Source organism: Etheostoma cragini, chromosome 20 (genome assembly GCF_013103735.1).
Source record: "Etheostoma cragini isolate CJK2018 chromosome 20, CSU_Ecrag_1.0, whole genome shotgun sequence".
Lineage (NCBI taxonomy): Eukaryota > Metazoa > Chordata > Actinopteri > Perciformes > Percidae > Etheostoma > Etheostoma cragini.
The window spans coordinates 6,158,739-6,219,756 of NC_048426.1; the positions used below are offsets into that span (position 1 = coordinate 6,158,739).

At 40.4% G+C, this 61,018-nt stretch overlaps 1 protein-coding gene across 1 annotated transcript; it reads left to right on the plus strand.

Moving 5' to 3' along the window:
* The first annotated feature begins 28,287 nt into the window (after nt 1-28,287).
* Nucleotides 28,288-60,488, plus strand: frmd6 (FERM domain containing 6). Its single transcript, XM_034858170.1, has 14 exons — nt 28,288-28,465; nt 39,286-39,599; nt 40,461-40,551; nt 44,043-44,122; nt 45,733-45,809; nt 45,952-46,138; nt 48,123-48,278; nt 48,507-48,572; nt 49,571-49,639; nt 53,435-53,609; nt 54,960-55,268; nt 56,058-56,189; nt 56,448-56,539; nt 57,792-60,488. Exons 2-14 carry the CDS (start codon nt 39,501-39,503, stop codon nt 58,083-58,085), a joined length of 1,827 nt encoding a protein of 608 aa, XP_034714061.1. The 5' UTR covers nt 28,288-28,465; nt 39,286-39,500; the 3' UTR covers nt 58,086-60,488.
* The last annotated feature ends 530 nt before the right edge of the window (nt 60,489-61,018 follow it).

The window sequence follows — 61,018 nt, forward strand, 5'->3', positions numbered from 1 at the left end:
AAAATCATTTGCTCTTACCAGTGTGTTGCTGTGTGTACCTCGTCCACAGCAGTCCCGCCAATCGGTCCCTAAACGTCCACGTCAGAGAGCAAATGCTGTACACATATTATTTTGTAATCTTTACAATCATTCCCTGAAAGTACCAAGCAGGCCGGCCTTGTTGCATGATACAAACTGTCTTCAAAACTTGCCGTTTTTAGCGTGTAGCTTGACAGCTCAGAGTTTGTTGTTGTTTCCTGAATAAAACGGCATAAGTACCACACAGAGAGCAGAAGGCGAGGGACATCTGCAGGGACATCCGGCATGTGAGCCACACGCAGAGTTTTCAGTTTTGGGATTATTTTCTTATCTTTGATTTTTAGTGAAATGATGGATCATCTGAACAGTTATTGAAATGAAACCATCTGAGAGGTTTCCAGGGGAAATGTGTATTCGGTGGACCTGCTAACAACCGGACATCTGAAACATGACAATGATACAATGTTTTGTATTTCATAAATTTATCATGAGTAATTCCAACTGTCAAATGAAGTGGAGTACAAAGTATTAGGCCTATTAGGCATACAATTAAATAAGTAAAGTAGTCCCTCAAGTACAGTATTTGAGTAAATGTACTTGTGTAAGTGTCCACCACTGATGACAATGAATGTGCCGCTCCAGGAAGATACTTCATCCATACATTATGGATTATGTAACACTCTAGGATACTGTACAGTATGTGCTTATAGAAGATAGAAGTGAGATGGAAGTACACAGTGTGACTGAAAGTGAAGAACCCTTTATTATTTTTTAATTAAGTTTGGGGGCTTTTCACTTTATTATGAAGTGACAGTGAACAGCCTTGAAAGGGGAGAGAGATGGGGGACGACACGCAGCAAAGGGCCGCAGGTCAGATTCAAACACGTTCTGCTGCAGGACTCAGCCAACATGGGGCGAACGCTCTTACTGGGTGAGCTAGAGGCCGCCCCAGAACCCTTTGTTTTTAAAGTTTGCAAGACATTTGTCACATTTATAACATAGAGGCTTCCTGGCTGAACTTGGCGGAAACCTTCAGTGCAGCAACTGATCAAAGAGCTCACATAACTCTCACAATCATCTGTTTACTCTTCTAGTTGTTGATCCATGTGCATGTCTTGTGGTCAACTCAGTGATTTAGGATGTTAAGTTAAACAGCTTCTAAATGCTCACACTCCCATCTGCTGCTTTCATCTCTCACCGCAGTGACTCTTCTTTATTTTAGCTCATCACCACCTCCTTTTCTGGTTTCCTTAGATTACAGTTTACCTCTTTAATCTCCTACACTGGTGCAAAGTGCAAATAAACACATCATTATACATTTTATAAGGTGATGTGTCTAATTGTATGTTTTTGGTGCAATTTTTCACCAAATTCTGCACCATTTGATTTTTTTTGGCCACTTGGGGAAAGTGCATCAAGCTGTAAGCCCTATATTATCAATTTAGATATTTGATATGGTGAACATGTTAGTGGCTCTCCTTTTAGCTCTGTTTTGGTCTCCACCTACTCCTGATGGAAATATCTGTCTCTTTCGCTGCTAAATGCTCCACTATGTTCACCAGGTATTTGCTAGCTGTGTTTGCTGTTTGTTGATGAGCAGGTTGTGTACATCAGGTTTTTAGCGCTTTTTCCCAAAAAACAGCTACCTGTTGGATCTGTTTGAGTGCTATCAACTGTTCCTGCAAAGACTTTTTCTTTCTCTGTTGTCATTCATGAGCTGCAGCCATGCTGCTTCAAAGGTTTTGCACACAGAGATTATGAAATGTGACACCAACACGTTGTCTGAGCTGCAGGCACCGTTGACACTGATTCAAGTGTGCAGCACATCAAAAGAGTCCAGTTGTGTCATCCTGTCAAGTTCACAGACTCTCCTCTTTAAATTCCAGGGATGGTTCGCTTAAAAAAAAAAGAGTTAGTCAGAGGATGATAAAACTCTGCTATGATGTTTGGTGGTGTCTGGTTTGTAGGTGTTTTTAAAGGTCAAAATTGGATTCCTCAGATCCTGTGTGTTATGTTAAACGTGTGCTTTTCATCACATCTGTATCTTTCATTCATTTACACTCACTTACATTTAGTTATGGACACACAAAACGTTGCATTTCATCTCTTATAAAACTGTTCCAGACAAAGGTGAAAGCATGATATAAAATGTTCCAAAGCAGATTAAAATACAAATAGTAGTACTGGTTTTTAGCTGTGCTAATGGTGTGGGTCTTGGGATGGAATCATCAACGACTGGATGGATTTTGAGGTACAGGCATTAATGGGCCCCAGAGGATGAATCCAAATGACAATGATCACGTTTGATTTTATTTTAGCGCCACACAGAGGTTGAAATTTGTGGTATTTAGTGAAATATCTTCAGCAAAATATCAGCATGTGAATGTCATTGTGAGCATGTAAGTATGCTGGTGTTAGCATTGAGCTCAAAGCACAGCTGTGCAACAGGACAGCCTCACAGAGCTGCTAGCATGGCTGTCGATTCTTCATGTTTTTTTGTGATGCAAGGTGGTGAAATATGAAATCAGCTCTTCTCTTCCTTAGTTACATTCAGATCTAATTCCACTCTGAGTCACTGTTGTAGTTCCCATGCATTTTGAACTAAGAGAGGCGGCTACAAACAGACGGTGAGAAGGTGGTTTCTACAGCTGAAATTGATTTGTCTTTCACTCGCATGAAAGCCAAATCAAGCATTTTATCAATTCTCCAGCTGAAAAGACTAAAGGGAATTTTACAGGTGCCCGAATTCCTAAACTCCCAGGGGGGCAAATCCAGACCGTCCGGACCATGACATTCCTCCTGCAGCATGTGGAAGATTCATTCCTCCTGACTAAAGGCGCTTGCTTCTAGCCCTCAGATACCACAACTGACTCCACAGCAGCCGGGGTGGGGGGGGGGGGGGGGGGGGGGGGGGGGGGTCAGTCACAAGGTGAGAGGTCGAGTCTCAGGCAGTCTAGGTCAGGAGTGTTTCCGCCACAATGATTATTGTTCGTCCCCTTGAAGAATTCCCTTTTCTGTCTGATGGAAAAAAAAGAGCAATCCACTTCTGATTATTTGTGTCTTTTTAGGCTGTTTAACGCCTGAATCTGTTGTCGCTGCTGTTCTGTCGGCGTTTCTTTAATGGATTAAATATATTGTCTAAAGCAGCTACTGAAAGTCTATGACTTGTGTGTGTTTATATTCATTTTGATGATGTTAAAGAGGTGTTTACATTCATAATGCTGGGGAAATGTAACAGCTAAACAAACCTGTAGGCCAACTAAGTAAAATACAGAATTAGCACAGGCTAAAACACATATGCGCTTTCCAAGGTAGACAAAAAAACTTGGCAAAAAAAAGAAAAGGAAGAAGTTGACAAAATAATCTTAACTCAAAGTCCACTTACTAGCTTTTTTCCAGAGCTCCCAACTGCAGCCGACGTAGCAAAAGTAGCAGTGATGCTGCAGGTTTAATCTTAAAAATGCATGTAGAAGTCTGTTATACCGTGTTTTATTTAACCCATGTGTTGTCTTCCTGTCAAAAAAGGAAAATTAACACTTTCTGTTGATGCTTTTTCATCTACGTTTTTAACTTTTTCTCACGTTTTTTCCCCTTTTTTCAACACTTTTTTCAATGTTTGACACTTTTTTGACATTTTGACATTTTTAACACTACGTAACACTAATTTATTAACTTTCGTTTTACAGTTATTTTTGGAATTTATGGTCAATAAACCTCATTTATAGGAAATAATATCTACTGATTGAGTTAGAAAAGCAGAAATTAGGAATTATTTAGACTAAAATTAAAGGAATGTATGTTGATGGATAATCACAGACTGGAATACATCAACTTTTACTCAATACTATCTTAAAATCACTTTGCTGTAAATTTGAATAAGACACCCCAAAATTAATAAAAGTAGAGATTTGTACTTGCCAAAGAGCGTTGTGTAGAATCAATCATATTTGGGTAATATTTGGGTTATTTTGGGTAATTAAAAAGAACATTAAAATAGGAAAAATATTCCTATTATAATATTTATGTCATTCAATAATACATGCAAACACATTTGGTATTGGGCTTAAAAACCTTCTGGTCAAAGGATACAGATGAATTATGAATTATATGTATTGCATTAGTAACTTTGGTTGTATGTTGTGCATACTGCAATTTAAGACGGTGTAATGAAATTCAGTTTCACTTCAGAATAGTGTATGTGGAGCTCGTGGTCACATGATTTGAGTGCTCAATATCACACCTGCAACTTGTTCTCCTGATTGACATGCAGGCCTGATGACAGCTACATGATGCCCATCAACTTGCAAGAAACGTTTTAAGTTGATCCAGAGGTGAGTTTTAAAATATAAAATAATGGCAAATGGGTAAATCAAGGTGAAAGAACATCATGTGAAGAAATCCACCAAACTTTAATCTTGACAAATCACAGCCTGAATCTTTCAGAACCATCCGGTTATATTGCCACACTGTCGTCTCTTTATTGTTCTCTTTTAACAAACTTGGAATTTAACTACCACAGTCACAATAATGGCTTAAATTTGAGCTTTTAATGCCACAAACATCAAGACTTTTTTCACCTTTTGGTTATCATTTGGTGCATGCAGGGCAGATTGGATTGCAGAAATTTCACGCTCCACATGGAGACACATTCCTGCATGTCAGCTCAGATCCAGCCCTCTAAATGCAGGACAGGCCGTAACCTGTTCACCGTTCCCCTTACATCCTGCTCCCTCACTCACAGCACCGTAACCCAATCACTCACCTATGATCTTTCTCTTTTTACAGCTCTCACTAAACCTGCCTTGGTCCACACAAAAACTAATCTGCTAAGAAATGCAAAGAATCCTCTTCTCGGTATAATTTATCTTGACTAGTTCTTCAGCATACACATGTTTTATTTGTTTGTTTTTTTTAAACTTCACAGAAACTACTTTTGTAGGTTTGACAGTTCCGTGCGTTCCCTCCTTCTGTAAAAGTCACCTTGCAGGTCCAGACATGTCGAGCCAACATACAGGTTAAACAGAGTGCTGCGATTGAAAAATGCACTCTGTTAGAAGAGTGTTTGTATGACAAATAACAGTCTTATTGTACGTGTGTGAATGACCATTTGCTCTATTTGCAGTTCTCACGTCTTTGCACAAGCATGTTCAGGTACGTTAATCTTAAGCATAGCCTGCGTCTACCCTCATACAACAAGAATGTTCTTCCAAGTTCCAAAGAAACAATTTGGTTTTAGGAGGAGTCTAAATTAGGCATCCTTCGCACCGTCCTACCCTGAGTAATTTGGCATCACTTCAACAGATTGTCATCCCATTAAAATTCTTCATTAGTAGAATAAACAAGCAAAAGTTTCCAATTACAGGAAGTCTTTTTGTTAAACATGGCAGCTGAATAATGCTGTAAAAATATACTATTCAGAAAACCGTGTGAACACCATGCCAGCACTACCAATAAAAGGGAAATCTTCCTCTCCAAACCTCTGATTTAGTTTTTACCAATGTCAAATGTTTATGTGCAGTTTCCCCTCATTAAATGACATGTTGGAAATTCCCACTATGGCATCTTCTCAAATGAGTGCAAATGTAAACACATCATCTACTTTAACAGCCAGTTATTTTGAGAAAAGGAATCTGGTTCTGTCTCTGCAGGCGACCAAGAACCAACCAAAGCCTCAGCATGCACAACAGATGCAGGAGAACGTTCGGGACGCCAAATGTCTCATGTTATTTTGTTGTACTGTGGTCCGAGCCGCCATTTGAAATGCTAAATTTTAGTTTTTTTTTTTTTTTGATTTCTATACCAATCAGTTTGGGCTGAGCTTTAAAAGGCTAATTTTTTGGCATCACGTTTTAATTTTGGCCCTTAAGTTCTCATTGGCTGTTGACAGACACATTGGCTTTGGTAGGGAACAAACTGATGACCCCTCTTGATGTGGGATGTTGTTGTTGGTGGTCTGTCATCTAAAGATGAGGGGAGGACATGATAAGGACAAATAGAGGACAGTGAGAAAGAAAAGGGAGGCTCACATTCCTTTCCTGCACTTCCAGCTTGGCATGTAGGACTCTCTCTAGATGACACAAGATACACCATCAAACGCGGATTTTCCCACATTAATCGTAACCACACTTTTTCCTTTCCTTTCATTTCTTTGGTGTCAAACTTCTAACAAATTTTACACTTCCTGGAAACTCTTAAAGCTGCTCAATTGTCACGTGTCATTCAGATGTCTCTTTCCGGTTGGAACTATCTGTACGTTACACACAAGTTCAGTCTAAGTCTCAGTCTGTTTAGTGAAAACAAGCCTTAGTAATGTGGTTAGAGATAGTAGGTACATCAACTTTTCTTTTCAAGTTCGTCACTTTTACCATAATATATTTGTCACGAAGAATATTGTACAGACCTTAAATACAAGTGCAGCAGTGTAAAATACACACAACTAGTGGTAATTACGAGTAGACTTATTCATTTTTAACGGGGGTGTTTTGTTCACCAGTGACTAGCAAACCACCGGTCAACTGTACTGGTGTTTTCTGTATTTTTTTAATACCTCACCCACCTTAGTTATACAGAATTAGATGTTAGCGAGCCAAGATGAAACTGACAGAAAGATCAGGATTCCGAAAAAAAGACATAATTGCAAATCTGTCTGCTACTTAAGCACCACGGAGAGCGTCATGGGTTTCTGACTACAGTCACGTGGCCGCTCATATTTCAGAGCCATGGTCGGGTCCATAGATTCTAACTTGCACTTCAACCTCAATCAGATATCAGAATCAACATATGTTAACATATTAGACTAAACAATCCCTTAGTTCCATCCATCTGTTCCATATGATTTGAATGTAGCATAAATAGGAAACATACATCATAAACTCCAAGAGAGCAGCTTGTGTATGTGATTGCTGCACAGCCTTGTGTGAGATTGTACATATTAAGTGCCATCTATACTGTATAAGTTACAAGGTCTGTTCAAACTTTTCATAAGTTACTGTACCATGACAAAGCTGAAGTTTTTTTTGTTTTTTTTTACTGTAACTCAAATGGAATTCTGTACCACAAGCAATAATCTACTTCATTTTGTGCCTAATAGATAGTCTATGGGTTTTTAGGCTGTGGTTTGACCTGTGGAAAGTGCTGTGTGTGTAGTTAACATCATCATGTGAGTATGCTGCTCTCCAACCCACTGGTTGTGTAAGAGCAGGCTCGGAGCCGCGGCTCTAAGACTCAATTTAGAGGCAATGGAAGTGGTTTCCTCCCAGAGTACGAGGGTGGATCCAGTCATGTCAGCACAAACTGTATGCTTCATCCTGGGAACAGACAAATCTTAGAGAACAGAAAAAATGAGTCTGATTCCACCCAATTTGCATCATCTAATAACGCAAGCCTAAAACCATAATGCTTGTCAGATGAATAAATGATGCTGCGGAATGTGAAAATCTGTTGTTTTCAGTGAAAATATACATGGGCCATGGAGACTAATCCCACAAAGTTGTTGCCTCAGCAAACTTCCCCAGCCCAAGTTTTGAGTTACAACAAAAGCATGTTTCCCCTGCCAAGAGACCCTTCAAGGTTTTCATCTCAAAATTTATGGACTGACATTAGTGCATCAGGTTTACAGTCTGAAAAAATATCAAGGGCCTTGTTGTCTCCTTTCACAAATTCTAAAGTTCAAGCTTCTACTAACCCTGTCTCCCAGAAATTATATTTACAGTATAATACGGTGAAACATTTACTGCCTGGATTATATACATAATAAACAAGTTTTTCAAGTCCAGAAAGACTAAGTGCAAACTCACAATCCTTCTCTGTCCCCCTTAAGTTTTGTACTAGTACTTTTGATTTGATTAAACTGCCCACTGTGTTTTCTTCTAGAAGTGACTTACTTGAGGTAAAAGTATCAAATCAGAATTTTGGGCAGAGTTTATGTTGTAAGGATAACATTATTAGGTGTAACTTTTAACCACTTTGGTCCAGACTGAAATATCTCATCATATCAAGATTGATTGTAATATCTCTGGTGATCTCTTGACATTACCTCTAGCGCCACCAGCAGGTCAAATTTACATCAATTATTTGGTTTTATGACCAAATAGTTTCAAAACTAGAGACATTCCCATTGGCCTAAGCTGTACTTTGTGTTTTTGTGATAACACGTTAAACTAAGATAATGTAAACTGCTTGCTAAACGTCAGCGTGTTAGCATTGTCATTGTGAGCATGTTAGCATTTAGCTCAAAGCACTGCTGTACCTAACAGCCTCACAGCGCTGCTAGCATGGCTGTAAACTCTTGTTTCTGTATTATTTGTCCTTTACAGGTTGTAATCTTAGTTTGTCATCCAACAAATATGCTGGTCGGAGTCAAGAAAATATATTAAGCCACGGCTCAGGCCACTTAAAAGCCTAGTTACGCACGACTACTTCACTAACAGACCTTGTAGTCACCACCTCACTTCAAAGCCACCATTTCAGTTGCTCATAGCATTAATATTCTCTAAATGAAATGCACACATTGCTTAATAAAGGGTACCATGATAGGAATAGTTGCTCCTGTGAGGCACAGGAAGAGACCTGTTTTGCTAAGGCCTAAAGCTGGAGCTGGTTTTCCTCGGTGACGCTGGGGATCAGCCCAACCCAGAGCCAGATCCCAGCGCCCTCCGGTTCATAGCTGGAGGAACATCTGGTTCTGTTTAGGCGCACTATTTATTCCATGCGTCGTTCCAAGGGCTGTTTGTAATGCGTTCCTGTGTCTGTAGAGTCAGCGAGGTCCCAAAGATAGGAGTTCAGCCATAAGAAAGCAAAATTGAAGCAGGATTGTGCCTGAGCCTGGGTTGAAATGGATTTAATCTTCCCTGTCCTTGACCGTCAGTTAAAGAGCTGGTCCCTTCTAGTCCTTCAGTCTTGGACTTTCTTCTTATTGTGTTGTGGCTGTGTTGAGCATAAAGGCAGGTGGTTTACTGTAGCTCTGCATTTAGACAGGGAATTTCCTCATTCAGCCAAGCAATTGGGACCACTAGAGCTTAACACTACCATTCACAAGCAGGCTTTTGTTTTAGGAGGGGAAAATTGCACTGTTTAAGCCCTGAAATAGAAAGTGGAGGCCATGACACATCCGTTGCTCAAAGCCTATTTTCTGTTGCTCCAAAAAGCAAAGCAGAGCTATTTTTAAGAGAGGTGATTGAAGTGTGGACAAAGAAGCCGTCATTATTCCCATAGCTATTACCACCATATTCACCACCGCCATGATTATTTCCAGCTCCACCTCCAGGCCCAACCATATTCCCAGTAACCCCTGTGTCTCTAGCTCCACTCAGCACTCCCGGTCTACCAGTTTCCTAGCCCACTTTATCACCACTACCACACTGATCTCCCTGACAATTAGCAGGAAGGTGATGACCTCAGCCAGCTTCAGATCAGGCTTTGTGACCTGCGGGCCGATTATCAGGAGCAGCACGGATACAATGAAGTATGTTATTCGAGGGAAAGCTGCAAACGTATCTACAGGCGAGGATTGTTTACAGAACCTGGAGGCCTCCACAGTTGGTGCCAGGCTGGCTGAGGGAAAAAAACACAACAGGCAGGCTTCCACTAGTGTTGCCTGAAGCCAACAAACAGTTCTCTTATTTAATAATTATTAACGGCTCTGTATTTTAATTTTAATTGATGTTGCCGGAAGTTTCCTAGACAGGACCATGTCATTAGGTAAATACGACTGATGGCATAACCTAGAGTCTTTAAGTCAGCGCATCAGCTAAACACACAAAACTACATTTCTCTCAATAGGAAAGCATACATATTCATGTTTACAAGTGTCCAGTTCTTTTCAGGAAATTCTTCTGGAATTTAACTACAAATTTAACACATCTTTTTCCTTCTTTTTGACCTTTCTTGTCATGCCTTTGCTTTTCCTTTTCTTCTTTAATTCATCTGAAATCATGAACATCCAGAACGAAAAGTTGAATCTCACTCCTCTTCATAATGAGTACTTCTACTTTGAATCTTCAGTACATATTACTGCTGAAACGTGTATCCTTTTAAGTTATGTTTTGAATGCACAGCGACAGCCGGAGGTGAAGTAGCTCAGAGGGGAAACAAGTCACTAGTTAATCAGTTAATCATTGCCTAATGTGTGTAAAGGGGAGAGATTTACAACAGGTTACATTCACTACTGCTTCAATTCAACAAGGGGAAATAAATTGCAAAAAAGCCTCATTTATTTTTGGACAAAACGAATAAATAGTCAAATATGACCAAAAATCTAAGGGTAAATGATAAATATACAGATTACTATTCCTTTTGTATTCTGATAGTGAAATTAAACATTGTCATACACAGGTAACTGCAAAAATAAAGACGATTTTACCTCAATTCTTAGGATTAGTAAAGGGACCCTAATGTTGCTGCAGGAGAGGCAAATTGGCAATAATCAACCCATTCACACAGATGTTATCCTTTCTTATTGGCTAATGATGACATTTTTTAAACATTACTTACTGGGACATTTAAGAGGGAAAACTTCCACTGACATAATTTGTATTTTATGTACAAAGTTAAATTTCTATAACCTATACTAGTTTCAAACAAGATTGCAGTGACAGTCTAGCTGCAGCTGCTGCTAAGCAGTAACACTAATTAACCCATTCACACTGAGATCCTCCTTTTCTTCTGGCTTATAAAGATGTTTTTTTAAACCTGGCTGAGCCGTTTGTTCCGCATCATTAACATGAAAAGGAAACGTCTTTGAACCAGACATCCTAACTGAAACAACAGGTATGGTTCACAGCGCGCACCACACAAGGTGGGTGGCTCTCCCACGGGTTACTGTTCTCCTTAATTAGCCCATTACTGGATGACGGAGAAACAGGCTGACCTGCAGGGGATTAATAGCCCACAAAATTCCCTTTGTTGATCTTTGTATCCCATCAACAACCATCCTGCCAGATGCCATAAAGCACATTTACGATGGAGGGCAAAGCTGTAAAAAATAAGCCTTTTAAAATGAAACAAACAGTTACCACTGTAATTACAGCCTGCCACCCATTCATACTGGGCTCTGCAGTGTGTGGTAGCAGTTTAGATGCTTGTATGATTGATCAGCTGGCAAGCACACACAAGAACAAGGCAGATAAACGTCCTCATGACCCTGCTACTGTCATAATGTTAGAATACTACGCAGGCAGCAGGAGCAACTGATTCAAGTTGAGTAGAAGAAGGAGGCGTTGTCTTGTCATGTTGCTGTAAGTCAGAGGAAAGATACTCAAAGCTTCGTCACCAAGACAGAAAACATGGAGAGCCAATCATGAGCCAGGAACTCCAGCTCGGTGATAAACACCTGACTAGCCTGCAGCGCCGACTCAGTGCCAGGATGCTTTTCCACATCACGTACAGGGAATGTACCCTCAGGTGTCTTTTCTATTTTGAAACAGGGCACTTCCTTTAGTGTTTTGCTTCAACATAACTTGTGTCGTGTCCTAAGGTTATTCAAAAATTGGGAAAGATGAGGATTCACAACTGTAATCAACTTCATTTTGGGGTCTCTTAGAGAGTCTTAATGTATTAGATTAATGCTCAAACTATGGCTTTCAGTACAAACTGACAAGGTTTTTACCTGACAAGTTGATTGTGTTTCACGTGCACTCCTGCTCTTTTTGGCTGAGTTTCCATAGACCGTAAAGTGACCAAATGTCTGACTAAATCACTGGAAAATGTGTAAAGGAATCATACTAAAGATTTGCCCCACTGATGCAGCCACAGAAAATCCAAATTATTTCTACAGATATAGCTTCAACAAAAACACAAAATGAATACAAAAAAACTAATAATATACTATGTAACGTTGTCAATATAGTCTGGAAGAAAATCTTCAAAGCTATAATCCTATTTTGGTTTATTAATAACGAATCAAATGACAATACGCATGTGTAAAGGCTTAGTGATGAAACCCCAGGCATTTATCACATCTTATAGCAAATTTTTTTAATTTTACAGCCCACAACTTTTCAGTCTCATTGCTTTCATTACTGTCATTTTCAGACCCATTAGACACACAAGATTTCAGAAAAACTAAGTTTGCGTGTGAACACAGTGGGGCTTTTAGCAGCTAAAGAGCCCGATATTTTCCTCAGGAGTTGGTGGAGACCAACACTGAGCTCAGCGGAGAGTGAATATCAGACTTACATTTGTTAGGTGTCCTGAAACATTACTTGTAAATTAATGCTAGCGTTGCTAATGTGTGTGCTGGATTAACGTTACTTATTTAGACATGGAAAATGTGGTTTTTGACCATTATTTGCATGTTTTCAAAATCAGGAGTTGACATGGACGGAATAGATACATGCCTAATTTCAAAAAAATTCTCATATGGATATGTAACTCATGCTATGAAAAGACTACAAGACTACAAGACTACAAGACAATTTCCTTCCGCAGGAGTTTTTGGAAAGTTGGAGCTAATCTGCAGGACGACAATATGTCTTCCTGATAGGTTTTAAAACATAAGCAGTTTGTGGTTGATGTACAGCGTGTTATGGATGTTGTTACAGTGACAAGCAGCTGCTGTGCTGGGCGAGCCTCCTGCTGGCTCCACTGAGGGAGGCAGAGTCACAGCATGAGTCACACACAACGCTCGTTTCATTCACTCGGAGAATCATAAGTCTCCAGTTTGCTCATTACGTCTGACGAGCAGCCAGGAAACTTCCACTCATGACTTTCTTAATCGGGCTCTCTCATGAGCGGCTCCTCTCTCGTCTTTCGAAGCCTGTTGCCCATTTGTACGAAGCACAAAACATCTCTGATCAAGTTGATCCATGCGAAGGTCTTCAGATGTGACATGACATGGAGTTTCTTTCAAACAGGCCTCTCAGGAAATTAGTAAACAGGGTAAGATCTCATGCAATGGTTTGGAAAAATGAAGTCCGGATTTATTTCTGAGGCACTTTAAACAAACATCAAGGGTTTTACAAAGAACAAAGTGTGTATGTGTGTGTGTGTGTGTGTGTGTGTGTGTGTGTGTGTGTGTGTGTGTGTGTGTAAGTCTAAAAACAACAACAACAATCTTTTCCCATCATTAGCTCCAGCTTTTTGTACTAATGGAGGCAGCCGGTCATGGAAATGCTGATTAAACAGGGATTTCCATTTGTGAGGGTAATGACAGGTGAAATTACTGACAGCGACATCATCCCACGTAGAAACACGGCTCATCTGGAACAAAGAAAAGTATGCTGTTCCCCTTCCTTCCTTTGTCTCCTCCATTTTGTTTTTCCATGAGGCAGAAGAGGCATTTGAAAGCGGACTATGAATAATTTAAAAAGCTATTTCCTGGTTCTAGTAATTTTATTGTTTGATGGCATTTACTGCGTATGAATGCAATTATCTGCCCACACTGAAGCTTATAAAACAAATTGAGGATCCAAAACTGGATGAACTGTTTTATTTGCTCAAAAGTTTCAAGCTGACAAAACAGAGAATCATTGTTTGAGAAAATATGGAAAACAAGAAAAAGATTATGCGAAAGAAGAAGCTGAAGTCAGCTCTAAAGTATTCTACTCAAACAGACAAAGCTGTTGAGCCGCTCAAAGCAGAATAACTTAACTCTGCAATCTTGCAATTAGCATGTGCAGTGTTTGGCTGAACAGCCCCAGTCTCGACTCGATGCATACAAGTGGCTGTTTATGCGACATTCCGTTCCTATAAAACTCTCCTTTTCATTATTTGCTATATGTACATTACCTGTTGTAACACTAGCCACAAGCCACTGGCAGCCGGTTTCCATCATTAAACTAAAAACTATGGCTAGAGTAGTAGAGATAAACACTGGCGTACAGACACACTCTGCTATCTCACGTTCATTTCCACCTGAGAATGATTTTGAGACCATCTGTTCAACAAAGCTATTTGTTGGAGCATGCCGTCTGTTTAAAAGATAAGGTCGGTGTTCCCAAACAAAGTGTTAGTCCATCTTTTAATACTTTATTACTTCCTGCTAGGGGTAAATATGGGGCACAACTTTGTTTCGTGTTTTAAAAAATAAAAAATGGATCTAATAGATGGACTCTGTGGTTTAACACTAATCAATAGTGCTTTTGTAGGGGATTTTTTTCATCTGCGTATCAATCCGCATTTGATGAATAAACGGCAGTAGCACAGTGTGTGTGGGATTCACTTAAAATACATTATAGTGTGAGTGTAACAGTGTGGTTTACTGATTTGTATTTGCTAGTGGCGTGGTCAAGACAGAAATATCTCAACTTTCATTGAATGGATTGTTACAAAGTCTTGAACAGACCCCCAGAAGATGAAGCCTACTGACTTTGGTGGTCCCCTGAATTTTAAAGCACCAACAGCAGGCTCATGTGTGATTTTGAGATAATAAAATGCCATTCAATTTGGCACAGACCTTCCTGTTCCCCTAACAATTATAACGATTTAGTGATCAAGACTCAAAATTTGTTTATATGTCCCAAACTATTATCTAGCCAACATTTGAATTTGTCCTATACTTTAGGACCAAATATCTGCCAAACTAATAGCCTAACATTCCCATCAGCCTTAGCACATGTTAGAGTACTAGGGAGTAGCAGTAAATCAGTCCGTAGGAGTTGAGTTGGTACGGAGTGTGGATTGGTAGCTGCAGAGATGCCAGTTAACCTCCTGGGCACTGCCAGGTGCTCTTGGGCAAGGCACCATGCCCTCCAACCGCTCAGGGCGCTGGTGTAGCACTGGCAACCCACTCACTGACATTTGCATGAATAGGTCCCGAGCATGTGTGTGTATTTCCGGCCTGTGTGAAGCGATTCTAAAAAAAAAAACAGTGTAAATTGTAATTCCCCCACTGGGGATCAATAAACAGTATATATTATTAATGTACATTTTATTAATACCACAAGGGGAAATTACAACGTCTTTACACACCCAGGCTCAGTACCTATACATGCACTAAATGGCAAAATGTCAAAGTGGGGGGGCTGCCCACGGAAAGTCAGTTGAGAGTTCAGTGCCTTGCTCAACAGCACCTTGGCAGTGCCCAGGAGGTGAACTGGCACCTCTCTAGCTACCAGTCCATCACCATACTTTGTCCCATACGGAGACTTGAACCAGCGACCCTCAGGTTCCCAAACTGACAGAGCTACTGCCACCCCTCCCTCAAATTATCATTGTTACTATCACCCTCAATTAAGATTGAAAATGTTAACAGTGTCTGCTATGTTGTCAGAGAATTTTTAAAAACTAACAAGTGTATACATAAAAACAGCACAATTGATAACAAATTTAGTCCTGCTCAGATGACCTGTATGTCGCCGTTGTGAAACACTTTGGGCAATGATTTGAGCTTATGTGACATCGCACTCAAGTGAGTGAAACTTTACCTGAAGGATCGGGCTTAAAGCTGCGTGAGACACACGATCAAAGGTTTGGGCCTGCTTGTATTTCATTGCTTCAGTCAATGTTGAGATTACTGTCTGCTTTCAAGGCAGCCACAGAGCAAGTGAACCAAAGTTAACTTGGACTGAACTCTCTTTGCAGTTATGTTGAATTAAAACAGGGGATAGTGGCAGAGAAACACAGAGAGACAATAACAAAGGTCCACTGTTCATCCAACAGCATCTTGGGTTGTGTTACGCACAGGACGCCACCGCAGAGGGCCAATATCTCACCAGTCCCAGTGGGAGATGATGCAATCAGATGGTGATGTAATAGACGGGCAGCAGGGTGCGGGGCGCGGGGGGGCACAGTGCAAACAATAACCCCCGCCACCACTCCTTGATGTCAGATATGAATGACCCTGCACTCTGTCAATGTCACATCTTCCTACAACTACTGACTGTAACAACCCATTGAGTCTTTACCTCCCTGAGTGTTTGGTCAGTAAGTATGGATGACCTGGTGTCTGAGACAGGCAGAGCTTGTCCACCACAGTCATCTGTCCTTGAGCAAGACAATACGTATTGTTTCACCCAGTGGCAAATAGCCCAGATTACATTGCCAGTGAAATGTCAAATCCACTCAATGTTGTAGAGATTTTCTATCTTTCATCGACCTAGGTTGACGTGTCACATATCAGCTGTAATTACTTTCATTAACAGTGGCCCCGTTCCATTTGAGTATATAAGGCATGGACAACACCAGTTACACACGAATGTATGTATGTATGTATGTATGTATGTATGTATGTATGTATTGTTGAGTTTTGTGTATTTGCATAACTGTATGGGCAGTCCAAACAAGCTTAATATGTAAATGCTGAGTGACTTGGCATTGTAATTTGTAATTGTAACTGATTTGTTTGAACAGGGACAGTGCACAAAAAACATTAGTAGATATCTGTGCATTAGTCAATGTCTCTTTAGAAAATAAAAACGACACGAAATAAATACTATGTATGACTAAAGAATCATACTGTTAGCTTTGCATTACCAGCCCCCCCCCTCCACTCTAAACTGCCCCATATCATAACTTTTTTTATATACAGTACATAATATCCCTAAATCCAGGCAGCCATTGATTCTCATTATTTTTAACACAGAATGGAAATGGAGATACTTGGAACTTCCTTCTCTCATCATATAAAGAAATTAACTATTTTAACATTTTGCTTAGATTTAAAAAAAAATTTAAATTCCGTTTCTGGAATCTGACATATCGCAGGCACCGTGAAAACCAACAAAAAAATGATTTTTCCAAACAGTCCCTGCTCACAACTGCATTACCCTACACAATAAAGCAGTCAAAATTATTGAATTACCTCGCTTAATAAAGTTTAAACATGTAATTTCATGCTTTACTTACATTAACCAAAAAGAATGCCTGCCTGCCTGGAATGGAGGAAATCAATCTGAAAATGCAATTTGGTGCTAATGAAAGTATGGAAACTCAGCAGAGTGATTTGCTGATTGGTTGTTCTCATTTACCTCTGTGCTAAATCCGTTTGTTGTCCTTTACATGTCCTACACAGTGTTCATCCCATTATTGTTGTTACATGGAAAAAATAGTACAAACCTTTTAAACCTTTGAGTGCACAAAAGGACCAATGTGCCTCTCTCGCACAAGTCCAAGGGCTTTATAACATTTCATCCAGGCTGCTAATTTTAGCTTCTCTCTTGACATTGTGGGATGTATTTAGAGCAATGCATAAGATGCAAACATTGAGCCTTTGTGTGAGCTGATGATGCAGACAGAACAGGACGGTCCCTTCACTCAATACGTCCCTCGCGGACAAAAAGAGCCTGACCTCTCAGCTCCTGTCCCACCAGTGCAAAATCAATGTCTCGACAGAGAACATGCACACTATCTTTTTGTTCCACCAGGGAAAGAGAGGTTTACTCATTTTACCTTTGAAGATTTGAAACAGAGAATGCACAAGACATGAGACAAGACGCACATTGGTCACGGCAAAATCCCATGCATGAGCGCTTTGCTTTATTTGTGACATGATGATGTGTGCCATGATGGTTGCGTTCAGGTCAGTTCGGATTTGAAAAGTCCCACAATATGGATTTATTTTTGCTGCAAAGCATGAAACATAAAAACACAATAAAACAATTGGCCATTTGCTTGTAGCCAAGCAAGGGGCTCAAGTACGTAGATAGATAGATAGATATGTAGATAGGTGGATATTTATTGATCCCAAAAATGGGAAATTATGGTGTTAGAGCAGCAAAATCAGTCACAAAGCACAGAATATAAATATAAATGAAATACTAAGATACAGTATACGTACAACACACGTGAAATATACATGTATGATAGGAATAAAATATAAAGAACATTTGAAAATATACAGGATGGGAGTACAAAAATGTGCAACTGCTTAAATAGTCTGATAAAATGTAAATAGACCAATTGTGCAGATTGCACTTAGTGCAGTATTGTGCTGTCTCAGGCTTATCTAAAGTAGGAGAGATACATAGCATTCAAAGTGTTTTGGAGGGTGGTGTTTTTTATTTTGACGTCTGTGCATGCAAAGAGTGTATTGAAAGGTTCGTAGAGAGTTGTGAATCCAGTATCTCTCAGAATAGCACCGACTGAGTCGGAGGATTAAACGCAAAATCATTTCCACTTAGGTGTCATGTGAACATGGCAAGTAGCGCTCTTAAATATAGTGATATTAACATTAGAATTTAAGAGTTGTCTCTTATCAGTAATTATGCTGATTCATTGTCTAATCCTTGAAAACCTCATCCACCCGGTGTCAGTCAATCTAATCCAGCTGGCACAGCCGCTATCTCTGCCTGTAGAGACACAACACACAGGGAGTCCAACATGTGGGAGGACAGCTAGTTTGTCTATGTTGCTAGTATTTCTGACAGGGAATGGTGTGGAAGCTTTCCCAGCCTTGACGACATGCATCAACAGGATTTATAATCCTGCATTCAGACACGGCCGGCATCATATCTTTCTTCAGTCTAGCAACAAAAATGATACGCATGTAGGAATCCAGGGTCAAACAACACCTGTTGGGTCAGTCTTCTCACTTGGGATTTATGTTTGCACTCGCCGCTGTTGCCTGTTTCGGTTTCGACTGCCAGAGAGAGTTTAGGGAATGGACGTTTTAAGTTTCTGGACTTTGGACGAGGTGCCCGAAACCCAAACACCTCTCCAGTGCGGGTAAATATTTGCCTTTGCCCCTTTCCTTTTCCTATTTACAACACAGTAGCCTCTCTATGGCCTTTTTGTCTTTTTAAGATGTCCTCTATTTTATCCTGTTTTGTCCTGTAGTGTAGATTGTGTTCTACCAAAGCTTTTGGTTTACAGGATACAGTCAAGGACCCAGATTTAGACTCAGCGCAGATAATAAAAGCCTGGCTCCTCAAGGACGTTGTGCCCTGAGAGACACTTGGCATCCTTTGTCGTTGTGCCGTGACCCTGCGGTCTCTGCTCAGCATAAGTGACTTATGATACCAAGACGACAGGATTTAAGTTTCTCTTTTGACATTGTGCATATCATGTCAGCTATTCCAGATGGTCTACTGCTGTGTAAAAAGAACAGGGCAGATGGAAGCCAAAGGAAACAGATTCACACCAGAGCTGGAAGTGTCAGATCTGATGGTTGTAGTGTAACGTGAACAGAAAAAAGCACACAGTCAGTTCTTTTCATCTTTGATCTGACAACATGTGCTTCAGATCACTGTCACCTTCACACTGTTTTTTTTTTTTTTTTTTAATTGATAAGCACTTAGATTTAAACACTAAAAGCAAACATCAGCAATAGCTTCGTGCACAATGAAATGGCTTTGGGGGTTTTCCTAACCTGATGAATGAGTGAAGTAAGTTTCAGACTACACACATTTCACAGTACTACACTACAGACTGCTGCACCTATGGCATCATAGTTAAATATGCAACCAGCGAAATTTGCACCTGATTTTGCAGTTCCCCTCAGCTCTACAGAGCATCTTACAGCTTCTTGTCTGGATGTTTTTGATTGTTTGGTGTATTTTCACTGCTCTCATTAGAGTTGTTTCCAGGAGCCGCCGGAAATCAGACAAATAAAGCTCTGATTAACCTAGTGCACACTGCCAAACGGCAAACACACAAAAATAGCTGAGTGTCTAGCTAACTGATGAACAAAGTGGAGCATTTTAGTAGCTAAAGTGACAGATATGTCCCTCAGGAGCTGGTAGATACTACAACAGAGTTAAAGGGAGAAAGAATAATGGACCTACAGCACGTTGATTCAGGTTGGCCAGAAACACGACTCCAAATGAATCCTCATGTTGCTGCGTGTTTGGTGAGTGTGTAAATAGATAACTGTTTGCTATATCAACTTATGTAGGTGAAAATATTTCAATGTTGTGTTTACAGCTTGTTTTGTTCCTCTCAGGGGAAAAACGCAAATTAATGAATGCTACTTTAAATTTACATTATTGTGCTTCAGAAGACAGCCGAAACCTTTTTTGCTCAGTCGTTGCCACAGTTTTTGCAACTGGCTTGTGGTTTTGGATTAACAAGTCACCTGTAAAATAGTTTTGTGCTTGATCACTCCAGCTGAAGACCCATACAAATGGCCACTGAGCCCTGCCAGACGGCAATGAGCAGAGTAAAATGCATGGGCAGGGTTTGTACGTTTGTTACCCAAAATCCTGGAGCTGTTGTGGTGTATATTTCATTCAAGGCTTTTTGTCAGGATCCCCACTCTTACTTTGCACTCAACCCCCAACTCACATATTCAGAGAATGTTTTTATTGCAGTTGTAACAGGAGGGTGGGGGGGGGGGGGTCGTCATGCTTCAATGGCCTGCAGATAGCACAGTGCCACACTGATCTACCCGTGTTTAGCATGCAAGCGCTGTTCATCGGAACAATAACCTGTTGTTGTGTTGTGTTGCATGTGTCGCCACTGACACTTATTCTCTGAAGATACATACACTAGTTAGTGCAACATTTGTGGTGCAGATTCTCACAGTTAACAATGAGGGGGGCCGGAGCAAACATACATGCACATTCCATGCAATGGGGGTGGGGAGGAGATGGAGGAGGTGAGGGGGTTTGTTTTGTTGTCTTTCCATGGCCCCTGGCTCTGTGACCTCTACGGCCGGGGAAGGATCAGTGATTACAATCAACACTAATCCCTGATACACACAATAACAGATATTCTAATCCCCACTGTGACAAGCCGCTGTAAAACTTGATGCGAGATGTTGGACAAGGTGATTTATGGCTCAGGAACAGCCAGTGACCTGTGGCGGGACAGACAATAACCCGTTGATTGAGAGCTGCTGATTTCACCAAAAGGTAAACATCTTAATACATGTTAATGGACTCAGGATGTGCTTCTCACTTTAGGAAGTAATAACAAACTCTAGTCTGTCAGAGGGCAGCTAATCGTCCGTAACTTGGGTAACGGTAGCTGATTAATTAAAGGGGGGGGGGGGGGGGGGGGGGGGGGGGGGGGGGGGGGGGGGGGGGGGGGGTTTCAAGGTGTCCTGTGTTTGTGCACACAACATCAGTCACAAGGTAACCGCTTGCTCAGGATATTTTCACTGACACACTTTAACCTTGACTGGCAGACAACACAAAATTAATGTATGGTAGTTATTTATACACCAGCTATCTCATGGTTCAGTTGTGTTCCTCTGTTGTTCACTGCATATTTTGTTCTCACTTTATTTAACAGTACACTAATAAGACTTAAGCCATACTTGGTATTAAATTAGACCAAATAATGTGGTCTTATTAGATGGTTAAAAAAACCTAGTTATGCCCTAATTAGACCCCATTAACTGTACCTAACGATGGATCTCAATCTAGATTATGGTACAGGTCTGTTATAAGGTGTTGCTAATTACCCATTTACCCAGAAGAATGTAACTGGGAAATAAAGACGCAGTATCCTGGCAGCTTCCATAGCTATGTTACAGTGGTCCGATAGGGAGATGGCATTAAATGTTGTGATATCTTAATGATATAATAAGGCCATGTAGGCTAATCACCCACAAACTCCACAGGACTCCAGAGAGCATCCAGGCTATGAGGGACTTTGTGAAACAGAAACCAGAGGTGAATTGATGTGGTTTGAAGTTGGCATTGCATTAATAATAAGCAACAAATGTCACTAAAAGTATGAAGTATTTTGAAAGTATGAATATGCCTGATATTTTTTCTAGTTAGTGTGTATTTTGGTATAACAGTGTCCAAGTATAGTACATTTGGGGTTTAATGTGGCAATACATGCGCTTTCTAGTTACAACATAATTTAGGTGAATGGTGTCTATTTAGAGTACAACTGTGTTCGTGTACTGTCAAATAAAGACCACATTGTTTCTAGTTTTGGTCTAATTTGACACTAAGTACAGCTTATTAACCTTACTAATATAGCAGAAGATAGAGTGCCACCCATATCAACAATAATGACATGCTGCAAGGACTCACATTGGCATGGAAGACATTTATTTTCCGCCCAAGCAGAAGAGGAAATCTGGTAGTTATACTGCAAAGGACAAAGCCTCTGTTGAACCCAGCTTGAATTTAGCTAGAGGAAAGCCACAAATCCATCCATTCCTTCTCTAACCTTGCTCAAAGGCACAAAAAGCAGCTGGGACTGACCAGCATCAAGTTACACTGAGTCTTTGATCTCTGGCTCGGGCAAATCCCAGCAAAGTTGAACCGACACTCGCAGACAGAAAAAATCTATAATTGTTTACGATTTTCCATTAGCCATCCATCACTGTAGTTTAATTCTTTCTGTCCCGATCTTTTAGTGGTCTGAAAGGCCACACATGAACCGAGCGCATATAACTATTATTCTGAGAAGTGATCAGTGATCTTCATGACTGTGATGCTGTGATTGATAAAGTGTCAATCAATGCTTGATTGTTTGAAAGTGAAATCTGAGAATGTGACACTGACTCTGACTAAATGATTGGTACAAAATAAAGGCAAATAGTACAAATAGTTGTGGAGTTTTTGACCTCTGACAGAACTGTGGAGCACTTTTTTCTTTAAAGAGTGGATCTCTGTTTTATTTGATTGTGCACAAACATAAGAAATGCACAAGCACAGGGACGATGCCGTACACATTTCTGCTGTCGTTTGTAACTGGTGGTAGTAACACGTAAACATGCTTCACGATGTGCCTAAAAAAGACTGTGAAGAAAATGACTGCTAGCTTGAAAAGATCAGTGTAAACACTGTATGCTGCATTTTTTACGTCTTTTTAGTGTTTTATGAGGATGGGAATTCATACATGTGTTAGACCTCAAAGACACACACAATTGTCTCAGGGAAATGTAGTGTAAGAACATCACTGCGACTAGTACTTTTCAGTGAAGATGTCTCCAGAATTTGCACGTAAATTGTACGCATTGACTCACAGCTCCTAGCACGACCCCGTGTTGCTACAATAGCCACATGGATGCCATTTCAAAACAACACAACACGCTTCTGCACTCAGAACACACACATAAAACACAATGTATAATGTAACCTACTTATTCCTTTATGGCTCATCACACATATTGAGATAAAACATCCAGACGATTCTCAGTGATGACAGTCTGCAGAATAGCATGTGACGCTATGAGTACGAGGCATGAAAAAGGACTTAAAAATTACACTAGTCTGTGTTTCAGTGGGTTGGATGCTATCAAAATAATGGTTGTTTTATCCTGACGTTTTAAGATTTGAGATGATGCCCTTTGAGCTCAGAGTATAGACAGAAAACAATATCATGTTTCAGCATTTTAGAACGACCAATGAAAGAACCCCTTAAGAAAATACTCACTGTGTTGCAGATGCTAATGGGACAGAGGTTAGTCCGTTCTGCCCAATGCCAGTTCTGACATGCACTTTCTTTTTAGTTTTTTCAGCCAACAAATATTTATGAAAATATGTGCCACAAATGGCAAAATCCAAAAGCTTTACTTATTTGACTGTTTAATTTATAACTACAGTAGAAGGGCACTGAGAGATGGCAGACTGCAGTGCGAAATTACCCAAGTAGAACTTCTTTTTCTGATCATTCAGACACCACATGAATGCAGCACAAACGCCCTATCTCGCAATGTTAACAAAAGTGAAAAATCATTTGTGTTTCCGCCCTGGGATTTGGATCTGCTGCCAAAATGAAATGGGTTCTTCCTTGGCCCATTTTACACCCTTCCACCAAGTTTCATCAAAATCAAGCCAGTAGTTTGTCCGTAATCATACTGCCAAACCAACCAACAAACAGAAAAACTGCACTGATATAACCATGTAACTAATGTACAGATAACTCTGATAAGGTAAGTCTTGTTTGAAGACAGGTGCAAAACACTTAGACCTGTCTAGCTAAAGATAACTCAAGAAGGAGTTTTATGGAATGTTTGGCCATTGAGTTTCTTGCCCCAACAGACTTTATTTTAGCGTTGTTTGAATAAATCTTACAGTGGCAAGTGAAATATTATCATTATGAACAACAGAAATGGTGGCACAAGCAACAAAAGTAAGACCCAAATTGTAATAAAATAAAACTATCCTTTCATTTTTGACCTGCCAAATGCTGAATGTAAATACTGAAAACTGAAGGTAAAAACTCTACCCGTATATAAATAAAATACTGTATATTTTGTATGTAAGAGTATTAAAGGGATGTTTTTTCAGACAATGTCCCAAGCCTGTGATGTCAACGTAATACTACATTCTAAATCTGAGCTGCATGTATATATATGTATGTGTATGTGTATGTATATATATATATATATATAGTGGCATAGGCTTACATAAGCACAGTGAATGAAGCCAGTGTAGTGTTACAATTGTGTATTATTTTCACTGTACCATCTGGTGACTTGCACTCCTCCACCCCCATTCCATTACGCTCTCACTTTCTTCCTTTGTTTATACATTTTCCTTTCTCTCTCTCTCTCTCTCTCTCTCTCTCTCTCTCTCTCTCTCTCTCTCTCTCTCTCTCTCTCTCTCTCTCTCTCTCTCTCTCTCTCTCTCTCACTCTCACTACCTTTGCATTGAGAAACGAGCTGGTGACTGTGCAGATGTGAGTATGACTTGAATGTTGTAGCAGCAAATGCTTGGCCCTTTTGTGTCAGCAAATACAGCAGCAATTGTATCGGCTAAACAATGAGGAAAAATAACACTGTTGGTGAATCACATTTTATCAACAACAAGCACAAACGTCTAGTTCACAAAGATCCAGAGCGAAATGGGGGAAATTCTTTGGCCGTTACTGGCAATACAACAAGCTGTCTAATCTCTGCTCCAGTATTTCTGCTTACTATGCCATTAACGGTGTCACAATTAATGGATTCTCAGACAGTATCTGAAGAGGGCTCTGGTACAATAATTTAGATCAATGCCCTCATCCATCTGCTAGCCTGCTGGGATCTTCTGCAGTACGGTTCTTCAGCTAACTTTTATAGCGCATCAGGGCTTCAGAAGTACAGCTGCACTTTCCTTAGAATATTGCCAGATGACAAAGTTCCTTATCAAAACTTTTAAGTGATCTGTTTTAATATTGCTCTCCAATAGAATTGTACTCTGGAGTGCCCCTTGTAGCCTTCCTTTCACCATAACACTTTGTAATTTATCTTCCAAGAAGATACCCCTCCCCTATTTCCCTGAGGGGTTAGAATATTAAATCAAAGATATAATGCAACTTACCAGCCATCTGCCTTACTGCCTCAGAATGGATCTACATTCAAACTCATTGAAAAAGTATATCAAGTAAAAAGTATATCAAATAAAAATTACATCAAATATGCATGACCGGCTCATACAGATACTGTAGTAATGTTTGATCTGGCTCTCAAAACCGGGGAGCTTCCACCACCCTTGATCCAACATTACTCTCTAATAATGGTATTTATTCTTACATAACAGAGCACCATTGACCAATTAGACAACATCTGCTGCACTTTGACTGAATGCACGGCTTCATGTCCGAGCTCCGAGGAGTTTCAAAAACACGCTTGCTGTCAGATTTAAACAGCAGCAATTTACAAGCAAATAAGAAAAAAAATAAAAACCAAAGGGCCAACAAGTTCAGTTCAAACATGCATAATTGTTGTTGTGTGCAGATCATATAATGTTTCCAATTAACCTAAGGAATGCATTACTTCACCATGACACCTTCTAAAGGCTATAACTCTGACTACACCATAATAAGTTTGAACTAAAGAGATGGCAGCGTGACGGTTTCTACAGCAACACTCCTGCGGCTGAATAAGAGCAGCAGTGACGTTCCAAAATCATGTGGTAAACCTAAAACCAGAACGGTGGAGGCTGTTGAAGCCTTTGGATTGGCAATGAAATGTTCAGAAACATGGGTGTAATGATTTGGTGTCCATATACTTTTGACCATGTAGTTTTAGTTTTCCAGGTCCAGCCGACTAAAATTGTATGCACTGGTTGAACCGGCATGTGCTTGATCATCTACGTTTCTTTGAATAATACGTACAACATTCTTGGTGTCATATTTTCGCCCTGGTTGTTTCAGTTTCTGTTAACGGTTAAAATGGTGTCTGTGTTTTAGGTTAAGTGTTACAGTGCAGCAAAACAGAAATAAAAGGTATGGTTTTTACATTCCTTTGGGAGTTGAAGTAGCCTCATGTGTCACAGTAAGTCAATGGAAAGGGCTGATGGCAAGGACTCTCCATGATGACTGAAGTCTGGTGAGGGGAGGGGGCAACTCATCTCCCCCTGGGGAGACAGAAACACAGAGGGAGTTATTTCAATTAGTCTTTAGTAGATTCTGCCTCAACTAAAAGCCCAACCTGCTCCCCGCAGCACCTCCACCCCCTGCCAGGGACAGCTAATCAAATCAAGACAAAGACTGGAAGCACTCTGTTGTTTTAGAGGAAGGGAGAGTGTAGGATAACAGCCGTGAAAAATGTCAGATATGTCACATTTGGAGTGGCAATGGTTTTGGATTGTTTTTCAATATGTTTTTTTTGATTGTATTTAAGAAGACAAAGGGTCTTTATGGAGCAGTCCACAAGTAACTGATGGATAGAGTGAGAGAGAGCAGAAAAAACTGCTTGGGGAACCCTTATTATGACTCAAAGTGTTTTGAAGGTTGCATAATTGAAGAGGTACTGCCAGCAATAACAGGTGTCACGGATTAGTCTGTATGCCATTCCCAATCAAACACCAAATTTACATTTTGACTCTTTTCACAGGTTCAAACATGACAGTAACCTGATCAGTTTTATGTCTGAACCGGGGATTGCAAATTTGTGGTCTGCAGTTTTAGTTTTTTGAAGATAATGGTCTCTGGTCACAGCTTTGTTGTTCACAGGTCCCTTTCTGATGTCACTTCAAAGCCGTGTGGAATCTGGGCTGGAGGGGGTTTAGCCTGGCCTGACCAGGCACACTTCCATGCCGCTTTTTATGTTTGGCACTCCATTTCTCTCTTTGACAAGCCGTTTTTGAGCAGAGTCTGGGCCTCCGTGTACTAATTACAGGTCACCATGTCAACTAAGAGGCTCGCTCCCCACTTTAAAAACAGTGGCTGACATTATGAAGGGGGAGGACAGGGCTTTAGGAGAAACATAAGGGTCCTGCAGTCTATACAAGGAATTTATCTTAATAAACATGGAGATGGAGCATGTGTAGATTTACTATCATGGCACAGCTGGTGTCCACTCAGAGCCTTACATTTTTCCTACTTATGTAAGGTTGGCGGCCCTTTAGCATCATCTTGGCTTCCCACATTCTTAGTTCCCCTGGTTCAGGTTTTAATTAGAAGTTAGAAAGAACCACAACATAAAAGTCTGCAAAATAAATCTTCTCTAATGTTTGTTTATTTTAGGCCATCAATGATTTAATGGCCTTGATGTTGTAATATGCTACAACACTGTAAACTTTTTGCACATTTCAGTCTCTTTTCTCAAATACTGCACAACTCTTATCATTTCAGAATTTGCACATCTCTGATGTTTTTTTTTTTTTTTAATTTTTCAGTTTCCCATTCATGATTTTTGACTTGTGTAGTAGCCTCCTTGCTTCATATGCACCAATACAGAAAGGCAAAGTCCTTGGATGTGAATTAGGTTTATTGCCCACCTGGCAATAAACCTAATTCTGAAATAAGCCAATCAATAATAGTAAAGATGGAGTGCATATTAATTGACACTGATAAATATCGGGCTATTTCATTTGAATGACTTTTGAATTAAAGTTAATTTGACCCTGTGGCAATATTTATATACGCTATGGGCAGTTACAATTTGACTTCTCATTTAGTTTAAAAGTCATCTTATGAAAAGGATGCTCTATGATAATTGTATGTTGTATGAATTCATAAATTGGGTATTTTATAATGGGGTATCCCTCCCTTATCCTTGTGAAAAGGGTTACATTTTTCATAATGGTCCTGGTTAGAAGGGCATATATACAAAAAAAACTGCGGTGTTGGTGATCCGGACGTAAAATAAACCGCCCTGAATCACAAAACTTTTTTCAGCGCGCTTTTAATACATAGGCCTACCGGCGACGCCGTTACTATTCTCCACGCCAACTTCCAAAATTAATGCGGCAGAGTTCCAGTCCAGAACACAGTCGACAGGGAGGAATGGAATGAGAGGCAGTCGTGGGCGATACCAAATGTGGATTCCATTAGGGGGGTGCAAGGCAATTCTTGAGATTAGAGGGCATAAACATACACACAAACTAATACGGATTAGTTTATTTCTGATGGTATTTTTTATAAAATAAAACATTACTGATATGCCGGTGACAATTTGTCTGTGTTTCGTTGATCCAAAATTGAATTTTATCTACCCCCCCACCCGTTTCCCGCTTCCACCAACCCCACATGTATTCCTATCCGCTCGTTAGAGCTCCAGCGGGGACAGAATGTGGCTCCAGTCGAAAACGGCGAGAACTACGACTCCCCTTCGAAACTTATTGAAGTCTTTACGAACTGTGGGTTTCTTTTACTTCTGTTTTTTTGTAAGAACATGAAACTAACCCCTTCGGATTAACACTTTTTAAAAGGAATATCTTGTTTTCTGATTAAAAAGGTGAGTCTGGCTTTACTGTCGAGATGCTTTTATCCCGTTTTTAAATCCTTCACACTGGGAATCCTAACGGGTGCGAGTTTTGCTAGCAGCAATTGCGACGTCATTTCAGCAATTCCAAAAGAATGAAGTCGCTTTATGTAATTTTGTTTATGTATCACTTTGTAGCAGTATTTTCTAAGTCTTTAAAGCCGTCAACAAGCAAAGTTGGGACAGATATGCTAAGTTGCTTCACCAACGGTGATGCTGCCAGGATATCTTACAGGGAATGTTGCCATGAAATATGAGAGACGTTAACGTTAAGTTATTACTGTTAGTTGAGGCATTCTGTCTTTACTTGATACGACACAAACACTTTTTAACGGGTAAAATAGGATAGTTGCTTATTAAGATTTTTGTTTGGCCACTTTTTTAATATGAATATTATATTATTACTACTATTACATTGCACATATACTACGCTGTTTGCATAACTCATATTCAAATCTAGCAAGACTCGCTGCTATAAATCATATCATAACCTACCTACAACCTTTGTAACTACCACTTTAACTTGTCACTCACTTGACTTCAATTGCTCTTGGATAGTTCATTTACTTTTACTCTTTTACTTGTTGTAAATAGGCCGTCATATTATGATTATTAGGCTATATTTCATTTTGTACTTATCTATCTACTCATTGCTGTCTTATGCTGCTGCAACACCTGAATTTTCCCTCCGGGGACCAACAAAACTAGATTGTCTTATTTTATCTTGTTTTATCGTGTAACGTTAACGTTACTTCTTCACATAACGTTACCTTTCTCGTACTGACTTCGCCCGAAAACCAACCAGGTGCCCTTATGAAAAAGCGAAGATGTCGTGTAAAGATAGCATCATGTTAATAATAAAGTAACGAATTCTTTGAGAAACGTAGTATAAATTCCTCCTTTGTTATTGTTGTGGCATTACCATGCCACCAATGCCCCACAAATCCACACTTCACCTTTAACAGTAATGGCACGACGTGATATGTAACCCATGCTAAACAATCCTGTCCGGAGTTGTAAATTCCCTCTTTTCTTTTTTCCAGAACAAACTGCAAAGTTGTTTTCTTAGTACTTAGGAATGTCAACAATCCCCCCTCCGTTTAATATTAGACCAGCGAGTAGTAAGAAGAATTGGAAATCCCCACGTTTTCTTACAATCCTTTAACTTAAAACCTTTGTATAGGTTGAGTGACCCATGCTGTGCATTATCATAGTAATTTCACTCTGTTTCCAGAAATGCTAGAGGTCAGCTGTTCAGCACTTCCTGGAGCTATTAGGGGCTTAATAAAGGCACTGTAGCAAAGAGGATGCTTTGCTATCTTTACTTGTGTCCTGTGGGTGCTTGTTTTAACTAACTTGTAACTCATACGCCCATAGCCATGTCATTAAGAGGTTGTTCGTTTAATATAAAACACGTCGCACACTGCATATGTTGCGCAATGATGTTTTTTGAAATGTATAAATGAATTCAAAAATAATGGCCAGCACAGTCAGTCAGGGTGTCCCCTGTAAGGATTGCTAACACTTGAAACTCATCCAGTACACATGGTAGCCTAATCATCAACCTTGTGTGGCCCATTCCCCAGCATACATTGTGTGTGAAAGACCGGCCAAGTCTCTGCTCCAGCGGTGGGGGGAAACTGAAGAAAAACAACTCATGTTTTTGTGATTGCGATGCTGTCCTGGCTCGGTGTTGAAACAAAGTGCATGGGAGAGAGACGCTGCAGGTGTTGGCTGGACAGGAAGCTGCCTGAGTAGGAAACAGAAAGGAAACGTGTTAACAAAGATGGTTGGCGTGTGTGTCAGTGACTCATTCAGAGGAATCGGTTGGAATGTGTGATGAGATGGGATGGGAGAGCCCATAATTGCACAAGGCAATCCCACCCCCCCCTTATAACTCTATATGAGGAACGGATATGTTATGCTATCTCAATCTGAAGCTTTTAACCTTCACTTTAGTGTAGTTTTACTAATAAAACAATGTATGACATTACTTGTTACATACATGCTTCAGTAAGTGCTGGATTGTAGATTTTCTGAATTTATCCTCAGAATTACACTCCGCATCAAAAGCTCAACTAAATCCTTAGCCCCGGGGCTAACATACTCTGATGCTCAAACTACACAGTGAATCCGAAAAACTGTAAGTCACTCAATGAAGATGAAAGCATCTGTGGTGCAATACGTAGGTTATTGGAGATAACCTGTTTTACATAATCGTCTCCTCACTATGTAAATTCTTCCAGGAAACCGTGATTCACGCTAGGAAGGAATTTTCATACAGTTATCAGAAGCTTGTTTATAAAACGCTATCTCCTGAGTTCATCACTCAATCTGCCTTTGGCCTTGTTGCTAGAGGAAAAGGTGTAAGAGAAACCATATTTTGAGCATCAGAACAATGTAACCCAGGAACAGGGGTGGACGAAATTACTGTTATTGCCATAAAGAAGAAGAAGAAACTCTATCTCCCACCGTCCGATTGGATGTGTTACCTCCACTGTTTCTCCGTTATGTGGGTGTGTATGCAGTCAAATGTCCTTGTTGGTGTAAGTCATACATGTGCCCTGGGCTCTCCATTAATATCACTCTACATTATCTAGTCCATGGAGCTGCTTTTGGATGCAACCTTGATTTAGGAAGTCAGCTTTTAAAGAATTGGCAAAAACAGACCAGACACGTAGCCATGTGTTTTTTAAAGATTTCCTTACATTTTTTTGATTGTGTGGAATTGAGCCATTTGAATCCTGACATTGCTCTACAGAAAATCCCCAACATCAGTGTTGCGTGTGTTTTTTGCAACTACAGGGATGTTGCATGACTCCGCACATCCGTGTCTCAAGTGCATCAAAGGGGGCAGAAGAAAGAAAATGGGTCAGTTCTTCTTCCTGCATTTGTCTCCCTCTCTCCCCTTTCCTAGGATTGTGTTTTATTTTCCTTTGCTCGCTTGGCCTTCTTAGTGAAGCTTGAGTCCTTTCAAGGAAGTGGACCAGAGAGATTTAACCTGCCAGCTAGGAGGATATTATCTGCTTATCTCACACGCTTCTTACTTCAGCTCTGTGTTTCCTGTAGGATATTTTGTGGATTTTGGTAGGTATCATGTTACTGAGACCCGGGTTTAGTCCTGGGTCAGTAGCAACAGATACTAGAGTTTAGGAATAGCTCCTTGCAGCATATTTATACCTCAGTTTCACAGTTGTAATTCCAAAATTCTTGTTTAGGTTTGTGGCGTCGGATGAACAATCGCCAAATTATGGACTTACTTTCCATCGAGGTCATTTTTCATTCTGTGGCTAAAGGAAATGTTGTCCGGAGAGGAGAGGTTAATTCATGCAGCTGAATGTTGTTGAACACAAAATGCCATGTTTAAAATATTTACAGTTTTTTTCCCCTACATCAGGAAATGCTGCAGTTAACTTCCTGCACAGTCAAGACGTTTTCCTGACTGAGTCTGTCTTTTGACTCTCCTCAGGTGTGACACTGCAAACAATAGCAGACAATCCTGTTTCAACAGCTGCACACGTGAAACAGATCAGCAGATCACCTGCGACATCCCTTTTATTCGGTCCAAACTGAAGAAACAAAACAACAGGGTTTGGTTGGGGTTTGATATAATTGCAGCTCATTGTTTAACCCTCTCCTTTAAGGCTGCCCGCTCTATTTAGAGCATACGTAATGGTCGGGTTGACATGGCCGTGGTGTGTTGCACTGCGATTGCTACTTTGTGGGGTTAGTCATGCTCGGTCCAAGCCTGAATGCTGGGTGGGGAGGGAAGGGATCGACTTCTGACTCTGTTCTGACATGTCTGGCTGTGCCAGTGATTTAAGATGTGTGTGTGTGTGTGTGTGTGTGTGTGTGTGTGTGTGTGTGTGTGTGTGTGTGTGCGCGTGTGTGCGTGTGCGTGTGCGTGCGCTTAAGTTTTGAACTTTTGATTTGCTTTTTGAGCTTGCTGTTAGTTTTTTAACAAAAATAATCTTTTTTTTAAAGATTATTTTTTAGGCATTTATTTTGACAGGACAGCTGAAGACATGAAAGGGAGAGAGAGGGGGGGGGGGGGGGGACATGCATCAAAGGGCTACAGGTTGTAGTCAAACCCCAGACCCGCTGTATTGAGGAGTAAACCTTGATATATGAGCGCCCGCTCTACCAACTGAGCTATCTGGGCGCCCATTCCTTACATATTAAAGGATGGGGATAGGAAAAGGTTGATTTACATAAAAGTCAGGATCTTTTGCGATTCTTTATTTGACTCACAGATTTCAAAAAACGTTTTTGTTAATATTATCTTGACAGTAAAAAAAAACACAATAGTCATTTAGTGGTTCTTCTTCATGCATTTGGAAACTATTTGAACTAATAACCTAATCATTTTAAATTTGTGTTAAGTATTTTTATTATTCTCCCCTTTTTTCTGTTTTTGAGAAAGTGATCTCATCAATACCAGATATATCGTAATGTTTCCTATTGCACCTCATCGTACTATAGACAAGAGTTATTAGTTTAGCACTGGAGTTAAAGCCTTCAAATAGTGCACCCTTTTTTACTTATTGAGCGGGAATAGATTTTTTAAAAATCCAGAATCGATTATGAATTGAATCTTGCCACCAAAAATCCGAATTGGATCGTGAGATTTCCAGGATTCCCACCTCTAATCTTTACCTTTATCAGTCCATGAAGCCTTTGTCATGAATGAGCTGTGATCTTTCCTTCCAAATCACATCTCTTTGCACGGAACGCTGGTGCCACGAGTCTCAAACGGCCCAACTAGGACAGTTGGCTAAAAAGCTGCTGGTGTGTGTTGGCATTTTGAAGCTTGTTACCGAAGGCTCTGTTGAGTAAGGCTTTTGCTGTCACTCTTTAAAGCTATAGCTCCATTAAGAAGGAGAATGACTCATTAAGCAGGAAGGCGTTCCAGCTTCTTAATCCGGAGTAATTTCTGGACAAAGGATGGTTGAAAATCAAAAGCTTAATGATGTGGAGTCTTTAAAATCCCTTTCCAGTGAGGTCGCCTCTCCTGTGAATTCAGACAATGTATGGTAACTATTCCTGCCATATTTACTGTGTAAGTTGTCTTTTAGCCTGAGGCCACCCAACATCCAATTCCTCCACTTTTCTTTGTGTATTTTACAACAGCTTTACAGTGCCATGCTGTGTGCAGGCCTGCCCTTTAGCGGTTAATGAGCATGGCATTTCTTAGATATTGGATTAGTCTGAGCAAACATATAGATTAAACTCAGCATGAAATAAATATTACACTTACTGGGTCTGTGTTTTGGGCAATTACCATTCAGATCCTACACTTCATCAACTTGAGATAAGTAGGTAAAATTTGCTTTAGGTTATCAGACTTTTAGTTTGTGAGACAGCAATGTGTCGTTTATCCTCCCTGCTAGCTCAGTGGAAACAGACAAATATCCGTTGGATGATCCTTTGGGAATCAAGGTCTTAAATAGTGCAAAGTGTTTTCCATCTGTCTCTCAGATTAAAGGCTAAAAACACAGACACAGAACATCCAGGTATTTATGCAGGAGCAGCTAAACACGCCTCCAGGCTCTATTTACATCAGCAAGCCTCACAGTTATTTGTTTATTCCGTCTGTAGTCTGTTGACAGCAGGGAAAGTCAAATACAAGACAACATTATTAGAGTCACAACAGCTTTATTTTCCAAGTATAATACACATATGAGCATGCTTCCTGTACACAACTGCAGCCACTTCCCGACATCATGACAAGCCAGCCAGAATCCAAAATAGATGTTTAGACAATCCAGAATATGTTGGTTTTGGTGGTCAAACATGTCGCCATACTAGCGTGCCTTTTCCTGTTTGTTTTTGAACACTTAGCTCCTCCTTTTATTATATCAGTAGGTTAAGCAGAGAAGAGGAGGGACGTCTCCCTGTGAAGGCTAATGCCATCTTGTGACCGATGTGATTTAGTGGCACTTGTCAGCTCAGCAACATTTCTCATCAGCTAAATAAACAGATCTCTTGGCAGCGAGTTAAGGGAGAGAAAAACAAATTCCCTTTCGGATCCAGTCATTGGCACTATTTATAAAAGTTGTGCCCTTTGAAAGTAAGCCCTTTAAATATTTCAGCAGGGCAGTTTGTGTCAGCATCTGCAGCCCATGGACCAGGCTTCCTCCCATTTGGTTAGTGGCATACAATTAGGATTTGCTTTGTCTCTTTGCTGCATACACCCAGCCCATTGTAAAGTATTTTTGGCCCCTGCATAAACATTCATTCAGTAAGTAAAGAACCATAACTTGGTTTTATTTTGTGGTATTCTTTACGTCTGGAGATGGGAGTTTTAAATGCTGGTGGTGTTGTTTAGTTGGCATTAGGTATCTCTGCAGAACTGTTTTTGCAGTTCCCTATATTGTATTTGAAATATTAATAATAAGTATTGTATGGTTAGTTTTTTAGTTCACTCAATGATTTTTTCTTCTTCTTTAATTAATCTATTGATTAATCAATTCACTGATTTGTCTGAAAATGTCAAAAAGCAAAGTTTCCCAGAGCCAAAGTGACAAATTCAAAACCCAAAGTTAATCAGGTTACTGTCACATGGGATCAAAAAGCAGCAAGTACTCACGCTTGAGAAGCTGGAATAGGCAAATGTTTGCCATTTTTACTTGATAAAACAGATTAATTAATTTTCTGTTGAACAACTAATTGTTGTTAATCAGCTCTGAACACAACCCAACAAGTGATCCAAAGTGCTTGATAGTGAAGAGAGAAATAGAACAATTGTAATGGTGGGAAATTAAATGTTAACATTATTATGTTCGTGGTTAATTAGAGTTAAAAGCCAATAAGTAAAAGTACCTACTTTGCAACTATTATTTTCTTTATCAGTTTAACTGCTGAATATTTTCTTAATGAGCCATTTGGTCTATAAAAGTTCCCATTACAATTTCTGTACACTATGACGCCTTCAGATGTCTAGTTCTTTCTGACAGTCCCGTGCCCAAAGATTTTCAAAAGACAAGAAGCTTGGACTAGTAATAGTTGGCACTTTTGCTTGCAAAATGGCTTAAACAACTAGTCAGTTATCAAAATAGTTGCAGATTATTTTCTCTGTTAATCGACCAATCGCTTAAGACTCTTATCTAGCAGGTGAAGCCAAACAAAACAAACGCTGTTAAGGGGATAACCGTGCATGTGTGCTGCTCCAGGTTTTAGGATGCTGTCAGAGGATGCACTTTGTGGGCACATGGAGACGGTGGCGATGCTGCTTGTTGTGTGCATCAGGAATCAAAGGCCGCCATTGTTGGAATGAGAAGCAGATGTTAGTGAGGAATTCTCCTGACTGCAGCATTTTTTTCTTTTTTCATGCCTAAGCTTCGAGCGCTGCCTCTCTCCATCTCCCTCCCTCCTGCTCTCTCTCTCTCTCTCTCTCTCTGCTGTACATATCCACCCTGTACTCTCTTCTTTTCCTCTCTTAGCTTCGACATGCTGCACTTGAGGCTATTCTTAAATCAGCTTGATGACAGCCTCCCTTAGTTCCTTCATCTCCAGCCGAGGACATTTTTTATTTGGCTCCACCATCCAATAGTTGATGTCAATGGAGGAGGTAAAGAATGAGAAAGAGAGAAGTGTAGTTGTGACAAGAGGCCCTTTCTCTGTATCCCAGTGTGGGATTTGGTGACGCTGAGGTTTGCCACGTTGACAGAACAACTGTTTGAGGACTAAAAAGGCAGGAAGAAGCTCAGTTGGCTGCGCTTTGTGCGTGTGTTGCTTTAGACGGACTTTAGTGTTGCATCACACTTTGCACATCAGCAAAAGGGGGGATGGAAAGCAGCAGTAATTTCCAGCATTATCCAGCACTCTCTTCCCTTACACAGTGTGTAAGAGAATCCACCCTTTAATTTCCTAGTGGACATTCCCTATGTGGTGATGTCTCATGTTTAGACCAGACATGACACAATAGACCTTTAAACCCATTAGTAATGACTATACTCAGTTATGTCTGACTTACCCCTGTCTCTACAAGAGACCAACATGGGCATCAGCTTTCCCCGTTAGCATTTGACAATGTAATAAACGTTAATAAGACGTGTTTGTGGAAGTCAGGAATCATATTTCTGACTGAAAATGCAATATGATAATGACTTCAAGGGCCATTAACTTTTCAACGGGAAGAATAAGCTGGATGTTTGAATATGTCCACCTTGTGTACGCACATCTTTTCAAATCCTTGCAAAAAAAAACACCCAGGACAACGGATTCTTTAAATGCTAAGAAAATGACTAAATCTCTTCTTCTTTGTCATCTTTTCAAACAAAATTGTGTAGCACAGCCATCATCTGGTAAAAGTAAGACACAGGTGTGTTAGTTTGCAGAGATACAGCTGGATTAAACTTCTGTTATTTCTACTCTCCATCATCACCCACACAGGCATTAATATAGAAGAAAACATTAAGCAAGTTCAAAGGAATTGTTTAAAAGAAATACACCTATTTGCTTTCTTGTCAAGAGCTAGATGAGACGATTGATACCAGTGTTTGGTCTGTACAGTAAATATGAAGCCAAGTCTAGCAGCTTTGTACAAACACTGGAAAGTGGAGGAAGCGGACAGCCTGGCTCTGTCCAATGTGTAAATGATGGAAGCATGTTACGGCCTATCACATACAGTACAGACGTCTAGTGTTGCAGTGGGGCTCTAGGGAGGTGAAATCTAACGCTGATCTAAACTATTCTGTAACTTTAGCTTTAGTTGGACATGGTCAACTTTTTCTCATATTCTTTGTTTTTATGTGTCTGACACCATCAAAAGAATTCTAAGCTAGATGTATTCTGCAAATAGCATATCCCTCCTCACTGACTGGCATCACTCTCAATCTTTGAAAGGGAAGCGAGTGATGGAGGGAAGTGATCCAAATAGGTTGATCTCACTTCTAATTAACCTTAGTTGCCTTTACCCAGCTCTTCTGTAGTAGCACCTGACATGGTCGTGGCAAGAGAGCGGGAACATATCCATTTTGTGTGTGTGTGTGTGCATCTGATGTACATTTGTCTCTCTTTTGTCTACATACAGTATGTGTCCATGTTTGTGTGTGCTGTGCAGTAGTGATATGTTTTTAAGGTCAGCAGCAGCGCCTGCAGCCATCCCAGTCTTGGCTCATCAGCAGACTTTGCTGAGTGGCTGGTTGCCCGCCACACTGCACATCCAGTGCCCAGTGTTAATGAGAACTGATGCTGTATGTCAACAGTATGTGTATTTATGTCTGCTATGCCCACAATGCTGCCTCTTTGCACCGCAACAAAGCAGTGTAATATGTGGACAACAGCCGTATTGAATAGGTACTTTGCGGCAGAGGTCCCAGTCTACAGTCAAAGCTGTTGTTTATTGGCACTAGACAGGTCAGTACTTTTGGTGTTGTTTTCACCGCTGCTTGCTTTGTAAAATTAACAATTTACTGGTTTGAATGCAGGTTTTTCACTTTTATGTTTATTGTCCCAGTTTATAGTGGCAGAGCAAACTGTGTGATTTAAGTTTGCACTTTGAATAGCTGGAGGAAGCCTGAGACTGCAGTGAAACAGCAAATGGTTTGCAAACGCTGTCTTGAACTCCTCTGCTTTTCTATGCTGTAAATAAGATTTCAATTTTCTGTTTGCATCTTCTATTAAATGGCAATTGTTTTTCACTCTGTAATGTTATCTGTTTTTAATGACAACATGGCTACAAGGTGAGTCACTTTCAACAGGAAGAAGTGGTAATCGGGATTGATTGTTCTTTTACATTCTTTTGTCTGGTCTGAGACTTTTCACACCCTCCTGAAGGCTTCACACGTCCTGAGGCTCAGTTCATGCTGTGAGCCTCTCGCTGCTCACTGTTTACAGGACAACTGTTAATGTTGAAGGTGTGTTTGTATCCTCTCTAGTGTGTGTGTGTGTGTGTGTGTGTGTGTGTGTGTGTGTGTGAGGTAAATAGTTGGTAGGGAATAATGGAACACATTGCTGTCATAAAACAGAATTAGAAGTGTGGATATTTTACCTCGCCTGGGCTCAAGTGCAGGATAAAGTCAAATTCCCAAACATTCTCAAAATATTGCAACTTGAAATTCAGTGTGCAGATTTTATTTCACTTTCTGTAAAACTTTGTCATTGTCCTTTGATAATAAGTAAGCATTTCTTTCAAAACAATACCACTGCAATGTTGTTTGTTTTTAAAAACTTGTATTTCCCAATGTCAAAGTTGCCACCTGACTCTTGCCAGCAGACAGTGAAGAATTCATGTCAAATAGCCAAGAGCATGTTAGCACAACTGAATGAGTTGACAAAAATGATGCCTGGAGGAAAATGGGGAGCTGTTTGTCCTCCAGAGCCCTGAAAGTTAGACAGAGTTGACATCTTAACCCCGGTGCAGTAGTATCTTAAAAGCATTGCCAAGTGTCAAGCATGGTAATACATTGCCTTGTTTTTGTTTTGCAGTGTTGTATTTCTGGTTAACGTTCAGAGCCGCTTTTGATGTGAAAAAGTGATATGTATCAGTTCCTTTGTTACATTTCATCAGTTCCTCTCCAAACAGATGTTCACATGTTCCTCGGGAGTCACTGACATTCCCCTGTGTTGATGTCACATATTAATGGACACAAACAGGAATGCTACCCTTCTTTTTTTGTCTGTCTGTCTTGTATTCATCCTATCTTGTCAGACTGTTTTAGTGGGAATATATTCCTTAGTAGATTTGCATTTGAGAACACATTTTCATTTCAACCACGCAGTCATTGTCACTGTCTGATTCTGCAGACCACATCTACATACTCTTTGTCTTCTCTGATGTTTCTCCACAGTAGCCGACTGCAACTCGGGTCCCCATGTTCTGGCTTGTGAGTGCTGCTTGGCCTGCTGAGCCCATAGGTGCTTGTGTGTCGGCACTGGGCTGCAGCTGAAGCGAGGATACTGACTGGTGGTGGTGTGGGTGCCTGCGTTGGTGGAGGCGGGTCGTCCGAGGGCCCAGAGCCCCGGTACCAGGCGGAGTGGCCTGTCCTATCCGAGCCACACAAAGATGAACAAATTGAACTTTCACAACAACAAAGCCATGCAGGACCGCCGATGTGTCTGTGTCTTTTTGCCCAATGATGACACGCTCAATGTCATAGTCAATGTGAGTAAAAACTGTATTTTTCTAGTTAAACTTTTATTCTCCCTTTCCTTAGACTGAATAGTTAAAGGAATAGGTCAACATTGTGGGAAATTTACTTACTTGCTTTTTTTGCTGAGAGTTAGAGCAGTCTTTATGCTATGCTATCCTAACTGGCTGCCAGCTGTAGCTTCATAACTAGTGGAAAGACATGGTATTGATCTCTTCTTCTTACTCTGGGCAAAACAAATTGATAGCATATCAAATAATTTTTTAGGAGCATCTGATTATGGTGCACTTACCTCAGGAATTGACTGTATCTCTTTCAATTAACAGCTATTTGATTTCTTTTCATTATATAACAACTAGCTGCAAAGATGAATGGATTAGTAGTGAACTATTAAATGAATCATCAACTATTTTTATAATCAATTAATCCGTTCGACAACATGTCAATATTTTTGAGTTTATCTCTTCTCTGTGGCAGTCGACTGAATATATTTAAGTTGTGGACAAAACAAGACATTTGAACACGTCATCTTGGGCTTTGGAAACACTGCTCTACATTTTTCAAAAAGTCTTGACATTTTACTGACCAAACAACTAATCGATTAATCGAGAAAAGGTTCCACAGATTGATCAACTTTGAAAATAATTGTTAATTGCAGCCATAATAACGGCTGTATATGCAATTTTTTATCGTTGGTGGCCAAAAAAAGAGGATCCTACTTTAATTGAAATACATTTAGTGGTTTGTAATAACATGAGCTATGCATACCAGACGTTAGCAGAGGGGTGACTATTTATGTTTGTGTTATTAATATCATGGCAGTCGATCTTACAAATCTAAAAGTGGGCCTCTCCCTCCTCTTCTCTCCTCGTCAGGTGAAGACCTTGTGCCAGGAACTGTTGATGCAGGTGTGTGACCTCCTCAGGCTGAAGGACTGTCACCTGTTTGGACTCAGTGTTATTCAGAGTAAGACTTCTCATTTCAGGAATTCAGTTGGGGGGAAAAAACAAATCCTTCCTACCTTTTGTTTGAGCCTTTCAAGTTTTGTTTTTTTTGTGAAATGCTGTACACAGTTCTCAATCAATCTATTTTATAACTTGTTGAATCATCTGCTCAACACAACAGCTTTTGTTTTCTTCCACTTCTCCTCTCCATTTTGAAACTAGTGGAGACTGACTATTCCGTTGTGTGGACAAAGCCTCAACCTTTAGTTTAAAGTATTTAAATTGCATGGTTACATCATGCAAATTGTGAAGTGAATGCAGTCATAAAGAGAAAGAGAGCGCCTCATAAAAACAGTGTATCCAGGCGGTTACTTTCCACAGCCTAATAACTTGGCTGAGAAACAGGAATCTGCCCTAAACGTAGCATCTCTCACCTACATGTCATGGCGGACTCCCAGGAACCAGGGCCTCCTCGTCCTGACCGGCTCCCATTGTGGAGCAACACAAACGTTTTTTTTAGTTTTTTTTTACGGGGAGGGTCTTACATGTGTAGTGAGTCACTGCGTCTGCACTATGGCGAGGCAGACAGCGGGCGACAGCGGGTGACAGTTGTAGACAACTGCAAAGGGAGAGTAAGTTGTAAAGGCAGTGTTTTTAGACAGCTGGCCTCCAGATGAGCCAATGACGGCCCCGCAGGTCAGTTGAGCAGGAGCCAATGGGTCTGATTGTGGGACATTCCTAAAGTGCTTGTCTGAACAGCGTGAAATCCCCAAGGCAAACATAGGCCACCCACTCACTATGTGTCACCCGCTGTCCCTTCAGACCAGAGTGTCCACAGCCGGCTGCCACACCAAACACGGGTCCAAATATGTCTTGCTTTGCTTGTTGTTTTGGAGGATTTACAGTACAATATATTGATGAATGCAAGAACGTGTGAAGTGTACATTTCTGTGACCGTTTAAGTGTCAGAAAATTTTTTGAAAGCCAATTAATCGTTGAAGTAATTTTTTTAGTAAAATCTGCAACATTTCACTGGTTCTAGCCACTGAAATGTTACAATTTCAAGGAAGTTGAAGGTAAAGTTTAAAGATTGGTCAAATTACTTTTTTGGTAAAGCACAATCACACAGTTCTCAATGAAAAGTTTTCACAGTGAGGGCTGTGAAAAAGCCTGAGCAGCCAGATATTGTTTTTGGAAACAGACATTTCTGTTGAGTTTTTCAAATGTAATTGGATTCTTTAAACACCACAAACCATATGTCATTGACCTCAATTGTGTCGGGATGGAAGCAGAAGTCTCTGTGGTGGAGATCTCAAATTGTCCCCCAAAAAATTGAAAAACCACCTTCAACACGTCGAAAACAAGGCTGTAGCATTGATCAGAATATTTAGGAGATCACAGGTACATTCATAATCTAAATGTAAGCTTGAGTCATGATTCTCATCCTCTAGTCTTTATATCAGCTACAAAATTTGATAAGAAATAAGCTTTCTGGCACAGAGGCTCTGCTCCCACTCTACATTTACTTTGCGTTTTCAACTTGTCAGAGTTGTCACATCAGCAGACCTGCAGCTTATGAAAGGCGTCACTTCAGGAGCAGATTAATGCATGACAGAGTGAGGTGAAGAAGAAAAAAGAGAAGCAGCACCAGAGTACAAATTGAGGTGCAGAGGTGATGTGATGGCATTGAGGTGATGTGATGGCTCTGAGGCTTGAGTCTTTGAATGGAGCGCATTTAGGGGGATTTCTCAGTGCACACACACACACAGACACACAAACACACACACACAAGCATCTGCAGTGAGGAAAATAAATATTGGAACACCCCTGCTAATTTGCAAGTTCTCCCACTTAGAAAGGGGTCTGAAATTGTCATTGTATGTGCGTGTCCACTGTGACAGATATAATCTAAAAAAAAAAATCCAGAAATCACAATGTATGATTTTTTTTTACTATTTAGTTGCATAGCTGCAAATACGTATTTGAACACCTGAGAAAATCAATGTTAATATTTGGTACAGTAGCGTTTGTTTGCAATTCCAGAGGTCAAACGTTTCCTGTAGTTTTTCACCAGGTTGCACACACTGCAGAAGGGATTTTTGGCCACTCCTCCACACAGATCTTCTGTAGATCAGTCAGGTTTCTGGGCTGTCGCTGAGAAACACGGAGTTTGAGCTCCCTCCAAAGATTCTCTATTGGGTTTAGGTCTGGGGACTGGCTAGGCCACGCCAGAACCTTGATATGCTTCTTCTAGAGCCACTCCTTGGTTCTCCTGGCTGTGTGCTTCGGGTCATTGTCATGTTGGAAGACCCAGCCTCAACCCATCTTCAATGCTCTAACTGACGGAAGGAAGTTGTTCCCCAAAATCTAGCTTAATACAGTGCAGTCGCCCTGTCCCATGTGCAGAAAAACACCCCCAAAGCATGATGGTACCACCCCCATGCTTCACAGTAGGGATGGTGTTCTTGGGATGGTACTCCTCATTCTTCTTCCTCTAAACACGGTTAGTGGAATTATGACCAAAAAGTTCTATTTTGGTCTCATCTGACCACATGACTTTCTCCCATGACTCCACTGGATCATCCAAATGGTCATTGGCAATCTTTAGACGGGCCTTGACATATGCTGGTTTAAGCAGGGGAACCTTCCGTGCCCTGCATGATTTTAAACCATGACGTCTTTGTGTATTACCAACAGTAACCTTGGAAACGGTGGTCCCAACTTTTTCCAGGTCATTGACCATTTCCTCCCGTGTAGTTCTAGGCTGATTTCTCACCTTTCTTTGGATCATTGAGACCCCACAAGGTGAGATTTTGCGAGGGAGATTGACAGTCATGTTTAGCTTCTTCCATTTTCTAGTGAGTGCTCCAACAGTGGACCTTTTTTACCCAAGCTGCTTGGCAATTTCCCCGTAGCCCTTTCCAGCCTTGTGGAGGTGTATAATTTTGTCTCTAGTGTCTTTGGACAGCTCTTTGGTCTTGGCCATGTTAGTAGTTGGATTCTTACTGATTGTATGGGGTGGACAGGTGTCTTTATGCAGCTAACGACCTCAAACAGGTACATCTAATTTAGGATAATAAATGGAGTGGAGGTGGACATTTTGAAGGCAGACTAACTCGAAGTCTTTGAGGGTCAAAATTGTAGCTGATAGACAGGTGTTATGTATATGTATACTTATTTGCAGCTGTATCATACAAATAAATAGTTAAAAAATCATACATTGGGATTTCTGGATTTTTTTTTATTTAGATCATGTCTCTCACAGTGGACATACACCTTCGAGGATAATTTCAGACCCCTACATGATTTCTAAATGGGAGAACTTGCAAAGATGCAGGGTGTTCAAATACTTATTTTCCTCACTGTAGATATCCACATGTACACACACACACACACACACACGCACACGCACACGCACACGCACACACACACGCACACACACACGCACACACAGGTGAAACGAAGTATGAGTTTCAGTGCTAAACCTGTGCCTCTTCTCTTCTTCTCTAACAGATAATGAACACATCTATATGGAGCTGGATCAGAAGCTATCCAAGTACTGCCCCAAAGAATGGAAGAGAGAAGCCAGCAAGGTGAGAAATGATGTGCTGTGAGAGTTTAGCTGCACTAGGCAAACTTGACTATGTAAAATTTCACGTAATTTAACAGCCCAAGTCACAAAACTGGATTTAATAGACCCTCCTAACCTTTTCTATACTTTGACCATCAATTGCAGGTGTATTTATGTAGCTGCAGAATATGAGGTTTTTTTGTTAAGGAAAAAGAATTGAAAAAATAGTTCTACATTTTGAACTATTTCACCTATTCAAAAGAGATGTAACAGGTGGTGAACAATCGCTGTTGTTCAGCAAGTAATTACCCTGGAAATCCAGAGTTCTTGCAAGAGCACAATTTGAATTTGGTCAACAAGTTACTCTGTCAGCGAGTAATGCTGCTCATGAACTATGCGCTTGCATCCGTGCTGCACCATTCACATTAGTGTATCTGATGGAGGCCAGAGGTGAGCTAAACAGATGACAACAGCCGGTGCAACATCAAAGTCATCAGTAAACATTGCAAGATGGCTACAGATGAACAGCAGTTGATTGAAACGGCTTTGGCCGCTAAAGTTAACGAGTTAGACTTGGGTTTTTACCTAAAAGAGGAACACGGCGGTTGAATCATTTCTGCAAGGACGTTTTTGCTGTTTCGCCGACCGGATACGTTTAATCTACCAGTTAGCTCTGCTGCTAGCTAAGCATATGGGGCTCTGGATACGTCACCCTGTGTGTGGCTGTGATTGGTCGTAGTGTTATCCAACTGTGTGCAGTGAGATTTTGACATGCACAGTTGGTGCTGCCCCTGGACATGGGCAACTTTCATTACTTGATGCCAGAACCTTAATCCTTTTTGGATTTGGGTCTGGATTTCCAGGCTACCAAAAAATAGTTATGGTCCGAAACTCCCCCTAAAAGCCCACGTTATTGTTGTACATTTTTGTTTGTAAATGGGTTCAACAAATAACATGTTCAGTCAGTTTAAGCATGCTGGGAGGCCTAGGCCCTTCTGAGAGGTTTACGAGCTATTTTCTAAACTGGCCAGACTAGCTGTTTCCATTTTGTTCCAGTCTTTATGCTAAGTTACACTAATTCCCTCAAGGCTCCTGTTACATATTTAACGCATAGGAATGAGATTTGTATCGATCTTCTTTTCCAACTCAGCCTAAAACGTTTTAGCATTACTTTAAAACTGTTGGAAAAAAACCTTAAACAGCATCAGAAAACACAAATAACTTAATTTAGTTGTTACTGATTTAGATGTCTTGTATTATTCTGAGTAGCGAAAGAGCAGTCATTTGTGTTTATGTAGCGATACGGCCTTCTTGTTTGCAAATTGATCCAGGGTTGTTACCTTTAACAGCTGAAGAAGGTTAAAGAAACTGAATACACCAGATAGAGATATTGTTGCTTCTTTTAACTTTGGTCTCCTGGGATATAAACTGATGCCAGATCACCCAAGATAATAACCCAAGTGGGCTGTGTTTGCTTGTACCACGATATCTTTTACCTGAGAAATTAAGTTAAACTGTTTGCTCTTTCCAGCTTGAGACACAGCCATACAAATTGTCCTAGCTGCTGATATACATGTTGAAATCAATGTGTTTTAAAGAAAAAACTAAGATTTCCACTTGTTTCTTTTTCAGGGCATTGACCAGTTTGGGCCTCCCATGATCATTCACTTCAGAGCTCAGTATTACGTTGAGAACGGGAGATTGATCAGGCAAGTAAAGCTCCTCAGCTGACTGAATACAACTTGTAGTCACAAGTGACATTAAATATCTGTATAACCGGCTCTAACGATACTCAGTTAATCAGCAGTTTAACTATAATCAGGTTAATTTGTGTTTTTTTCTGCCCCGCAGTGACCGGGCAGCCCGGTACTACTACTACTGGCACTTGAGGAAACAGGTGCTGCTTTCACAGTGTATCCAAAGGGAGGAGGCCTACTTCCTCCTGGCAGCCTTCGCCCTGCAGGCTGACCTGGGCAACTTCAAACGTAACAAGCACTTCGGGAAGTACTTTGACCCTGAAGCATACTTTCCCCCATGGGTGAGTATGTCCAACAAGTGCCATATGTGGGCTGAGCCCTCAAATGTCAAACTTATCAGAGAAGAAGAGTTCATTTATGATGATTGACCATCACCCTGCAACCTTTACCCTTCTGTTCACATCAAACCACATCTGGCTCTTTTCTGTCCTTCTGCACCTGCACTTGATCACATCTTGTATTGATATCAAAAACAAAACTGGACATAGGATGTGTGACGGATATGGAAAGGGAATGAAAGACGACCACTTCAATTGATGTTTTTCCTGGAATTTATTTTTCTGCAGAAGATAACATCATATCAGTGGTCTGTTTCCAGTGTTAACTGCATCTGCACCTAAACATCACACAACAGAATTCACACACTCATAATGTACCTCAGTTATTTACATTATACAAGCGCGCAAAAACGACGCGAAAAGAAAGTTAGACAATGCGTCGTTACAAGTTACATTAAACCATAAAAATGGCACAAAGCAGTTAGTTAACATGGTATTAACTTTGCAAAGTTAAATGTTGAAGGGTCACAACACAATCTTCAAAGAAAACAATAAAATAGCTCAGCGGCATTTTACACACAACCTACCTCAGCAATACAAGACGTTATTGTGAGGGGAAACCGGAAGCTACGGCAACATAGGAGGTACAAAAGAGGCGCAATGCAGTAACAACATCTCTGCAGGAAACAATACCGATGTGATAAATGGATTGCACTTAATAAGATGAAATTCACAAATATCAAACAAAACCTTAAGGGATATTTAAAATTAAATAAAATATAAATTGGCAATTAGAATTAATAAAATACATTTTTAACTCCGTTACACCACAAAACTAACAATTATTCTTTAATTCATCTGCAGATTATTTCTTAATTAATTACTGTAAGATAGTAAAGAAAGTGTCCATCACAGTACCCCAGAGTCCAAGTCTTTAAATAGCTTGATTTGTCAGACCAACAGTCCAAAACAAAAGGTATTTAATTTATAATTGTTTATAACAAAGAAAACTCAGCTAATCCTTACTCCAGAGAAGCTGGACCAAGATAACTTAGCATTTTGGGCAGGAGAGCAAAGAGAGGGATGTGACATATGTGTCTGTTGTACTATATTTAAATTGCTTTGCGTTAGGTGTAAGTAATAAAGTAAACACATTGCTTTAATAGACATGGTAAATCCTTCTGTGGTAAGTCTGTCTGATATTACAGTCAGTCACAGTCAATGTCCTTGTAAAACATTAGTGGCTTAAATAGGTCTCAGCTGAAAAAAAAATTTAACAAACTGCTGTCTCACTGACTAACAAGCTGAAATATACAATTAAGGTGTGTTTTAAGAAGTTAGGCTGTTACGTGCCCCGGCCTCCAGTGTGTACAGTATGTGGGTCTGTAGCAATCTTCTATTAATCATGCTGATCAAACAATTAGTGACAGCTCCACATCTGAGCGTGAGGGATAATGAAAACTGGGACACTAAGTTTATTTTCGTCCCTTGAAGTGGCACACACACGGCTGTATTGGTTTTTTTTTTGTATCTTGAGAAATGCTCTTGCTGACATGGCTATTCTGGCCACACTGGTACCATCCCCCCACCACCAGCATCCTCCACCTCCCTGGCTATGACTGCCACACCCATCTGATTGCCCCTCACTTCCTGTAATTAGCCTCCTGCCTCCTTATCGCCACTTAAAACCACCAGTGACAGGAAATTGTTTGATAATGAGTGCTACCCAACTGTTAATCTCCCACAGATTTAGGTACTTAAAAAAGCTTTCTTACAAAATTCTTTAAAAGCCACATGCAAGCTTAGTGAGTGTGTTTCCGGTTCGTGGCTCTGGCTCTCGTTCACTTTCCAGGTTGACGTTTGTCTGCGCAGCGGCAGGAAGTATCTTCAGCCTTGTTGGCAACATATGCTACCAATCTGCTGTAACGAGTCCGTACAACTTCAGGGCTGCCATGCCTGATGCCTCCTTCTTTCTCTCCCCGCTCAGGTGATAGCCAAGCGCGGCCGTGAGTACATCCTGAGGCATATCCCCAACATGCACAAAGACCAGTTTGCCCTCACGGCTTCAGAGGCGCACCTCAAATACATTAAGGAGTGTGCCCAGCTTGATGACGTCACTGTCCACTACTACAGACTCTACAAGGTAAGAGATGGAGTACAGGATCACATGTAAATTAGCTACAGTGGCTAATCTCCTGTGTTGTCTTTTCCAACACAATTACATTATTGTGTCTATCCAAGACTTATCTCATTAGATTTCGGGTAATTCTAATATGTTGGATTTGACTTCATCTTCACCTGACATACCTGTGTGTGTGTGTGTGTGTATGTGTATATATATATATATATATATGATTTGATCTCTCAACAGGACAAGAAGGAAGTAGAGGCATCTCTTACACTGGGACTGACTTTACGTGGTATTCAAATATTTCAGGTATTTCACGTTTCTTTACAATCAAGCTTGTAATGTGGTTTTAATGTTTTGTTTGATCCCTGAGAGATTATTAATACAGTTTCCTGCTTTATGCATTCCTACATTCTGAAATAGCCTCACTGTAAACATCTTCCATCTTATCAAGTAATTTTAGCCATTGCATTTGAGTGCTTAAGGTCATATTTCCTTAATATGTGAAATCTGCCAGTGTGCTCGGATTATTTCAACCTTTTTTAAGAATTTTCTAGAAGTATGCCCCATATTTTGTCGATTTTAGATTGTAAGTATTCTCACGAACCGGAAACACACTCACTAATATTTTTTTTAATTATTGCCACTCTTTATTCTAATCCCAACCGGTCGTCAGACGCTGCCTACCAAGAGCCTGGGTCTGTCCGAGGTTTCTTCCCAAAGGGGAGTTTGTCCTTGCCACTGTCGCACTGTTGCTTGCTCTGGAGGAAACTACTAGAACTGTTGGGTCCTTGTAAATTCTGGAGTATGGTCTAGATCTGTAAAGTGTCTTGAGATAACTCTTGTTATGAATTGATACTATAAATAAAATTGAATTTAATTGAATTGAAATATTCTTAATAAACATTACACTGAATATCTTATATCTAAAATTTGAAGATGTCTACTCTGGGTTATTTTGCACTATTTTCTAAGATATGATAGCCTAAACGATAATTTAGCAAAAGCACTATTGTTAGTTACAGCCAGAAGAAATAATAAGACATATTACTACACTCTTTTGCCACTCCTGATTAACGTGATTTAATTTTTAAGAGGTAGAAAAAATCTGTAATGACAGATTTCTTGCTTGTTTTATGCAACAAAACAAGACTTTCAGAACTAACGGGTAAATGTTACTTCTAAAGAGGGAGATTTTTTGCAGTGTGATGCAGTATTATTGCATCTTTGTTGAATTTTTAATCATCTGAACAGTTTGACCGCACCTGTGATTATTGACTTTATTTATCTTTTCTTTTGCGTTGCAGAATGTCGGGTCTGTGAGGCAACTGTTGTACGACTTCCCGTGGACCAATGTGGGAAAACTGGTATTTGTGGTGAGTCAGATGCACCATCACAACCTTTTTCAGCACAGTTTCCCTAGGTAGAATCTTCTTTAGTCATTACAGCAGTGACAAAAATCCAAGCATCCCCCTCTCTCATGGCGATTTAAAAAAGAAGAAAAAAAGGCTGGATCCTGCTCAGGGGCTTGGAAATTATTCCACAAGGCTTCTTTTCTCCATACTTCTGTTTTATCTTAGTCCTGCAAGACCTCTGGAACTAATCAGGGTGTTAGGAAGACTTTCCTTGCATGTGTACACACACACAATGTATGCTGTATACATATTTTCATGCAGCAGTATGTTCTCCCATATGATATACATGTCTCTTGATTTGTTCATAATTATCACTATGCCCTATAAAGGAAATTTGTTAAATCTTCTCATCTGTGCTCTGACTCAGCTTGTTGTTAAGCTGACCACGCACAGCAGTCAGGTTAATTTGCTTCCATAGGGTTTAGTGTTATCAAAGGAAGCCAGAGCAGCTTACTATATATCTGTTTCACTCTGACAGCTTCACGTTTACTGCCAGTTGCCCATTCATCACAGTCCAGAGTGGTCATTATTGCTAATCACTGCCGTTGAAGAAAAATGAGCCCTTGTGACTTATTTTGTCTACTTGTTTATTTTCATAGAATTGAAGGGACTTTATAAGCAGGTTTCATGACTGTACTGCCCCTGAGAAACGTGCTTTGTTGTCCCAGAAGGTTTTGTGGGGAGTTTTGCTTTGGACTAATTTTGGTGCAACCGTTGCATCTGTCACACAGTTCATGGGTAAAGACATCCTGTTTTTTCCTCATTCTTGTTTTTTGGGTGGTTTTTCTTGCGTCTGCTGTCTGCAGCGTCGTGAGAGTGAACCACTGTGGTTTCGTTGTGGACATGATGGGCCTCTCATGGCCCTGTCCCACCCTTCTCTTGAATAACAGGTTTTCTCCTCCACCCCACCCACGGGTCACGTCATCCAACACCGCTGCCACCACGGCTGCAGCTAGGGCCGAACGAGCCAGAGCGCCGAGCAGGGCGGAGGAACGTGTGGGTCAATAAACACCAGATGTTGTAATGGTTTCAGGGGGGATTCTACTATTCAGGATATTTGGCCGCAATGACTTAAGCTCGTTTTTTGTGTTTTTAATCAAGGAGGGGAATGTTTGATGTTAGAAAAAGTGTCAGTGTTTTTAATGCAATAAGAGAAAACAAAGTTGCATAAATGCTTTTCTTGAGCCTGTGATAGTTTGATCTACTCCCGCCTGAAAGCTGAAATGAAGTAATACCATTTGTAAATTTTTGTATTTAAAACTTTTCCTCAACCTTGCTTGTGGTCTCTCTGGTTGATGCTGGTCTTGTTGAGGGATTGTTGGATTGTTGGATTAAAACGGCCGCACGGGTGATGCAAGGAGTCTTCGATGTGTGTGGCCTGTTAGGGAGATTTTGTTGGAAGGAGAAAAATTTGACCAGCTGCCCTAAGCAGAGATTTTAGATGGACTGACCATGTGTTCCGCATGAAACAAGAAACCTTTCTAAGTGGCGTCTGAATACCCTTAACCTGCCACTTGACACCAGTGTGAAGCTGAGTGTATTTTGTCTGGAATACATTTACCACCAGCAGGGAAGCCATTAATACTGTGTGTGCGCGTGTGTGTGCGTGTGTGCATGTGTGCGTGTGTGCATGTGTGCGTGTGTGCATGTGTGTGTGTGTGATTATCTTTAACTATTTTATCCCCCAGAGCCTGATAAATGCGGTTTGCATTAAAAAAAAAAAAAATCCTAAATCAATCAATCTAGAACACACGGCTATCAAACCGATCCATAGTTGCAGTGCAAACCGGGACTAGTAGGAAGCGCATTATGAATTATGACTTTCCATAGTGCAGATTTTGCAAAAAAAGAAGAAAGATATAGGTATCTGTCCAATTCATGTCTCGTGGGATGGATGGGAAAGATTCCCATGTTTAGGAATCAAGAACTTTTACGTCATCAGACAGCTAAAGATGTTGAGGTGTGAGTAGGGCTGGGTGATCGGGAGAGAATCAGATATCACGATATTCTTGACCAAATACCTCAATATCGATATTCTAGGGTTGACAATTGGTGCTTTAACGAAATATCTTCACACTCAGATTATAGATAAATAATCATCAGTAATGTGGACATAATGTCTAAGTGGGCAACTTCAAAAGTACATCACGTTACTGTTATGCCAAGAAAAGACGACACTTATGTAATATTCCGATATCCAAAATCTAAGACGATATCTCGTCTCATATGACGATATTGCTATTATAATATTGATATATTGCCCAGCCCTAGGTGTGAGGGTTAAAAATACTGTGCTTTGACAAGATAGCACTTTATTTATACAATTTGGGTTAAATTCCCTTTCATTATGGACTGAGGCTGATATGAGGCGTCCATGTTTTTATGGTTTTCAGGCTGGTCCATATTGTTTGATACACTATTACAGAGCTTTCAGTTTCTTTGTGATAACTATGACTTGGATTTCATAATTTACAAGACAGAAACTGATGATTACAGTAATTTGGATATGACAAGAAGGAAGCAGAAAGCCACAGTTAACTGACTGACTATCTAAAAGCATGATGGGAACTTAGAAGATTTGATCCCATTTAGGAATAAGAAAAACTTATAAAAGTGGCATTAATATCCTCTTTTTTAAAGTTACAACATCAATCACCATAGATCCTAAAACATGTGTTGTGCCACTCACAAGCCAATTGTGGCATTTCTGAGTAGTGTAACTTAAACCTGAAAATTACCGCAACAGTTACAGCAGGCCTGTAGTAAGTAAAAGGAGTAAAAACCAAGCAAAACCAGCTGATTGAACAAAGAGTTTAAATCACCTGGGAGAATAGATTTTTAATGCCGCCGTAACCTGCTTTGTCTTGACTCAGTTTGACTCGGTTTGCCTCATTCACACGTAGTTGCAGGCCAGTAGGATTTCAGTGTGTTACTGGTGACCACTAGGAGCTGCCGAGGGGCAGTTTGAGGTTAAAGAAAAAATACTCAACTTCATTTCCCAACCAGAGTTTTCCTGCAGGTCTGGGGATTTGAGCAGGAAATCTTTCAGCCTCAAGGATACCGCTGCCAGAGAAAATGTTCTTTTTATAGGAAGGCCGCTGTCAATGAGCAAATGTCAGACAAGTTTTTATAAACTCATTTTCCACACAAACCTGAACACCTATAATGTGCTTACCTACCTATGCACGGGCTTTGAACATACTTGGGTTAAGCTGTTTTGTTTTTAAATGCCTGGTTAAAAAAAAGTGAACGCTTGTGGTCAGAAATGTGCAACTCTTTGCATTTTCCAGGGCTGTAAACCCAGCCTCTGCCTTTTGATAGTCCAAACCTTTGCAGAAATGTTTATAGGCCTGTACTGAAAACAACCCCGCTGACACCCGAGACAGCTGTTATTGGATCAAGCCTTTGCCAAAAAGCACAGGAGAAAGCACAAAACCACCATTTTAGTTTTTCCATGTATTTAGCCAACATGTCGTCTCCCTGGAAAATCGTCAAAACTGCTCAACAATGCTCAGATTCAGTGTCTGTTGGAAGAAATGAAGAACAGATACATGGGCTGATGGTTGCATTGTGTTTGGCTATGGAATGGTTTTCAAGAACAGACTTTGGTTCTCGTCGGAGGTCTGCCCTCGGGCCGCTCTGGCACTCAATCTTAATTTGAAATCCACATTCCTATTTTGTAATCTTTTATTATTAACTGCTATAAATCACAGAATCATGTGATTAACATTCTGTTTTCTCCTCTCACTCTCTCAGGGGAAGAAGTTTGAAATCCTTCCTGACGGTCTGCCCTCGGCCCGTAAACTCATCTACTACACAGGTTGTCCCTTGCGCTCTCGTCACCTCCTGCAGTTGCTCAGCAACAGCCACCGGCTCTACATGAACCTGCAGCCTGTTCTCAAACAAGTCCGCCGGTTGGAGGAAAACGAAGGTATTTTTACAGCACGTTTATCTTATCATGTCTTACGTTGTGTGTCAAGACACAATTACATAGTTAAACGGTAAAAAAAAGTTAAAAGAGTTTGAGTTTAGTTCTCGCAAAAACTCCTAAAGCAGTGACTTTGTCAGAAATAACACAGAGGAGGGACCAATACCTTCTTGGGTCTTGTCGGTCACCTGGTTGCTGCTCAATCCCAAGAAATAGTCCATCAAATAACCATTTAAAATCTTATCTTTACACGCTTTTTGTACAGATTAAACAAAAGAGACATAATGTGTTAATTAGGGCGTTTACACACTTGACAGTCCAAACCAAGGTCCATGTTTTTGTTACTCTGTACACATTTGATCGGGTAAGTTTTGGTTTCACACTGCAGTTATGCAAACGCACTAAAGATCTCTACGGGACAAAACTACGTCCTGCCGTCATCACATACGTGCGCTGCATCTCCAGATACTTAGAACTGATTGGTTTGTAGACAGGCTTCCCCGTCCTCTCTTCTCACTGTCGGCGTTTTGTCAACTGACCGCTGCTCTCACCTTACGCCGCCGCTCTATTTGTTTTGTTAAGATGTTGAGAAGCGAGACACAGGAACTTTCTTTGTGGAGCATTTAGTCAGAGACAAACGGAAACCTAAAACATGTACATTTACATTTACTACCACATAACAAGTACACTGCTGATGTATTCTCTGCTCTGATAGCCAACAGCTGTCTGCTCTGAGCGCATTCACCGTCACTCACTCTCTCATACAGCCTACGCACCACCGAGCTATTCCTTAAAGAGCTTCCCCGGCCGGTAACACAAAGGAGGGCTGCAAGAGCTTCTTGTGTTTGGTCCGAACCATGTCCAAAAAATGCTTTCACACTCTAAATAAACCAGACCATGGTTTAGTTTGGTCCGGACCAAGACCACCTTTTTTTTTGGACCCAAATTTGGTCTTTTAGGAGGTTTTACACCTGTAATTTTTGTTTGGCTCAAACTGAAAAGTCAAAGTCCAGACCAAATGAGGCATGTGTAAAAACGCCCTTAGTTTGAGTTTTTGTGGTGCTGGTAAGTGGATTTGTTACATGATGATAGAGCCAGGCTAGCTGTTTCCCCTGCTTCCAGTCTTTATGCTAAACTAATCTAACCGGCTTCAGGCTACTGCTTTATATTTCATAGACTGATATGAAAGCCCTATCAATCTTCTTATCTAACTATCTGCCAGAAAACAAGTAATCTCCCAAAATGTTGAACTCTTGCTTTTAAGCTTATAAGTAATGTTTTTCAAGTGTTTGCACATGGGATTTTTTTTAACTATATCCAATCTGTTAAAAATACTTGTGTGACTGATTTCAGAGAAGAAGCAGTACAGGGAGTCATACATCAGCGATGCTCTGGAACTGGACATAGACCATCTGGACAAATGTTCCCGGGCCAGCGGTAGCAGCGCAGGGAGCATGTCACATCATAAACGCCTGTCCCGGCACTCAACGACCAGCCACGGCAGCTCACACACCTCGGGCATCGAGACGGACAGCTTCAGGGCCCCGAGTCAGGCTCCGCACAGGCCCCTACGAACCTGTAGCTCATCCACAACCAGCCATGGGAGCTCACACACCTCCGGCATCGAGAGCAGCGGCAAGGAGCGCATACTTGATGATGACGGTACGAGTGGGAAGTTGATCTTGAGTTAGTCTCACATTGTCAGACCTTCCTCCACAGCGCTGCTCAAGAAGGTCTGGTAAATCCGTACAGCATTCCGGGATGGGGGAAAAAAACGTGCTCTGGTTCATTGGCATTTCTTGAAACCAATCACAATTGTCTTGGTTAGAGCTAAGCGCCGGACGGAACAACGGTGCCTCTGCAGAATAGCCTCGGGAAGGAACTTGTTTGGGAGGAACATGTGTACGCTCAAAAGTTGTTTTAGTCGTGCAACAGAAACTCAGATTGGACAGATAGTCTAGCTAGCTGTCTGGATTAACCCAGCAGAGATCTGAGGAGCAGGTAACCAGAGTCCTCATAAATCCACCAGAGTTTAAAATGCCAACACAAAGAAATCAAAAGGTGACACACAAGCGGCAAAACAAATTTTTCCACAACAACAATGATACAACCTTGCATCTGTTTCATGGAATATTTGCTTTTCTAAAGAAGAAACCACATAAAGTGAAGTATTTTACATTTGTTTCAGCAGCTTTAGTGGTTTGTTCAAAATAAACACAGTGAGAACTGGGTAATTAGCATCTGTAACAGTAACCACTATAGCTAATCAAAGAAAAGTATACTTATAGAAACTATAAAAAGGTCATCACTGGACACACTGATGGCTGGCCAACTCATCTACAACAACTACCTTGCACGAACAGAAGTGCTGCAAAAAGAAGGACAAGACGATAGAAACATTCAGATTACAAGTTAAAAGTTAGTAATTTTGAGTTTTTTTTGTTCCTTCAGAGATTGAGATGCTTGTGGACGACCCCAAAGACTACGAGGAACTTCATGAGATGGCTCTGGACCAGGAGCTGTGTATCCACATCACTGAGGACATGTTGACCATGTCGCCTGATCAGACCAACGGATATTCAGGTACAGATGGTGTCTCACACACTTTCTGCTCTATTTCGACCAATTTACATTTGACACTTTGAGTTAACACTCCTTCAGCGTGAGCTGCAACGTGTGCAAAAGGCAATTTGTGTTTTAAGTTTTCTAGCAATATGAGTGAAAAGTATTTGATAGTAATTTTTTTTAATGGCAAATGTCCTAGCAAATCCACCCTGAGCCACGGAAGAATGATGAACTTGTGTTATTCTGTAGATAAATGTTATCATCTGTTCTCCCCAGGACTGATAGTAAAAGACGTCAGCTCCTCCACCTCCAGCTCCTCTGAGACCGTCGTCAAGATGAGAGGACAGAGCATTGAGTCTCTGCCGCAGGTAGGTCACATTTACGTGCATTAACGGCTTAGTTTTCTTAGACATGTTTGATACCTCGTCTAACAGTAAATGACAGAATGTCACATGAGGATATTCACTGTGTAGCTGTTGCATTGGCTATTTCAATTTTAATGGTGAATGTCAAGGTTTTTAGTGATGTTTGACAATCATACAGGGAGCTGCTTCTCAGGAGATACGGACTATGAATGTTTTTTTGTTTTTTTTAATTAACACTCAAAATGAACAAGGCACTTTTTTATACAATAATACAAAATATATTAAACTGTATAAAATGTTTGGACGAAGATCTTAGGTAGATAATAAAGAGAATAAATATCAAACAATATTCAAATCATTCTCCAAACCTCACTAAACTAAAAATAAATCCAACCGTTTAACTAAGCTTGTTTACTAGATATTTAGTCAATGTTGATCTACAGACTAAATCATGAAGTGCATCTTATATCTTTCACATCGAGTCCAAACTGGAAGTTCAAGAAAAACCTTCCACCCTGTCATTACTGCTTTGCATCAACAAAAGAACTGTAGTCACAAAGTAAAACAGGATATATACTTGGCACGAGGGGGTTAAGGTGACTCTCGCTTAAAGCATCTACCGCGTACTTTTAAATTGGATCCGTCTCAGATTGACATCCCTACCACAACACTACGTGACCCGGCTACATCACCTTGTAGTTTATCATGACTGAATAGGAGACTACGTTGTTCATTTGCAGTTTTGCATTGTGGCTGTCATAGACATGACATGTTGTTACATTTTGGATAAGACATACATGTGCTATAGTTGCTATGCTGTAATAACCCCTTACAGTAATGCAGAACTATAAATGTACTGCAAAAAAGGTCTTGTCTAAAAACAAGATAAAAACACTATATCTGAGGGAAGGGGAACTCAAAACAAGTGAAATGATCTGTCCTGCGTGCAAGATAATTTCACTTGCCAAGCTTGGTAAAGTTGAATACTTAAATAAGAAATTCACTCTTAAAACAAGATAAGTTATCTTACACTTCTAAATCTAATAAAAGTTTTTGTTTTTTATCTCGGTAAGAACCAAATACTTTGCAGTGTACAGCTTAAAGCAGAAGATACAAAAGAGGAGGGAAAGGTTATTACAGTATGATTGCAAAGTAAAAAGTTTTCATGGCTGACTTTTCCTTCAAGTCATTTATATTTTAGATTGCCTGCTGCTTTTTCCCCCGTAATATTTGATTAGTTATTTTCCGCCTGCAGACATCTGTGTGCAGGAAGCCTCGGTCTTCAACCGACCGACACAGCCAGTCTCTTGACGACGTGCGACTCTACCAGAAGGACTGCCTGCAGTGGGCGGAGCTCTGCCAGGACACCGCCCACAGCTACACATTCGGCTGCGCCCAGGAGCTGAGTGACGGCGGCGGCAGCGGCTATCAGGGCCTCGCCGACCAGCGCGCCGGCATGCTGGAGCAGCACCCGTTTCCCATCAAGAGAACCAACAAGTACTTCTCCCTGGACCTGACCAGCGACGAGGTCCCTGAGTTTGTGGTGTGACGGAGGCGGAAACAAGGCGACCCCTTAGGGTGAGCTTTTCTCTCCGATGTGGAGATGTTTCAGCCCTCAGGGAACGAGACCAGAGAGAAGTGTTGGGAGAGGTGGTTTCTAGGATGAGTGAACTGGCGAGTTGGCTGTCCCTTCACTTACCACTTAAAAAGAATAACACGTAATAAACGGACAAACAAGGAACACTCTGACAAAGGGAACTTAAAGAACGGACATGTTGGTTCAAGAGAAACCTGCATCTTTAAAACGTAACCTGAGCTGCTCCCCTGTGTGAAAGGAAACAAAAGGGATCATGTCATCTTAAGAAAAAACTTTTTTTATTCAAATCTGTCTACTCCAAACTGGTTTTCAAGAACAACACGTCGTGTTAGCCTGCTTTATACTTAAACAGAGTGTATGTGTGCATGCACACAGGCTTACAGCAGACAGAGACTCGTGCACCGACATGAAGAGCATTTTAAAGACTTTCCCTGGAGGACACAAAGGACAAAATCACTCCGAGCTACAAACCAAAGACAAGAAATGGAACAATGTGCAACTTTTGTCAATGTGCAACCATGCTAAAAAATAAAATAAAAAAAAAAACAGTTCAATGTCATGGTGGGAGGGAAGATGAACACTTTGAGAGAAAATAGGATTGGTTTCTTCTTCTACGCCAATTCGTTCGATCTCAACAGGAAGTGCAGTGTGCCAATTCTGCACCCCCCCCACGGACAAATCTCTGAATCATGTGAACCACCCCCCCCAATGTGCCTTCATCACACTATGCAGGTGTACACCCATGGCCTTGACAATCACACACACTCACCTTAGTTATTTTCAAAGATCAGAGCTATCAGAATTCAACTACATTATTATTTAAATGCCATACACACACACTTCAAGCCAGTTCTTCTGCATCTTAAATGCCTGAAAGACTTGATTTCAAACTGTTTCATGTCCTGTGAACTCTGACAGAGTTTCCCACGAGGAATGAGGTTGAGTAAGTTCCTACATGTCCTGACTTGTGTTGAATAGCTTCCCTGTAATAGACTCAAAATGGAGTCTGGTTGGCTGTCGGCCAAATCAAACCGTACATTTTGATGCATACATGTACGTCTTCCTCTCTGCTCAGTTGTCTTTCACTCCTGTTATCTTCTGTTCTGTTTCATCCATCATTTAAACTGGAAATTGTAACATTATTTTTATTTTCCATCCTGTTGTTTTACCTGAAATCTCTTTACATGTTGTATTTTTGTATGAACTGTCCAGTGTATGTTGAACAGTTATTCTGTGTGCTGTTGATGTCATTCAGTATTACAGGCAAGTGTAATTGACAGTATTAAGGACGTGATGTTTGTGGCTCTGAACAAGAAACTGTTTTTATTTTATTTTAAATCATTTTAATGTCCCAGTAAGATTCAAGAAAACTGGAGCCTGTTGTACAACTTGTGGGAATTAAAGACAGGAAGTTGTTGCAGGTTAAAAAAGGTTTTTTACTCATAAATCATGCAGCTCAAAGTGCCACAGTAACAGCTTTGTGTGATTTAAATCAATAATATTGTTCTTTTTTAGATAAATACCATCATGTTTTAAGCTTCTTTGTGTTGAAAACACTACTCTTCTATTGTTTGATTTAGGAGTAAAATACTGCTCCATAACTTTTAACATGACCACAGAATTACTTGATACCACTCTCATGTCAGTACAATAAATACATAGCTACAGCCACGAAGCTAAAGCCAGAAGACTGGAAACAGCTAGCCCAGCATCATCCGAAGGTAACAAAATCTGAATCTGAAACAGAGCTCTACGTTGTGAAACTCGTACAAGAATTTACATTTTAGATCACCGTTGTTTATTCTGAGTTGTCCTAGTTCCTCTTTAAGTTACCCCATGTCTATTTAAACCCAGTTTTCACAGACACAATACAGCATCTGAACACCAGTTTAAACCGTTACATACATTTATCTAACACTAACAAATAAATGAATTTGATACTGCTATGTAATTAAAAACAACTTCTATATTTCTTACAGTTTTTTCCTTCTTTCACTATTTAAACTTATCATTATTTCTATTCATTAATGGAAAATGTCAAGTCACATTTTGATGAACAATGATGTTTCTTATATTAAAACAGTATGTGTTAAGGAGCATAGCCATACAGTCATAGCCCATGTCCTTAAAGTCTTCATAATTTGTTCTTATGGTAATACTTACACTAAGTAAGAGTATGTATGTCTGTGTTCATAATCCTTTCTGTGAAAGGATCTCCCTTCAGGAAAAAGTGAAAGTTTTTTTTTTTTGTCCACCTGTAGTTGAAGAAATGATTTGTTATTATGAAGTCTGGTCTGTGCCTTCTTGGTACTAATGCCCTCAATATCCAATAAAAAGGTACATTTATTTGCCAAAGTTCTGTATTGTGCTGGTTATTTTTTTTAAGTGGTACTAAGTAGATTATTTAGTTTTTAATTTTGGTAAAAGGCAGTTGAACAATGTAACATGAAATGCAATATATAGAGAAAATCAAAAAGGACACATCAATTTTCCATTCAGTTTAGTTGTGGCCTTTAATCTACCCAGGAAACATTTATCTCCAATAACAAACATACAATTCATATTCTGTATGTTCTATCATTAAAATATAATAAATGTGGTTATCAGGTAAAAATAATTATAGGTTGGTCCCTAGTGGATACAGGGCTACTGTTACACATTGCCAAAATGTTTCATTGGTGTGTGCTGCCCTCTGGTGTTAGACAGTAGAAATCAGGTGTTCATCAGCATGGCCTGAGGGCGGCGGTGTTGTCTGGCACATGAGACACCAGCAGGGCTGTTCCTCGGCTGCATCAACCATAGACTGTATAATATGTATATATATATAACGGTCTATGGCATCAACACACAAACAACCTTATTATGTCAAAAAGCATAACATATAT

Excerpts from the sequence above, each read along its gene's own strand:
- frmd6 (XM_034858170.1), top strand. The coding sequence starts at position 39,501 with ATGAACAAATTGAACTTTCACAACAACAAAGCCATGCAGGACCGCCGA. Across the intron at positions 55,269-56,057 it reads GCGCATACTTGATGATGACG|AGATTGAGATGCTTGTGGAC; the intron begins GTACGAGTGGGA and ends TTGTTCCTTCAG. Across the intron at positions 56,540-57,791 it reads GCATTGAGTCTCTGCCGCAG|ACATCTGTGTGCAGGAAGCC; the intron begins GTAGGTCACATT and ends TTCCGCCTGCAG.